Source organism: Ambystoma mexicanum, chromosome 6p (assembly GCF_040938575.1).
Source record: "Ambystoma mexicanum isolate Mex_15411 chromosome 6p, UKY_AmexF1_1, whole genome shotgun sequence".
In the NCBI taxonomy this organism is placed as follows: Eukaryota; Metazoa; Chordata; class Amphibia; order Caudata; family Ambystomatidae; genus Ambystoma; species Ambystoma mexicanum.
Genome location: NC_090935.1, coordinates 923,407,040 through 923,479,128, shown reverse-complemented (window position 1 = coordinate 923,479,128; position 72,089 = coordinate 923,407,040).

Below are 72,089 nucleotides of genomic sequence, written 5' to 3'. Positions count from 1 at the left end.
TTTTGTGCTCGGAGGGTTTGAAGTTCATCCGAGAACCAAGAGTTGCAGTGAAATGATTTTTTTTCTTTCTTGATTTCAAGAGGGGCTGTAGAATTTATGGCATTGGTGAGAGTATCATTAAAGATAGCTGATAGAATATTTGGGTCCTGAGAGAAATGGTGCTAGACAGGGGTTTTTGAGGTAGGTTCGCAAGTTGTCTGCGTTGAGTTTTTTAGAACTTCTTGTTATGGCAGGTGGTGCGTGGGTGAGAGTCTTGGGTCTGGGGTTGGTGGGGATAAGGAATTCAATGCATGTGTGGTCCATCCATGGAAAGGTGGCGTTTGAGATAATGTTGGATGCACAGTTGTGATCCATGACCCAGTCAAGGGTGTGGCCTTTGGAGTGAGTGGGGGTGAGGACTCCTTAGGAGAATCCTAGGTCTGCGAGTTCTGTTGCTAGGATTGTGGTGGATTTATCCTTAGGATCATTGAATCCTAAGTTTAGGTCTCCTAATAGAAGGATTTTGGAGGATTTTTTAATGTTGCTACTGAGCCGGTGGGAGAGGTGCTCTTGGAAGTCTGCTGGGAGTCCGGGAGGTCTGTATAAGATGTGGATATTGATTAGATTATTGGGGGAGAGCGTAAGCTTGGCTGATAGGATATCGGCATTACCACCCCATGTAGTACGGTCTGCTAGTCTAAAGGACAGTGGCCCTCATTACGACCCTGGCGGAATTCGCGGTGCTAAATGCACCGCGGAGCACGGCGGAAAGCTGCCGATAGCGCCATGGGGGTTGGCGGATTTTCCACCCCATGCCGACCTTGGCGGAGCGGTAAATCCCCAATCCCCATTTTGCCCTTCCCCATTCCCATTCTTGCCCCATAGGGTATAATGGGAGTGGGGAAGGCGTTAATTACGCCACCGTAAAGTACGGTGGCGTAATTAACAACGAGGTCCCTTAGCGCCATGGATTTCTCCGCCCGGTAAAACCAGGCGGAGAAAGGCTCCATGGCGCTACGGGAACTCGTAGTAGGGCGGACGGGTCCGCCACGATTACCGCTGGCGGTAGCCCACTCCGCCAGGGTCGTAATGAGGGCCAGTAAGTCTTTGTGGATAAGGGCGACTCCCCCTCCAATCTTATCAGGTCTATCTTGCCTAAGGATGTTGTAGCCTAGGGGTAGGGATAATGCGATGACTGGGAAGGAGGCATCATTGAGCCAGGTTTCGGTGATGCATAGTAGATCCAGATTATGTGTGGATAGTAGATCATTTATCTCTAAGGCATGTGCCGGTAGGGAGCGTACGTTCAGTAGTGCACATTTGAGAGGTGGGTATTGTGTGCCTTTGATATTTTTGTTTATACTAGTATGGGGTGAAGTGTGCTTGTTGTGGTGTGTGGTAATGAAGGGCTTAGTGCAAGGTAGTGTTGAGGCAAGTTGGGGTGGTGAGGAGATAGTGGCAGTGCATTTGCTCATCTTAGTGTGGGGTAGTGGTGCGGTGTGGGTGCCTAATCTGGTATTTCTAGTTGTGATGGGTGTGGGTGAGCAGAGTAAATACCTAGGAAGTGATCGACTTCTGAGATTGTGGAGTCTGATAGCTAAGCTAGCTGACTGAGACTGTGTGATGTTATAGTCTGGTGCTGTGGCATGTGAATTTAGTGCCGGGCGCTGAGTGAGGTGTGCTGGGTGTATGTGGGAGGCGTAGTGGCCACTACTGTGAGCACTATGAAGAGGGCTATTAGGCTGGTTGGGCAGAGTGTGGCAGGGAGAGTGCAGGAGTGTGAGTCTATGCTGTGAATGGGAGGTGAACTCTTGGGCATCATGATAGTGGAGAGTGGCTGTGTGTGAGCGTGCAGGTGGTGTGTGCAGCTGGTGGGTGACAGGAGATGACAGGGAGATCGTGCGACTAATGCTGGGCAGTGGCAGATCACAAGTGGGTCACAATTCAACAATAAATACAGTGCCAAGATTCGTATTTACATGTAGGGCAGGCAAAGGCTAAATGGTGACAGGACACAGGTAGGTAGCAATTCAATAGAAGAAGTACAGGGCCTTGATTCGATTTTCCATGTAGGGCAGGCAGAGGCTAAATGGTGGCAGGACACAGGTAGGTAGCAATTCAGTGGTGGTGGTTAGAGAAACTGAGTGACAGCACCTAGTTACATGACCATCAGACTACTCAAAGCTGTCTGACTGGAGCTGGCCTAGAGTCCTAAGTATAGGCCTGGAATGCATGAAAACTGGTAGTGGTCAGAGCAACTGAGTGGCAGGGCCTACTGTCCAGCAGCCTACTCAATACTACCTGCTAGGGGCAGGCCTAGCGTCAACAGCTGTGCTGGCCATATCATTCTAGATGTGTGCTTGATGGGCAGCTAATGCTGTGTGGAATGAGAGAAATTAATTAGTTCCCACCTTCCCCACTCTTTGGACATGTCTTCCTGGGTACACTTGTATCTAATGCTGATGTAGGACATTTCAATATCGTATGTGTTCATTCATACCTGAAGAGTGATCTCAATATGCATATTCATTTTATTGCGTTTTTACATATGTTGCCTATCACGAGCCATGTCATTATTTATATCAACTTTTATTAAGATTCATTTAGATATGTGCAAACACATTAAGATGCACATTAAGATGCATTAAGATGCTGGTATCTTGGTAAGTTTACCTGAATTCAGTTTTTATGCTTCATGATTGTCAGTGTTTTCAAAAATGTTACATCTCTGTTGATCAGTACTTATCTATTTTGACCCATGAACAAAATACAAACAGCTGTTCTTTCCAGAGTTTACACATCATTTGGCTATAATCGGCTCTTACAAAACCATGTTTTCTTCTGTGGCCCGCTGCACCACCAATATTAGTTGTGAAAAGTTGAAGTTCCATTTGTTTAGTTTTGCTCCTGGTATTCAGGTCTGCATAGCAGTTACAAGCCAAATTAGTCAGTGCTGAAAGTGTTAGACTTGTGGCACTCCTGTTCTTATTTTTCTTCTTTTTTAAAGGGGCCTGAACAAGAAAGCCAGCCACTCCAGAAGTAAAGAGCCACATGGTGCTGGCCACAGCCCAGGAGCTTGCATTAAAAAAACAAGTTATTTTTTAGTTTATTTTTAGAGGTCTCTGTTGCGACCTCTGGCGACCCCTAAGTGATGTCCTTGAAGTACAACACAGTACAATAATGCGTACAAATCTCAAGTTTACAATGATAAATATTTACTGTGAGAAGGTGTTGTCCAATGGCTGAGCCAATAGTTGCCTCCTGTACAATGGACCAAAAGAAGCTGGTCAAGATATAATCAGGGATATCAATCTGGGTACTGCGGGGCTGCGCATCACATGCAGTCCTTACTTCAACACCACCTTCCTGATGCCCACCAATTGTTTCATGTTTAGGTTTAAAAGTGGAGAACAGCACTTCCAGGTTCACCAACTACCTCCTCAAAGTGTCACGGATTTGTTGAACACTATGGAATAGATGGCACCCAACTGTAGTGTTTATGTAAGTAAAACAAATAATAATAAACTATGTTAATCTGGACCATCCAGCCTTGCCAACAAATAAAGCACACATGAGTGAGAAGAGGGACTGGAGGACCATGAGCTCATCATTCAAAGCCTTTTTTTGGCCACTGGTTATCAATGATCGAAACCAATCAATTGCTGTGCATGAATGGTTGAGTGTCTGAGTGGGAATATATCCATGACTGTAGGAATGACAGGCTGATATTTGATGGCCGAATGGCTGAGTTTGAAAGGAATAATTATTGTGTGAGAACATATGAAGGGTTTATTAACATGGGATGAAGGATGAATAGATGACTGGAGTATGTTTACTGGCTGGTTAATGAGATTGGAAAAAAAGGCTACATGGGAAATATTGAATGTCTGAGTGGGATACTGTGCTGAAAATTGTTCTATTTTAAAAGATTCTCCAGCCTATTTTGCTCTCAGGAGACTTAGCTTGTACTCTATGTGAGGGTCATCCCTAGTGGTATTCAGAAAAGCATCCTAAAGTCCACAAAGTAAGGAGAAGCAGCACACATCATACAGTAAAGTAGCTATGTTGTAGTCATGATTGTTAGTGCTGTTTCCTGCACAGCTTCAACACAACCTAAGTGCTATGTGCAACACACCTATAATAGGTGAAAGGGGAACCTTTTCAGAGAGTGAATATAGAGGCAGGCTCTTAAAATGGGAGGTCAAACACCTTGCTGATATAAATGGTGGGCTACCACTGATAAATGTGTGTTCTGTTAAATGCCATCTGGAATTTGGAAAGTTAAACATCTAAAACACAGGCAATATTTAGCTTCTACAAAATCAACAATGTTTTCCCTTGTTGCAGTCAATAAAAATTGTGTCTGCATGTATTAAAAGGACATTGATAAAATGAAAACAGTTATTTGTCTTGGAGATATTGTCAGCAGTTCACAACGCAATCATAACCATGTGAGTGTGTTTATGGAATAGCGGGTACAGTGTCAGCAGGTCCGAATCAAAAAGCAGCTGTGCTGTCCTCACTGCAGCAACATCTTCCATATATATGCAAAACCTTGCAAACAGTGATGGTTCAGAAGAAGAAAAACATGTATCCAAGAAAAAAAGAAGCATAATCTGCTATTAAGTGTTGTTTTGACACTGAAATACACCAGAAATAGAGGTTACGCCCAGGGACATCATGTGGGGGACACCAGGGGTCGCACCTGTGACCCCCGAAAAAAAGATATTACACAGCCACAATAGTGGCTGTGTAGTTATGGTTAAGTTGCTATTCCCATAGGAAGAACACTTTTTGTGCGGCTTATAACTTCACTCCCACTGCACCAAACTTTGCAAAAATAGTATATGGCCCACTCTGAATTACTTTGTAAAGTTTGGTGCGGTTTGGTCCAGGGGGTGCAAAGTTGTAGGGTGGGTCCCAAAACTTCTTTTTTCCCATAGAGTGAATGGGGAGAAAACCTTGTTCACGCCTACAGCCCAAAACGCTGGACGGATTTTCACCAAATTTGCAGCAGAAGCAGCGGATTGGTCCCGAAAGCGTGCTTTTGTAAATTTGGTGAAAATCCATCCAGTAGTTTTTTTTTTTTAAATGAGCAAAAAGTAGGTCACAAAAAATTAGTGATATCTATGTCCACTCCACAGAAACATTTCCCTGTTCGCTCCGCGGACAGTGTCCTGATTGGCTAATCGGCTTGCGTCATGTCCGCGGACACATGACGTGTTCACTGATTGGATGGTGAAGAGCGTGAAGTGCGTCAGATTTTTGGAAACGCCCGCCATCTTGGATCCGCGGACATCCACGGACAGTGCGATGACAAATGGTGGAGAAATACAACTTTGGCAAGTGTGTTGGTGTGTAAGAGCATTTGGGGAGGGTAGGGGAGTAAGAGATGGGTCAAATGCTGTATTTATTTAAGTGGCAGGTACCCCTGTTGTGTTTGTCATGTCCGCGGACAGACGCGCTGTCTGGGATGCCCGTAATTGGGCAAACAGGGTGTTCTAGGGACACTATTCCTGTCTGTACTGTCCGCAGGCAAGTTGAAACTGTTTTAAGAATGGGTCTGGTGTCCGGACTGTCCACACATGCCAAAATGGGAGTGTTATAAGGACAGTATTCCTGTCCGTAGTGTTCGCATGCAAGTTGAAACTGTTCTAAGAACATGCCTGGTGTCCGGGATGTCCGTAATTGGGCAAACGGAGTGTCCTAAGGACACTATTCCTGTCTGGACTGTCCGCAGGCAAGTTGAAATGGTTCTAAGAACGGGTCTGGTGTCCAGGATGTCCGCACATGCCAAAATGGGGGTGTCCTAAGGACAGTATTCCTGTCCGTAGTGTCCGCATCCAAGTTGAAACTGTTCTAAGAACATGCGCGGTGTCCGGGATGTGCGTAATTGGGCAAACAGGGGTGTCCTAAGGACACTGTTCCTGTCTGTACTGTTCGCAGGCAAGTTGAAACTGTTCTAAGAACGGGCCTGGTGTCTGGGATGTCCCCACTTACCGAAAATGGGGGTGTCCTAAGGACACTATTCCTGGCCCTACTGTACGCTGGCAAAATAAAACTGTTCTCAGAACACTTTAGGTGTCCGCTGTTAGGTGGGAACCTGTGCAGTTCCCTCTGGGACCACTGCAAAAGATTTAGGACTACAGGTGTTTGGCAGTAAACCCACTTGGTAGCAGTCTGTACCACACAGATTCACTTGGTAGCTGTGGCTGAGCAGTCAGACTTCTCTCAAGAAGAGTTAGGCAGTATGTGGAGTATACAAGATAGGGCAATCTACACAGTAGAACAAGCAAACACGGAACAAGGCTTCGGTGTAAAGATATAAAGGTATTTATTTATAACAACACATCTATGAAAAACACTCTGGCACTACTACGGCAAACAACTTCAATCACAATTACTATAAGAAAAATATCAATCCCCCTAACAATAGTTTGACAAATCTGGGTTCAACGGCACCACTTATTTGCAGACAGAGGTGAATGCTTTAACCTAGATGGCACTCTAGTATTCGTTAGGACGGGAGAGAAAAAGGCAGGTTATGAAATCACTCGGCACCAACACTTTTACGAACAAATGCAAGGCAAGTAAGGCAGGGCCTACTGCAGATCACAAAGTTCAGAGGCCAGGCCCACTCGGAGAGAGGCAAGGCGATATGTCCCAAAAAGTGTCTCAGTGGAAATGCGCTTCGAGTCTTTATCGCAAATTGTTATGGCAAGTTTGGACCAGTTCAGAACAGAAAGTTAAGAAAGCTTGGAGGCGACCCAATGGAGAGGCGAGGATTAAGACACCTCACTCTATCCGGCAGAAAGGGAAGCCAGGCGGACACGGTACCTTGTTTGTGGAGAGACAGCTCCGGCGGGGGCAGTTGTTCCTGGTGGTGGATGCACGTCGGGTCTTTGCCAAGAGAAGAGATGATCTTGTCGTCGAAGGAAAGTTGAAGATCATTGCACCACCAGGGAAGAGACCATCCGCAGAGTGCTCGTCACAAGGCACCACCTTTTGGTCGCGATAGAGGGGTAGTGGCTATCCGGTTGCCGGGGTGCTCTGCACGGGCAATTCGACCACTGCGTCCTGGAGCGAAGAAAAAGCAAGGGGAAGAGACACTCCGGCAGGGAGATCTCCTCTGTCGTCGGGAAGTGGTGGGTTGGTTCATCAGGGCTCCACCGGAGGTGTCGTCGTTGCAGGTCGGCTCAGCTTTACCCTCGTCGGATTCTTAGGTCCTGTGGTGACTTCTCAAGATCCAGTCCCAAAAGCCCTGCTTTTATGCAGAAAACCCCCATTCATTCAGCCTAGCTGTCAATCAAAACACGCTAAGTGGTGAGGGGGGGGCTCACCACTTGGGCCAATCACACCAGAGTGCGACTGGAGTTGGCAAGGCAACTCAGTCCAGGGTGCCTAAACCCCCTCCCACACTCCCTGTGGTACGCAGACAGAATGGCACCACTTTGGAGGGCCTCTGTGTAGAGGCCCGCCAAAAGTGGAACAAAGGGCTCCACCTTTGGTTTAGGAGTCACAGAGACGAACACAGACGCCATTTTAAAAACCGAGTTCTGGCAGAAAATACCACCCGATAGACTTATTTAAGATAAGTAACTCGGTGGTATGTCAGAGATTAACGAGAAAAAGTATTAATCTCCAACAATGGGAAGAATCCCATAGGTTATATTCGGGGTCGAATATAACAAGTAGTTTCCTTTGCCACCAGCCAAAACTCGACGAGGGGGGACGGGACAGTGCCCTCTCGAATAACAGACCCAGGAGTAGTCGGATTACCCCTACTAGTACGTCCACAATAGGATGGTTTGTACTAGTTCTGTTAGTAAATTTAGGTCTAGTAAAGCCAATGGTGACTTTACATGCCCGGGGAGACAGTAGTCAGTCCCCGGGTATGGAGTCTATAATGGAGGTACGCTAGGACGCCCCAGTGTTACGGCACGGAGGGTGCGGTGTAACACACATAGAAAAACATATGAGACCCTATGGAGTAAAAGACCCCATAGCCCATCGAGCACATTGACATTTAAAGGAATTACACACATTCATGTCCAAGAGTGGGAGAGAAAGAGTCACACTCTTGGCAGGATGGAAAAAAACAAACTCCAGAAATCCAGCAAAGCTGCTGGGGGACTCACTAGGTTAGGAAATTCAGCCTGAACAGAGAATTCTCCCTAACATCCGCGGACATAAAAAATGCCCATGCTGCATGGTTAAAAAGTTTGATTCTATGGGTGTGATCTATGGGTGCAAAATGCTGCGGTGGTTGTGGCCAGGGCCTAGAGTCTTGGGTGCATGGCCTATGGCCTACGGCCTTCGGCCATGCACCCAAGATTCTAGGCCCTGGCCACAACCACTGCAGCAAATCACACCCATAGATCACACCCATAGAATCAAATATGTATGACATATTTGCAAATCTACAGTTTATGCACTGTTTGATTTATATAGTTTGTATGTGAAGTTTTGGTTGCATCATGCCATTAAGATTGTAGAGATTGGTAACAAGCACTGCAGTATAACATATACATGGAAGAAAACATTTTGCATTGTGGTGTACGGTTACATGTTTGCTTCAATGGTTGTGTTATGGAACTGTATTTATGAGGTGTACTTACTATAATATACTTACTGTTTGGTTTGATAACTGGAGTACATATATTCTTTGTCAATTTCTGTGATAAAAGAAAAGATCATGTTAGTGATGGTAGTTTGTAAGGATTTATAGCATTGCATAATAGACATTTCTGCTTTTTTTCGACCCTCGTATTTAGTAGATTACAAACCAGTGTAATGTGCAATTTGCTCAGTTTCTGTGTTTGTTGTTAAATCATTGGGTCTGTGGAAAAGAAATCCATGTTGGATTAAAAAAAAACATTTTTTTTCCTTCTGGTATAGTACATTAATTTTTGTGTTTTCAGTGTTTACTTGTTGTTTCTGGCTAATGTTGGCTTGTTGCAGATTGTTAGATACTTGTTGTTGAATTGTAATTGATTATAATTTTTATTTATATTCTCAGATTGTTAATCTATCTGTTGGGTTGCGGCAACATCTTGGGGCAGTTAGATAACTGTTGGCGTATTTTAACTGTTTATTTATTTTTATAATTTAGTGGTATTGATGTATCTGTTTGGTTGTTATAGAATCTTAGGGCAGTTAGCCACCTGTTGGCGTATTCTAACTGTATATTTCTTGTTATAATTTAGTGGTATTGATTTATCTGTTTAGTTGTTATAGAATTTTAGGGCAGTTAGATACCCGTTGGCGTATTCTAACTGTTTATAGTTTTTCAATTGAAGTTTTATTAATGTTTATGCACATATTAGTTATTAGTGTTATTCATTTATTTGTTTGGTTGTTGAAAAATCTTGGAGCAGTTAGATACCTGAGGCGTATTCAAACTGTTTATAGTTTTGTAATTGAAGTTTTGTTAATGTTTAAGTACAGATTAGTTATTACATTTTGGTTTTAAGAAGATTAAATAAGCGTTTATAAGATTTGCTGGTAATCTCTGCTTTAGAGTAATGGTATTATCATTACATTCAAACCATCCACAATTCTTTTTTATGTATGCAGTGTAGTGACCTGCATTTGTTGTGGCACCTGCGTGGTAGATTATACCTATTGTTGTGAATGTTTTCTTACCAAGCGATACTTGACCATGTTTGAATCCAGTCAGCTTGCAGTTGTTTTTGGTTCCATATGCATTGTAACGTAGAAGCATTAATATTACATACTTACTATGTGTTTGTATTAGTAAGGTGGAGCGATTATCTGAATTGCAGGTAGTACATAATCTGCCATGGTTTGCATTTTGTACAAGTTGCTGAAATGGAACGGATTCACAGTTAGGTATGGATACATACACACAATGTTCATTAGGGATTTGCTCATATTGCATATTGTTGCACAGAGTGCATGTATGTTTCCACATGTATGAAATCTGGAAGATTTCATTTATAGGCATGTTTTTGTTTTCAAGTACTTGTACCAAGTACATTAGACAATCTTGTGGATCTTCTTGTGAGTTTATAGTGAATTTCACCATTCCAACACAGTGGTCCAATTCTTGTCTTATTCCATGAACACTGTAGGTGTTGTCAGAATTGTTGGTAGCATTTCTATGAAGGACTAACATTTGCAAACACAATTGGTCTGTACTGTGTAAGTAAATGTTGTCAATAATTGATGGCAATTGAAATAGAATATTGATTGCTACATTTGCGTAGCAACTTACACCAGTTACATTTGAAAATTTGAATGGACCAGATAGTTTTTTTGGAGTGTATGTTGCTTCTTTGAAGAAGTACCTGAGTTACTTTGAGTAATAGATTCTTCTTTGGTTGTACTAATTAATGAAGTATTAGTTTTGTTTACTCTCTTTGGAGGATTTGTAGTGGCATCCTGTTGCATTTCTGTTTGAAGTAGTTTCCTTTTACAACATTTTGCTTTTTGTGGAACAGGATATGTTTTTAGATGGGGGGTGTATAGTGAACGTAGTCTATTGTATTCTAAAATGCAAGGAATATCAGCCTTTACTTTACTTGCATCAAAATTGATTAGATATAGACCGTCAAGTGTACATAAGCGTTATAGTGCTATGTAGATCATGCCTTCTTTGAAGACTGTGTTCCCAATATCTATCAATGCTTTATCTAAGGTTAGGCCTTGTGATTTGTGAATGTTGACTGCGTATGCTAGAGTTAGAGAAAATTGTTCTCTGAGTACATACATGTCTTTGAAAAGAAGGAATCGAGCTATTGAGCACCCAATCTTTTTTACTTCTGAAAGTTTGTCAAAGAGAATATTGACAAGCTGAATGTTGTTGTCACATGGGTATGTTTGAAAGCCAACAACTGTAACGAGTGTTTTATTAACTAGTCCTTGCTCCACGTCAAGGTTACGTTTAAGCATTACTCTACAGTTTAAAAAGAATTTTTATATTTTCTCCAAACCAGCTGTGTTGGAGATTGAATTTTCCAAGGTATTTAGTCTTGTTGTGGCTTGTTGACACATGGGTAGTGTCATACCATGTACGCCCAGTTTGTCTGTTGTAGAAATTTCAATTATTGGTAGCATTTCTTTTTTCAACATTGTTTCATTGAATTTGGAACAGCTTGCAAGAGTTGGCATCAAGGACATATAATTGACATTTTTGTGTGCTAATTGTTCCATGACATCAGTAGCACATGGGTTATGGCCATAAAGTGCATGGATGTGCCGGGTCTTTAATATTACTTGTGCTTCTTGAGATGGTACACCAACTATAATACTTTTTAAAATGTTGGCGTAGGTGAGGTCTGCAGACTGTGTTGCATGTTTTCTGTTAATTCTCTGTATTGGAAATGTTGCCAAAGATTAACATTTCCTATGCTGCCAACAGTTTTACGGCAGAGTTTGTGTCTTAAGGTTTTAAAAATAGGTTCACGTTTCACTGGTGTCAATCAAAGAAGATCTCCGAAAACAATAATGTGTTTTCCTCCAAAGAGCACTTCGTAGTTTGTTTTAAGTACTTCTTGTAATCTGAGGTGAATCAAAGCCAACATTAGGTTGGAGACCATGCTCACTTCATCTATTAGTAGCATTTTCATTTGTTTTAACACTCTGTGTAGTTCCATTGCAGCTTCTGTAGAAAGTTTGTAATATTCTAATTTGTTTTGGTGTTCTAATGGCAGGAGTAGTAATCAGTGTAAAGTGACACTGCCTATGTTGTAGGCAGCTAAACCTGTGGGGGCAGTTACATCAGTTGACAGTTTGTTGTTTGTCAATTATTGAAGGAACTTGGTGATGATTTTGATTAAGAATGTTTTGCCTGAACCAGCTTCACCACTGATGCATAGTAGTGTAGGTTTGTAATTTTGGCAGGTACTTTCTTTATTTTCATGTTGTACACCATGTGCAATTTCTTTTGTTACTTCTTGAAAAATGCTACGCTGCTCATTGTTTAGTTTTGATTGTAGTACAGTTAAGTCTTCTGTATCTTCATACTGACACATGGGGCCTCATTACGACTTCGGCGGTAGCCATGTTGCTATTGGCGGCATGGCTGCCGTCGAAATCGGGTCTGGGTTCCCAGAATGGGGAATTACCGGACCATTCTGAGTTTTGAGGGCCCGGTAATTCTTGCCTCCAAAAACCCGGGCCCGGACCTTCCCCATTCCCATCTGAGCCCCCATAGGGCTCAATGGGAATGGGAGAGGGTGCAAACAATGGGCTGATTACGAGCGGCCTGTTGTTTGTTCCCTCTTCCCCTTGCGGGACCCAGATAGGACGCCTGGTTTGACCAGGCGTTACTTACTGGGTCCCACGAGGGGAGCTTGTAATGAGGCGGAACGGGTTTAACGGGTCAGCCTCCTTGAGCGGTGGTGTTTTCTACTTCTGTCATAGCTAATTCTTCCTCATTTGCTATTAGTGGCTGTCCCAGTGGTTCTTAGCTTTCTGTTACAGAAGGTTGACTAGTGTCGGGAGTGTCCTTATCTAGTTGGGCCTGGAGTTCTTCTTCATGTTGCTGTTCGTTGTGCAACATTGTTTTGTACTGTGTAATGTTTACATCGGTTATAGTGCTTTCATTTGCTTTGAAAGCATCTTCATAGGAGTCATAGGCCCTCATTCCGAGTAGGGCGGTAAGGGATACCGGGCACCGGTAAGGACCGACTACGAGGTCTCTTAGCGGGTCCCTTTCTTAACACCTGGTCTAACCAGCGGTTAAGGACGGGAACTGTTAAGGGACCTGGGCGCAAATAATGTGCCTGGCATACGCCAGCCCGTTATTTGCGCCCTCCCCATTCCTATTGAGCCCTATGGGGGAATGGTTTGGTAAATGGGGATTTACCAGTCCCTCCAAGGTCGGAATGACCGGTAAGTCTCCATTGAACATGAACTGCATCTGCAAAGGAGATGGGCTTGTTAAGACATGAAGAAGCTACATGTATATAAGAATAAAGACATGGATGCAAAAGCAATCCACCATGCACCATGGAGAATTGAACAATAATCCCCACAAGGGATGTACTCTCAGTTGTGACTACATACTGGCCACACAACTCATGGGAGCCCAATGTCACTGTGTAAGTTACTGTCACTTGGTCACACCCTTTGCAAGCCCATGGAAAGGGGAAGCAGGAGGGGTGTGTGTGTCAGGAACCCAAGCATCTAACCCAAAGACAGTACAAGTCTGCATGTGCCCAGCTGGAATACACAGTGGATGCCTACGGGAGTCACACAAAGCAACACACTGTAAAAAAATAAATAAATAAATAAATCAAAAATGGCCATGTGTGGACCGGGAGGGGGCACCCAGGAGGGATGAGGTACAGGATGCACCCCAACACCTACATGCGTGGATGTTGAGAGAAAAAAAAACCTCCATGGGCTCATGGCCTGCACGGCTACACTACAGTGGGAGAACTGTCATCACTGTCATCACCCTCTGCTGCTACATCAGGAGATGGCCGTTATATGGGAGGCAGACCATGCAAAGCACTGGTATGGTCCTCCATGGCAGCAAGCATGCAGGTCTGGAAGGTTTGGTTCTGGAGGATAATGGTATGGAGATCCCATGCAGCACCTCACGGGTAGCACAAATTTCTGCCTGCATGGCCTCACGTGATGCCTGGATCTCCTGACGGGTTGCCTAGAGCTCAGCTGACAGTGTACGTGTCAGCTGCTCCAGCTGCTGTTCTGCCCTTGTACTCTGGGACACCTCAAGTTCACCCAGAGTATCTCTGAGGGACCTGTGTTCTAACCTGAGGGCTTCCCTGTGGGCCTGTGACAGATATGGCTGTGCGCAGAGTCTCCAGTCCAGCCCGTCGGTTCCTGTCAGACGCCAACATGTCCTCCCTGTGTGAGTGGCAAATGGAGTCTGTTGCCTGCTGCTGGAGCTCCATCTGCCTTTCAGGGGGGAGAATGGAAGTGGCCACCCTATCCATTGCCTGAGCCATCATTTTACACAATGCCCCCTGTTGTGCTGCTATACTGTACATGGAGTTCTCCCACACAGTATTGCCTGGTGGCGCATGGCCACCGCGTTGGCGGGCACCACACCTGTTTGGGGCAAGGCGATGTGCTCCTTGCTGTGCTGGCACTGCTTGAGGCTGCAGGACTGCATTCCTCCTTTGATCTGCTGGCCCAGGAACAGGAGCAAATATAATGGAGTGTGACCCTGCATCCGTAAGCGCCACAGGCAGACTTTTCAACACTGAAATCCCCACAGAGGGGTCCACCCCCGGTGCAGGTGGGTTGGACAGAACATCATCCCTGCCAGAAACACTCACCTGCGACGGCACATATGTCTCAATGTCCGATTCAGCACCTGATTCATAGAGGTCTCCGGAGGTGTACCCAGAGACACCCGTGGACAGCATGGTCTGTAGGAGAAATGGGTTTTCACCCACCACCACCCCACGTCCCCCACTGGTGCCTGGTTGTGGCTGTGATTCCTCCTGGGTCTGCACCATCTCCTCCTCCTCAACAGAATCAAGTGCGTCATCACCTGCAAAAACATGAAATACAACAAATGGAAACAGGCATGAGCACCATAGCACACACACATAGGCCTGACGAGGCAGAGATCCAGTACATAAATGACACATGTCCCATATGACAATAACCCTGGCATGCATGCACTGTCAATGAGTTGGAAGGGGAGGCAAAAAGCAGACACTGAGGACTCCAAGATGGGAAAGCAACACATGTGCTGCATGCTGGATAGCACTGGCATCACACGTTAGCCTGTGAGTGGCATGTCCAATACACATACATGACACATGCCAGCACACAGATGGCACCTAGCATAGCCATGGTTACATTTGACAAGTACAGCCATGTGAGATGGACATCATGAGATAAAACATGCAAAATAGTGTGACAAAACACGCATGTGCCACACGCTGCAACAAATCCAGTGTTCACTGATGCAGTGATGGCAGGCACATGGATACATCAACGGTTGGTCACTTCAACATGACAGAAGACAACAGTCATGTTCAACATTCAAACAGGGCCCATAATGATTTTCTGCAGGCCATGTGTAGGAGCACATTACTCAATCAGCCTGAATGGTGAAATCATTCCCATAACACAGTAATAAATGTGGGCCATTGTGAGGTGTAATCTATGACTGAAGTATGTTACATTTGTGGCAGTACTGCAAAAAAATGTGTGGTAAAAATGGCAAGGATTAAAATAATCAGGCTGAATGAACAGGAAAACATTTTGAACAATGTTGTTGCAAGATGACAGTTGAAGGGCAACTGCAGTAATCAGGTGCAAATTGGCAACTGTGGTCAGACGGGATACTGTCATACCCAAACCCAAGGCTGGGGAATTGTTTGGAGGGATCACATGGGTGACCCCTACCAGTCATGACTACACAGCCTCACCTGGCACTCAATCAGAACACATCACCCAAGCAACATACACATGGATTGCACACACATCCATGTGCACTCACCGGACAATGCTTCAAGATCTGGTAGGTCTCCCATGCCTCGGATTTGATCCTCTGTGATGAAGCCTCCAGCGACAGACTCATGTTCAGTGAGTTTGTCGTCCTCTGGTGGAGACCCACCGCCAGTCACCAGAGTAGAGGCATGATTGGAAGCCAGCTTGCTCTTTGCTCTGTGTTTCAGGTTATTCCACCACTTAGAGCAATCATCAGCTGTGCGCCTCACGAATCCAAGGGACCTAATGCGGTGCGCGATGGCCAGTGTTGAGCAGGCGTAGTCTTGCACCCTGCAGTCACCACCATTTTGCGGCTATGTGCCAACACATAGGCCACAAGTGCATCTAGTTCGGCGTCATTGAAACTTCCTTGACGTGCTGGAGTGTTTAGCCGTGTCTGGGGTCCCAGCCTGTACTGCAAGAGCACCCTTCTTCTTCTTTGAAGGTGCTGCGGACCCTGAGTGGCTTATGCCGCTCTGGTTGGTAGGGGCAGAAGCGCAGGTGGACTGGGCACTGGGAGTTTCCAAAGGCACAATGACCAAAGGTCTCACTACAGGCATTGGCTGCAGGGTAATGTTGGCAGGACCAACCTCAATGTGATGTTCTTGGACCGACACTGTCCCAGCGGGGAGACTCGGAGCTGGGGTGGATTGAGCTGCAGCTGCCCCTGCAGCCTCCTCACCCTGGCTACGTGGGGCAGCAGATGACATTGCTGCCCAGATCCACGTGGCCTGGTGACAGCAACTTTCACCGCCACATGTGGCTTAGACTTGGTGACACGGAAGTCAGCCTGGGAGTCATCCTGTGCCAGTTCAGTTGACAATATGTGCCGGTTTAACAAGGGCTGAGCTGAAATGGTGTCAGCTACATTTCCCCCAACCATTGGGGGGGGGCATAGGTGTCCCTGATTGGTCCTCCACACACTGGCCTCTTGGGCCATCCTGCACATCCTGGCCACGTCCCCTATCGCGCCCACCTCTTTGAGCTCGGCCACCTTTGCCTCCCTTACTGCTTGGTCACCTCCCAACCATGGCACTGATGTTGTTGTGCGTATGGGAGTTGCAGTAAACAATTGTCCTGGGCAATTGGGGTGAAAGGGGTAGGGTACTGGATGGAATTCGTACTCTAGTGCTCTAGCAAGGTTCTCTGTGACCCCTGTGGGAAGATGATGGGTCACGCAACGCACAGCCACCCCGAAAAATATATTTAACATGCACGCAACCCCTAGTAGAGCATGTGCATGGAAAAATGAACCAGCACTACGCTGTGACACCCAGAAACACAAAAATAAGCTACGTGTGGTACACGCAGCCTACAATGACCTCTGAACAGGTATGCGACACACGGGGGCAACCACAGTTGGAAAATACGTGCGTGACTCACCGTCTGCCTGGATAAAGAACATGAAAAAGACGCGCATGTGCACGTTGGCAACACCCCCGCCAAAGAAGAATTGAACGCTGTCTAAGTAAACAGGGAATATGAACTGGAACCGTTGTGAAGTTATCACATGTGAACTGACAAGAAGTACAAGAATCACCCACTCGCTCTCCACAAAAAGCACGTACAAGAAAATGGCATCCTACGCGTACCTTTTAAGCCAGCCCACACGTGCAACGTCACTTACGCGCGTACGCGCTAAGGCCCTTTCCTCCAATTGCACACAGTCACACCCGGACGTGAAGTTTTTGCATGTGTACAATCAACATGCACCCGTGTTGAGGGAAATGCCCTTGCGCGTCACGTCACAGACCTGCTTAGGCGCTAAGGACCTTTCCTCGAATTACACACTGACATGCAGTTTTCTCACGTGCCAAATCACTCTATATGAAGCTGGCCACGCAATAACACATGAAAGACCACACTCCTGCCCAGAAGGCCATTTTCCTGCCTCCCAGAGCCCCGAGCACGCTCCCACCTGCCATCTGCTGCTGCCTGCTTGCTGCACACGTGCCCTGCTATTTGGTGTCTGGACGTCAGCCATCCGCAGGGGTGAAGTTGCTGTGACCACCCCTGCTGGAACTGAAGACTCCCGACTGGGATACCAGCACTCCACAGCCCAGCCCCAGGACCCAGTTGCCCACCCACACCTGCCTCTGGGGTTGCCATGTCAGACACAACACCAATTGGCACCACTGGCAACCCCCAGCCAGAGAGGCACAGGGCTACCAGCTTCAGTGCCAGTGAAGTTGGTATCCTGGTGGAGCAAGTCCTGGGGCAGTATGATGCCCTCTTTGGAAGTTTGCGCGCCGACAATGAAGGATGGAAGAGGATCTGGATGGACATTGTGACTGCCATCAACGTGGAGGGGGTGGCAGTCCGCGACATTCAACACGTCCGGAAGTGCCGGGAGGACTTCAGGTCCAGGACCCTCAACAAGGCCCGGCACCTCTTGAAGGCAGCGGATGCCAAGGGGTGCCGGGTCTGCCTAACCAACAACCAAATGAGAGTCCTGGAACGTATACGCCCAGCGCTCCACCTCCAGGTCCTTGAGAGGCACACCCATCTGGAGTCAAGCGGTAAGTGTACATGTGTACTGATTGGACGCTGTGCATGTTGAGGTGTGGCAGGAGTGTGCAGGTTGTACGTATGTCTGTGTAGGGCCATGTATGTGTGTGTATGTACAGGGAAATGAGCCTTCTGCATGTGAGTCCTCTCATGTGTGAGACACATCTATGGTGTATGTCTTGATAAGCATGCTTGGCAAATGCAGGTGTGGGTGCACACATTTTAAATCCTGTGTATGTACTGTGGCATGGTTGTGGAGTCACACATGGATGCTGCTTCTACCTGCATGTATCTGCACTATGTACATGTGCATGTGTGTGTATTTGACAAGTGTGCAACTGTGATAAACCATGGATGCATGTGACACTGACATGTAGGAGGCTGATTGCCAGATGTGACATGGATGGGGATGTTATTACAGCGACAGGTGGTGGAGATGTACAGATGCATGTATGTGTGGTGGTGTGTGTGCACGTGTTCTGCACTCCCCGTGTTGCATGTGACATCAGGCTCACCTTCAGCAGCTCATGCTGTTGTTTGTGTATAGATGGTGCTGCCTGGTGCAACATTCCTGTTGTTGTGCTCATGTGTGTGAGTTGAAATGTCATGTGTGTTGGGGAGTGTGATGCCATGTATGACGTTTGACACTGCCACTCATGTACAACTGTAATGTGTGTATCAGACCATTATATAGTGCCCTGATGCCTATGTTCTATCTCTCCCTGTCTGCAGCGTCAATTTATGATGAGGGCGGAGACGGTGCAGTGGAGATAAGTGGCAGGGATCGCACTGCCAGCCGGAGCCGCAAGGCCCAGCTCCCCTCCCAGGTTGTCATCTTGTCGGGGAGTGAGGAGTCTGGTGCCGCATCCGTGGCTGCAGCTGCCGAGGGTAGGTCCAAGAGGCGGAGGTGGCAGCAGCAGAAGGGGCAGCTGGAGGAAGATGGCACAGAGTCATCCAGGTTGGTTGGGGGTTTGGTTGAGGAGGAGGCCGTGGAAGGGTCACATACGGGGTCTGCTGGGGGGGGGATTCCACTGGTGCTAGTGGTGCAGTCCAGGGGCAGGGACAGGAGGCAGCACAGGCCGCCGTGGAGGTGCCTGTGTGTAATCCTGTCCCCGATCCTGTGACTGCATCATCCCGCACCAGCAGGGATGCCTACGTCCAGACCCATTTTCAGGGAGGAGATGAGTGCACAACAACTGGCCTTCCTCTCCCTGCGGGCATGGCAATCCGGGACCGGGTTGAGCCTGTCCTGGCTGGGATGGTGTTGCGTCAACGGGACATGCGAGGTGACCTGCAGTGTTTTCGTGAAGACAGTGCACGTCATCTCGGATGCTTGTTTTGAAGGGGCCCCTGAGGGACCCTCGGATGTGGAAACAAGGCACAGTCACCACGCACGAATAGATAAGCCAGACACGAGGTTCTGTTCCCAAAATCTAGGGTTTATTGCAATACAAAATAGTCCCAGTTGGCCAAGTGGTCCCACGCCCCGCAACGTATGTCTGACAGACCTTGGGGGACGCAAGAGAGTACGAGACGTACATTAGTTACATATATACAAAGCATCTTACAATCAGTAATGACACATTTGATGCCGCCCCCAATTCATTTCCCTTTGAATTAGAGGTGATGATTGTCCAGTGTGACAAATATGACACCTTAGACCACCATATTTAGTAACAGTTTGCAATCTCCAGTTTTACAGACACCATTCTTTGTTTGCGAGAACACAGAGTTTTTGTTTTTCATGGGCAAGCTGCGCGTAGGAGACTGGCACATACCAGGCCTCACTATCTCTAAGTTTCGATTCTCGCTCTAGAAGTCAGCCCGCTCTCTGGGGCCTCACTGGGCTCGGAAAGGGAGGCCGTAAAGAAGATCATAATTCAACTCTTTAAATGCTAGTTTCGTACATTGCTATTCTTTCAGGAGACTCGCTGGCATTCATGTACTGATTAAATGCCTTGCTCCCTGTCTTCAAGGAGATGTGAGGGAGGGAATCAGGCATTTCTGTCTGGCTCTCCAGTGTAATGTTTCAACATGTTTCTTAGCCTTGGACCATTGAAGCGAAATAATATCCACAGCAAAGCAGTTTTACATGAGGCAAAGTGGCAACATTCGAGAGAGCAGAGAGAGCAAACAAAATGGTGATTCTAGTCATCTTAAAATGGCTTCACTCTAGTTAAACTAATAGCTACGTTATAACTAATGACTAATGATTATATATTCTTACACTGTAAATGAGGCGGTTGGTCTTCGGCCAACCAATTATCATTAATTTCCGGACCCTCAGGGGTGCTTAGTTTTTCTGGACTGACAAACCCTCCTCTTGGCCGTAAGCCAAACGTCTCATTCATACATTGCATCCTCCTCTGACCAAGTATTTGGATTAGATTCGGTATCTGATTCAAATTCGGACTCATGTACACTTGTTGTATCCTCGTTATTATTATCAATATCAATTGCCATGAATTCTTTAATGGTTTCAGATTTGTTACTATAGCGAGTGCTTGGTTTAGTAATGTTTTTTTGTTTCATCATTTGTACACACTCTTCGCTAATTTCAGTACATATTATGGGGAGACAATGTATGCACCAACAACATGTCACGAATATTCCTAGGATTGCTACTAGGATTGCAAATAGTTTCCACCCCCAGGATCGCAACACTTCCCAGAACCAGGAGCTTATGTTCAATTGCCAATCGCCTTCAGGGGGATGAAGATCAGAACTTAACACATGCAATTTTCTTATTGCCTCAAAAATCGTGGGGGAGGAGTCACTTACAAATACGCAGCACGCTGATCCCACAATTTTGCAAACACTGCCGCGATCAACTAAGATTATATCAAGGGCCATTCTATTTTGTAGTGACATTAATCTAATTCCTTTTTCTTCAAGAGTCATATTATATAATATATCAGTGGTTCCATTTATTGTTTCTTCTAATATCCTAGACAGTCGTCTTATGTTATAAGAGTTTATTGCCTGGCCCCATAATGGTATGAATGATTTTGCTATGTCCTCTACAATCAACCCGTCTTCAATATTACGACGAGGTCGTGACCTGGTCAATTTGGTTATGTCTGATGTTTTCAAAAGAAACACCCCAGGGAACAGAAATCCCAAATAACAGTTACCTCCCCAGTTCCTAGGTAGCCAAGGATATGCCTTTTCTCCACATATGAAATACACAGGATCTCCCACATATATTGGTTCCACTTCTTTATCAAAGAATGCTATATTCCTGCATCTGGTAAATGTTCCTACCTGGAAAGAACCCTTTTTCTTTAGACAGAATGGGACAGAATGAGGGTTATAATTCAATGTATGTGAAGGGGGTTCCGCATCCTTACTCCAATGTGGGTTCATGTGGAACGTGATCACAGAAGTTTTATAAGGTACAGACAATCTATCTAATTATCATTCATTTCCGGACCCTCAAGGGGTGCTTAGTTTTTCTGGACTGACACTTTGACCGTGTTGACCTACTGGGACGGGTCACCAGGACTGGATTGCTCTGTCTGCTGGACCTTCTTCCGACCCCCTCCTCACCTGAACCCCCTATGCGCCAGTCGTACTCCGTGCCATCTTCCGGCCCATGTATCACCTGGGTACCCTGTGGAGCTGCCTCGGACCCAGCAGCCAGGCTGGTGGAGGACATATCCCTGCCACAGTCGGGAGTCAGAGGTCCAGCAGGGGTGGCCACACCAACAACTGCACCCCAGCAGGAGGAGGACATGCAGGCATCAAGAGCCTGGGCACAGGCACAGCAGCAGCAGCAGGCTCAAGGTCGGAGCGATGATGGCTCAGGGCCATCAACATCAGAGGGGCAGGCATCGGCCGGAGGGCAGGAGGACCCTGGATCAGGAGTGTCTTCCATGTGGCAGCGGGTGGGCCAGCACATAGATGCGGAGCGGCGGTGGGCAGAAGAGGCACAGCTCACTATGGTCAGGGCAGAGAACTGCATACGCAGGGCGGTGAGGCGGGCCGAGTGCCTCGAGGCAATTCGCAGGGAGTTGGACTTGGACATGGCGTCATCCCTGCAAAACCTCGGGGCCATGGAACAGGCCGCCTCCAGGACATAGAACAGGAGTTCGATGATACCCTGGCCCGGGAAATCGGCAAGTGAGGCGTAGGACTTGCCCGCCGCCATTGTATATAGTTAGTTAGTTAGTGTTAGGTTTCATTTATGTTTTTCTTTCATTTGGGGCGCTTGGACTATGCCCACCTTTTTGTAGATAGATCTAGTAGGTAGTATTAGGTAGTATTTTTTGTAGGTTTCATTTAAATGGTTGGGCTCATGGAACCTGGATTTGCTATTTGTATATAGTTGAACAGTGGATTTTTCATCATTTTTATTTTATTTTTCACCATGGAGCAATGGATTTTAATTATTTCTTTCCATTTGGTTTTACTTTGTTGGACGGTGACTTTGAACACATTTTCATTTGGATTTCTTTGGATTCTGATTTCATATTTTTTTTTCATTTTGGAAAATGATGCATTGTATTTATTATTTCCATTATTGTGTGATTTCATTTCATTCACTTAATTTTGTGTTGAATACATTTTTGTTTCATACTTCAATGTGTGGTATTCTCTCATTGGTTTCATGCATGTCACGATGTGGGTTTTCACATTCACTGGCACCCATTTTGTGTGTGTGATGGACATATGTTGATGTACATACATGCCATTTGGGTTGTTTCATGTAATGGGCATTTCAATGTGGGGTGGATGTAATACTTGGTTGGTTCTTTGGGCAGGGGTGGCATGTGTTGGGATTTTGGTGGCCATGAGGGCCATAATTGTGGATCATGATGATGTGTTGGAGGGGGACATGAGTCGGTGTCATGAACTTCAGATCACGCCCCTTTTGGACCTCCTGGTCCTTGTCTCAACAGGGCTTACATTCAGTACTACTTCCAACATTGCCGTTCAGAGCCATAGCCCTTGCTCGCTCCATGCGCTAAGCGCGGCGTGTACTATTTATAGACCACGCCTTCCATGGCTCACCGCGTCTCAATGCTATTGCAGAGTAGCCCAGACGTGTGTTCGTAGCTCGCGGTATTGTTTCCTTTATCCCAGTGCTATTTCCCACTCCTGTCCCTTTCCCCCTTCCTGGTTCCGGGCATTTCTGGCCTTTTCAGTCTCCCGGATTCCTGGACTCCGCGATCCTGGAACGAAACGCAACCTGGAACCAGACGAGACTCGAGCAGCGCTGTTCAAGACCAGGAGCGTTTGCAAGAAGGCAGCGATCGAAGACACCAGAAAACACCGGACCCAGGTGAGAAGGGGGAAATTCCTTGACAGTCGGCGCCTGCTGGCAGGTACCCATCACTGCCAGGTGGGTGGGGGTGCAGGGGGACATGAGTCCGGGCCTGCTGGCAGGTGCCCCTCACTGCAGTGTGGGTGGGGGTGTAGGGGGACATGAGTCGGGGCCTGCTGGCAGGTGCCCCTCACTGCCAGGTGGGTGGGGGTGCAGGGGGACATGAGTCCGGGCCTGCTGGCAGGTGCCCCTCACTGCAGTGTGGGTGGGGGTGCAGGGGGACATGAGTCGGGGCCTGCTGGCAGGTGCCCCTCACTGCCAGGTGGGTGGAGGTGCAGGGGGACATGAGTTGGGGCCTGCTGGCAGGTGCCTGACACTGCCGGGTGGATGGAGGTGCGGGGGGACATGAGTCGGGGCCTGCTGGCAGGTGCCCGTCACTGCCGGGTCGGTGGGGGTGCAAGGGGACATGAGTCGGGGCCTGCTGGCAGGTGCCTGTCACTGCCAGGTGGGTGTGGGTGCAGGGGGACATGAGTCGGGGCCTGCTGGCAGGTGCCCCTCACTGCCAGGTGGGTGGGGGTTCAGGGGGACATGAGTCGGTGTTCACTGGTGTATGGTGACATGTGGGCTGGCTGGGGGCCATGCCCAGGGTGGATGGGCTACCTGCGGGGCATTCCCAAGGTGGATGGGCTGTCTGTGGGGTAGTCCCCTGTGGTGTGGGCTGCCTGCAGGGCCTGGGGAGGGGGGAGAGGGCACACCTGGGAGGTCCCACACTGCCAATTTGCGTGTGATACTTCCTGTGCACCTCCAAGATACACATACCCCACTCGCAAAAAGCCTAATGCGTGTAATACTCCCCCCGCGCCCCTCAGAATACACGTACCAGGCTCGCACAAGGCCTATCGCGTGTGATACTCCCCGCACACCCCTCAGAATACATGTACCACACTCGCACAAGGCCTATCGTGTGTGATGCTCCCCACGCACCCCTCAGAATACATGTACCCTGCTCGCCCAAGGCCTATCACGTGTGATACTCCCCACGCACCCCTCAGAATACAACTACCACGCTTGCACAAGGCCTAACGCGTATGATGCTTCCCGCGCACCCCTCAGAATACACCGACCCCGCTCGCCCAAGGCCTATCACGTGAGATACTCCCAGTGCACCCTTCAGAATACACGTACCCGGCTCGCACAAGCCCTATCGCGTGTGATACTCAATGCGCACCCCTCAGAATACACGTACCCCACTCGCCCAAGGCCTATCGCGTGTGATACTCCCCGCGCACCCCTCAAAATACACGTACCCCGCTCGCCCAAGGCCTATCGCGTGTGATACTCCCCACGCACCCCTCAGAATACACGTACCCTGCTCGCCCAAGGCCTATCGCGTGTGATGCTCCCCGCGCACCCCTCAGAATACATGTACCCCACTCGCCCAAGGCCTATCACATGTGATACTCCTTGTGCACCCCTCAGAATACATGTACCCCGCTCGCCCAAGGCCTATCGCATGTGATACTCCCCGCGCACCCCTCAGAATACACGTACCCCGCTCGCCCAAGGCCTATCGCGTGTGATACTCCCCACGCACCCCTCAGAATACACGTACCCTGCTCACCCAAGGCCTATCGCGTGTGATGCTCCCCGCGCACCCCTCAGAATACATGTACCCCACTCGCCCAAGCCTATCACATGTGATACTCCCTGTGCACCCCTCAGAATACATGTACCCCAATCGCCCAAGGCCTATCGCATGTGATACTCCCCAATCACCCCTCAGAATACACATACCCCAATCGCCCAAGGCCTATCGTGTGTGATGCGCCCCGCGCACCCCTCACAATACACCTAACCCGCTCGCCCAAGGCCTACCGCGTCTGAAACTTCGCAAGCACCCCCCAAATGCACTGTCCTGGCCCTGTGAACTGGTGCAGGTTTAGCGCAGCCCTTTGCACTGAATTGGGGATTTCAATGCCTTGTCCTTGCGCAAGGGGCGTTCTTGGGTGCGTAACTGGCATTGCGGGATGTTCTCTGCGCCAGCGCTCAAAATGGCTTTGATGTTCCATGAATACGTGGTGCGCCAGAATGCTGTTTAGTGCACATGGCTGGCGCACGCTGGCACACGCTACCTCTCTACACTGCTTGCGTGCGCTGCCTCTGCGCTGAAATCTATGAATTACCCTGTAAGTATTTTTCCACAATTATATTGTTATTTCTTCCATCTTCTAATATTATAATTTTTTAGGTAGGCGTGTGTGTAAATAAAAAAGAAAATAGACAGCAGACAGGTTTGGAAGTGACAGTTGATTATAGCAGATGGAAAAATGACAATATGTTCATTTTATAGGTTATACAGGTTAAGTGGCAGTTACTCTGTTTATATGCATTTGTAAGAGTTGTACATGTACTGTGCAGATAATATGCATACCTGTAGTTTGTATTCATGCATGCGGATATGCATGCAGCTGCAAGTAGAATCTTGGAGACGTGTAGAGTACTTTTTGTAGTAGGTGCTTTCCAATGATGTGAGACTTGTACTCAGTGTGATCAATAGTACATTTGAAGTGCTGAACTATGATGATGGAGTTAGATGTAGAGGTCTTGGATGTGATTGGTGGATGGTTGTGTGACTGCTTAGCTGTATCCAATGAGGGAATGGCAGAGAGAGTAAAGTGGAAAGGGTAGAAGGCTGTCCAAGAGTTACGCGGTCCGAGGACAGGGCGTGCCACATCTGGGGTTTTCTAGAAAATCCAGCATGGAAAGGGGACTGTAGGGATCAGCCAATCAGATGTTGAGGTTGTGGATTGGTGTTGAAAGAGACTGAGTGTAGTGAAGATGGCAGAGGTGGAGAAAGTCAGGGTGTTGGCGCTTGGAGTTATGTTTGTGCATGGTTTACAGCAGTATGCTCAATGCAGGCATGTGGCAAATCATTTTGATGTTAAAGGAGTGGAGGTGGTGAGGAGCACTGTGCCTGATTGCAATGTACAGGGAATTGTACAAGTTTGTGAAGATATAGGCAGGATGAACAGTCCTCATGTGGTAGTTTTGCATTATGGAGTTTTCCATTTGGGCTATGTCAGTGCCCCTACTTTGTTGGCAGATTTGGAACACTTGGTTCAAGCAGTAATGAACATCCTTCCAAATTGCAAAGTCATTTTTCTGGATTAGTACCTTTGGCAATATTTGACAATGTTTCTGTTTTTTGTCCGCAGCAAAACATTAATAGGTGTGCAATCAACCAGGGCATGTGTGCTTTCATGCTTAGAGCTGGTATGTTCTTCTGTAATAATGAGAACATTGATTCCAGTAATGCTGTTAATTTTGAAGAAGATGGTATTTCCTTATCGTTTTTGGGAAATGCCAATCTGTTTTGAATGTAAGGGTTGCTTTGGAGAAAGTTATGTGAATATTTAGGAGTAACGTAAGAAAACAAAATACAAAATAACAGGTGTTTGACAAGCATCTGCAAAAAACAAAAAAAAAACTGCTCTTTTCAGAGCCAACCTCAAAGGGGAAATGGGGCCCACTATTTAAAGTTACATTCACCCTGCTCAGATTTTCGATATGTCCGCGGACATGGCGGTAGTTCACGGACACAGCGTATTACATACAGGGATTTTAGGCTGGAGAGGCATGAAAATGAAAATGAGCAGAGCAAGTGATTGGTCAGTAAAGTTTAGTGGGTGTGTTGTGTAAGGAGAGAAGAACAGTTATCTATGGCTGTGTGTTTCAGAAAACAGGTTATCTGGATTTAGGGAGACTCATGGATACATTGGTTGAAGGTGGATGCAGAACGCTGTGGAGTAGCTGCAGATCTTTGATTCCCTTATGTAGAAGTGCACTGGCATGGAGTGTGTGGAATTAAGTGGTTGGACTTGGTACCTCTCTGTGCTACTTTGGAGACAGAGCTTCATCCAAACATAATTATAATTCATTGTGGAGGGAACGGTTTAGGACATGTGTCAGGAATTTCTTTGCAATTTGCAATGAAAGAAGGACTTGGGAAGGTCATGAACATGTTTCCAAATTCCCAAGTCATTTTTTTCTTGTATTGCGCAGAGACACATGTGGCTGCTTTCTTCTTAATTTGGTCCACAAATGGAGAGAACAAGGCAGAATGTTAATAAGGCTGTTTGTGCCTTTCTAAGAGATGTTGGCATGTCCTCTTTCCACAATGAAAATATTATGTTTCGTAGTACATGCTTTTTTCGCAGAGATGGAGTTCATCTTACTTATGCTGGTAATCAGATTTTTCTGAGAAATGTACAAGATGCATTGCAACCTTTTGTGGAATTACAGCCATCCATTTTGCAGTAGGTGTTGACAATTTTAAGTTTTTGAAACACAAAAAAACACCACCAAAAGGCTCTTTTCAGAGCCACCACTTCCTCCCAGTGAAAAGTGCAATTGGTTTGATAGGGCAATCTTAGATGTCCGCGAACTGTCCGCGGACTTCTAAAAATTGCACAGGGGTATGCTCCATATATTTGTGACTTCTATTTTTAGATTGTGAAAGGCAGCTCTGAAAAGAGCCTTTTTTGGGGATTTTTGTTGTTTTATATATTTTTTTGGTTTTTTTATACATGACACACTAGGAGAGGAGGGGAAAGGAGGGTAAGGGGGGACACCAACCACATGGATAAGAAATGGCAGGTGGAGAGTGGACGATGTAGGGTGCGCCTTACTTAGGTAGGTAGCAGGTCTTCTCGTGCTCCGAGACCGCAGTTTCAAAAGCACTTCAAAGTCTCTCCCCCCTGCAGAGTACTGCGGCGCAGTACATACACAAAACTGTGACCCTCAAAAGGTAAGTGTCATCAGCATCGTGAATGGTCTGTGAGGCAGCTGGAGGGATGCGCTCTCCCAAAGGAGTGTCTCTTGTGGTGAGAGGAGCGGAAACAGAGGATGTAGTAGAGGAACTAAACCTACTGCGTTGATCACAAGGTACAACCTTGCGAATGGCCCCTCTGTGGAACGACCCTAGGTGTCGCTTCATAGATGTCGTACCAAACCTGTACGAACCAGGCCTCCCGCGACTCAGCACCATTTTGCACTGGTTGCAGGTGACCTTGTTCGCACACGCCTTGGGTACGTCACCATGAATGGTAAATAACTGCCACACCTAAGACTCACGGCAAGTGCTGGAAGTAGGGACTTCCACTACCTCATCCTCTTCATCCTCTTCATCCTCCTCTACATCCTCACGCCTGTTCCCCTCGTCAGTCCCTTGGGGAGGCGGAGGGGGTGGGGTGGTGCTGAGGCAGATGTAGCACCAGGTGGAAGAACAGCAGCCATGGATGCCATCAGGTTTCAGCAAAGGCAGCAAAATCCGGATGATTGCAATCCAAAGTAGACAGTGTCCTGTCAGATAGCCAGAAGCACAATGAGGATGAGCTCTGGGGTGTGGCCTTTTATAGGGGTGCGGATGCGTGCTTCGCAGACACCCGCGCTGTTCGCAGACAGATCGAACACCCTAAAAAGGCTCAAAAAGTTCCAAAAAGTATGTAGAAAGTCAGGGTCATTGTCTGTGACATGTGCTATGGTGATTTTTTACGGACACCAAATGTACGGGAACGGCTGTGCGCATGCGTGTGGGTGTTCTACGGACAGTGTTCGGGTCCTGAAACTAATTAAAAGTGTGACACAAGTGAGACAAACAGTTACGGACAGGCGCAATGTTCGTAGGACTTATGGGTGTGGTGCGCATGTGCGTAGATGTTCTACAGGCAGTACGGACAGGCATAGTGTCCTTAGGACACCTCCATTTTGGTTAATTATGGACAACCCAAACACCACGTGTGTTCTTAGAACAGTTTCAACTTGCCTGTAGACATTACGGACGGGTATAGAGTCCTTAGTACACCTCCATTTTGGTTAATTGCGGACAACCCGCACCCCGTGCATGTTCTTAGAACAGTTTCAACTTGACTGCGGACATTGAGGACAGACATAGTGTCCTTAGGACACCTCCATTTTGGTTAATTGCGGACAACCCGGACCCTGCGCATGTTCTTATAACAGTTTCAACTTGACTGCGCACATTACGGACAGACATAGGGCCTCATTACGACCCTGGCGGTAAGGGGTTTACGCCAGCGTTAGCTGCGCCGACCCCTTACCGCCAATTACGAGGTCCCTTAGCGCCATGGCGCTTTTAACACCTGCTTTTAGCAGGTGTTAAAAACCATGGCGCTAAGTGACCATGGAGTTAATTACGCCACCGTAATTTACGGTGGCGTAATTAACGCCTTCCCCTATGGGGCAAAAATGGGAATGGGGAAGGGTAAATGGGGATTGGGGACTTACCGCCCCCGCCAACCTCGGAATGGGGCGGTAAGTCCGCCAACCACCATGGCGTAAACGTAGTTTACGCCATGGTGGTAAAGTCACGGCCCAGGCGGTAACTTACCGCCTGGGTCGTAATGAGGCCCATAGTGTCCTTAGGACACGGCCATTTTGGTTAATTGCGGACAACCCAGACCCCGTGCATGTTCTTAGAACAGTTTCAACTTGACTGCGGACATTACGGACAGGCATAGTGTCCTTAGGACACCCCCATTTTGGTTAATTACGGACATTCCGGACACTGAGCGTGTTCTTAGAACAGTTTCACCTTGACTGCTGACAGTACGGACAGGCATAGTGTCCTTAGGACACCTCCATTTTGTTTGTTTGTTTGTTTATTAATTTGATAATGTGCACCAAACCCTTGGGTAGCTGGTCGCAACAGTACAAGAAGTCTTGAAGCTTAGTTACAGTGCTTATCGCAGGCAATTATATGCAAATGCAAGCATACATACATACAATACAGTGCAAAGGAATTTACATGTCAGGGAGCATATAGATAAACAAGCATGCATAGCAATACAGTGCATATTATTACGTATGCTTTGTGGGCAGACCTGCAACCAGTGAGTACATGGTCAAGTGCGGTAGTTGCTGTGGTCATGTCAGGTGGGTCGAGTAGCAAAGGGGAGAGGTGGAAACGGCTATGGGTCGTTGTTTCAAAGCCATTTCAGTACATTGTGTCTAAATTTGGTATATGGTTGTGGTAGTCTGAGGTCAAGTGGGAGCGTATTCCATGATTGCGCAGCTTTGACAGGGAAACTGGTTCCTCCCGCTGTGGACTGTTTAAATCTAGGAATCTCAAGCATGGATGTATTGGCAAATCTCGTGGGTCGGGCGGCTGTTCTCCAAGAGATTTTTTCCAGCAAGTAGGGATGTGCTAGATTGTTCAGACATTTGGAGGTGAGAGGGACTGTTTTAAGGAAGATTCTGTCCTTTATTTTTAACCAATGAGTCTCTTTTCTGAATTTAGTGATATGCTCTCTGTGGGGGATATTCAATGCTGCTCTCAAGGAATTGTTTTGCAAACTTTGAAGTTTGTTTGTGACATACTTGTTAGCTCCTGAGTACAGGGAGTTGCAGTAGTCCAGTCTGGACATTATGACAGCATTGGCCAGGGTAATACAGCTGGCACTGGAGAGGAATGGTCTGGAGGCACGGATGAGTTTGCAAGTATAGGCTGTTGTGGAAGCAAGGGAGTTGACGTGCTTCTTGAGGATGAGAGAGGAATCCAGGTAGAATCCTAAGGTTTTTACCACAGGCATCATCTTGATGATATTTTTATCAATGTTGAAGGATGCGTAGTTTCGGCTTAGTATTTCTAGATTGGTGTCAGAACCTAGGGATCAGTATCTCAGTTTTATCATCATTCAGGCAGAGGCCATGGGCCGCCATCCATGCCTGAAGGAGGATGTAAACCTTGTTCACCAAGGCCGAGTCCGCTTCGAAGTTGCCCGAAAGGGTTATGAGGATCTGGGTGTCATATGCACAATTAGTGTAGGTGACGCCCAGTCTGTCCAACTTGTCGAACAACGGCTTGGTGAAGATGTTGTATATAGTGGGTGGGACACAGGATCACTGTGGGACTCTGCAGGTTATTTGGATACAGATCAGCAGAGGTTGAGGTGGAGAAGTCTCTCATAGTCCTGTTCACTAGAAAGGATTGGACCCAGGCTATGGCTTCCCCAGTGAAGGTGTCGGCAAGCCTGAGATGGTTGCATAGGACTGCATGATCCACCAAGTCGAAGACTGCCAACAAGTCCAGTAGAAGTAGCAGAGCTATTTTTCTGTTATCCTTTAGCTCCTCAATTTGTGTCTTGATGTCAAGCAGGGCTGTTTCCGTGCCATGGAGGGGGCGGAAGCCTGATTGTCGTGAGCCAAGCAGATGATTGGCTTCCAGGTAGTCCTGAATTTGTAAGTAGGCAACTCTATTAATAATTTTAAGTAGGAAAGGCACGGTGGTGATAGGTCTGTAATTAGTTGGGATGGAAGGATCAAGGGTTTGTTTTTTAAGTAGGGGAAGGACCCAGGATTCATTCAGATTAGAGGGTACTGTATTAGATTTAAAGGAGGAGTTTATAAGCTTCGAGATGAAGGGGGCTAGGTCCCCAGCTGCATCCGTTATTATTTGCGCTGGACAACTATCACCCTTGCAGTTAGAGGGTTTGAGGGAAAGTATGACTTTTTTAGTGTCAATAATTGAGATAGTCTTGAAGCTAAAGGGCGGAATTGTTCTAGTCTCAGTGGGCTGTGATGGTTGGGAAAGGGGCAATGTGGCCTTTTTGTTAGCTATTTTGAGTTGGAGAGTGGAGATTTTATTTGATAGGGTGCTTTGTATGTTAGTGCACCATATCTTTTCCTTGGGGACATTGTCAACCGGTTGGATTGGGGATTCCATTTCCCAGAGGATAGAGAAGAGTTTCTTAGTGTTGGATTTGGTTTTTGTGATTCTGTCATTGAAAATATTCGTTTTAGTGTTGATTATTTCTTTTTTGTAAAGTTTGGACAGTCGGGTTAGTTTGTCTTTGTTTGTGTCAGTAGGGGAGCTGTGCAAGATACCTTGGAGCTTACTTTTTGTTTTCTTAGATCCTTGAGTTGGGGTTTGAACCAGGCATTCAGGTGCGCTTTCTGCTTGCCTTTGCGCAGTTTAACTGGTGCGATAGTGTCTAGTGCTTTAGTCATGGCATTGTTAAAGGTATCTACTAGAGTATCGGGATCGGTATTGCTTTCCAGTCCATTGATAGAGGGAACGAGGAGGGGGATGAGTTTTTCCGCAGTAATGTCCTTGTTGTTTCTGGTAGGGAGGGGGGTGCCATACTAATGGTTTTAGGGCTGAGGAGATCTAGTAAAGCGGTAAAGGTTATTAGGTAGTGGTCCGTCCAGAGTTGTGGGACAGTGTCAGTAATGGCGATGTTGCAGTTAAGATCGGATACCCAGTCGAGGGTCCTACCCTTAATGTGGGTGGGAGAGAGGATTGTTTGGGTTAGTCCATGATCTTTACGTAGGGGTTCTATTGATTGGGCATGTTTGATGTCTATATCATTAAAGCCAATATTAAAGTCACCCATCAGCAAGGTTTGTGAGTGGTCTTTAGTATTATTAGCTATGAGGCTGGTTAGGTCCTCTTCAAAAGTTCCTAGTGGTCCTGGGGGCCTGTATATCAAGTGGATAGTTAGCATACGGTTATTGGATAACATCTGTTTGGCTGTGAGTGTTTCACAGGATGAGCAAGGTGGTGAGGTGGCGAGTCTAATGGGAAGGGTGGTTTTGGAGATGATGGCTATGCCACCGCCTCTGGCATTGGGCCTATCTGCTCTTACTATCTGGTGGCTGTCAGGTACAGCTATCATAAGGGTAGGCCCTGCTGCCTCGTGGAGCCAGGTCTCAGTTATGGCTAGTAGGTCAAGGTTGTCATTGTTTAGAATGTCCGCAATTTCGGTAGCGTGTGCTATCATAGATCTAGCATTGATGAGTGACCCGGTTAGCGTCATTGTGGTATTGGGTTTGGTTATGTGTGGAGGTTTGGTTATGGGAATATTTTGGTTCATGTGATTCTTTGTGGCGATATGGGCAGGCACAGAGTTTAGGGTATTTAGTTTGGTTGCCTGTGGTCGTTTAGACAGAGGGTCATTATGTTGGGTATTGAAAAGACTGATGGAGCTGTTTGTTTTGTTTATTTTAGGTTCGTAGAGGCAGGGCAGTCTCGACCTGAGTCTCATGTTTCTGTCTTCGGGTGGGCTTGTTCTAGTAGTAGCAATGGCCATGATTGTGAGGAGACCAAGCATAAGCAGGAGGGCCTGGGTCATTTGATTTTTACTCATATTACATAGGTTGGTTGCAAGCAGCAAATGCTTTATGCTGTCAGCTAGTTGTGACTTAGCGGTGGGCTATCGCTAGGAGTTGTGTCGTGATTCAATTTCCACAGTACGGGCTAAAAAGTTATGTGCGAACAACTAGATGCAATTTTAACAATAAGAAACAAAGGTCCCTTTCGTGCTATACCTAGGTGCAATATTCACAATATGGGCTAAAATGCTATGTGCTAGCAAATAGATGCAGATGTGACAGTAGAGGCGGGTAGTCGCTTTTATAGTCTACCTGGATGCACTTTCACAGTAAGGGATAAAATGCTATGTATTGCCATATTAACTGCCTTTTTTTAAAAAATAAGACACAAAGGACTGAATTAAAACACATCTAATATTTTATTTTATTATATACATATATATCATTTATGAAAGAGAGGAGGAAGCAGAAACTGACACAAACACAGTGGAATTAGGGGTTTGGAGAGGATGGATGGGAGGAGATGAAGGGATGGAAGGCTCAACGTAATGTTTTTCTTGGTGGGGAAGGTTTGGGGATAATTGACTGGGACATGGAGAGGGGGAACAGGTACATGTGGGACAATGATATTTAATTTTTTCTTTTATGTGGTCCTCCCCAAAATGTTTCAAAAGATTGACATTTTTCATTAGCAAGTACATTTTTTCTTCCATATGGTGCAGAGTATGTTCTAAGGTGTCTTTAGGTGTATTAATGTTTGTATGGTCTGTGAAAAAAAAAAATTTAAGTACACATAAAGGTATGATTATTAAATTGGTTATATAGAGAAGTGTCTACCATTAGTATCACTATCTTCATTAATTTCCTCATGTGGAAAGTTTTCCTCAAGCCATTCCAAAGTACTGGCCATTTCTGTGTCAAAAAAAAAGAAATATATATTACTTTTAGCGTACCTAATACAGAAACTTTGGAAATATATAAGAAAAATTAAGTTTAATTACTAGTTTCTGGTAAATTGTGTTCTTACTGTTGTGTAGGTCTGCAGTTGCTCCTAGCTGTGCAGTTTCTGTGAGGTAATTATGCTGGAGGCATATCTTTTCTGTTTTGGCACATTCCATTTCAGTACATATGGTATTTAAATGGATGGTTGATGTGTTACATATATGGGTTCTACTTCCTATTTATTATTACATATAATGTGTTTATATGCTGGTTTTTGAACTTGTGCAGAGTTTATATGACTTAATAGAATAATTTAAGTTACCCCCTGAGGTTTCGGGTAGTGTTGTTGTCCGCTTCCATCTACGGACATACACACAGTCCGCAGACATCAAAATCACTAGCTGGGGGTTCATTATGTTCTATGGTACATGTCTATAAAGTAAGGGACGTTATGATTAAGTTGCGCAATTAAAAACCTATGAAATTCAGTAAAAAAACTTTGTTAAAGGGACGTTGTGGTTCCAAGTAAAACCGAAAAACCCCTGAAATTCAGCAGTTATGGTAAGCTAAGCAACCTTAACTTGCGCCACCACTGTGCACTGCTAAGACTAACACCCAGGAAATCAAAGATGACATCACACATGTCATTGATGGCATCACTGATGACATCACATGTCTAGCTCACTCTTTTTTCCTTTACTGATATATCTAGGCCATTAACAGTCAGGAACTAAAAATCCACTATACTATAGTACAAAGTACTGACTTAGGGCCTCATTACGACCCAGGTGCTAATGGGTTAACGGCGCCGTAAAAGGCTGCGGTACCGTTAACCTATTAGCGCCTAATTACGAGGTCCCTTTGCGGGACCCGACCTTAACTGCTGGTGTAGACCAGCCGTTAAAGTAGGGACCCGCAAAGGGACCTTCGTGCTAATTACGGTGCTGCAATTTGCGGCACCGTACTTTGCGCCTTCCCCATTCCCATTGAGCCCTATGGGGCAAAAATGGGAATGGGGAAGGGCCATGGAGGGAAGGGGAATTACCGCCCCGCCAACATTGTAATGGGGTGTAATTCCCCCTTTCTCCATGGCGGAGTCGGTAATTTACCGGCATGGACCATGGTGCTAGTAGCACCATGGTCTTCCGCCAGGGTCGTAATGAGGCCATTATATTTCAAATATGTTCTTACAGTACTTCACTTAGGATCCACTCAAAGCATATGAAACATATACAAAGGGGAAAACACAGACTTTGAAGGCAGCAATGCTTTCTATGTATGAAGATGATTAGTAAGGTTATCAACACTGTCTTATAGTTCTGTTTTTTTTATTACTGTACTTTCCCTGGATATTTTCATATTTGTACACATTGCACTTACACTACTTTCCTTAGGGCCTAGTCATAATATGTGATAGTCATGCATAGGGAAGTAGTAGCTTTGAAGCAGAGCAATGATTCCTGTGCATGAAGATAATCAGTTAGGTTACTTTACCTTCCCTGTATATGTTCATATTTGTATGTGTTGTTGTCTGTTTGTGTTTTGTGTGCATTAATGCAATAATGTAGAGTGGTTTTTATTAGGCACTTATTAAATGTTTCACAGTATGCAAAACTCTAATAAGAAAGCATTTATAATTTTAGTACTTAACATGGCAAGATTATTAATATTGCATCTCCATCTTGTCTGCTCACAGTATGCCTAGGTTACTACATGTGTACTTTAGTATATTGGAAAAACTTCATAATACAATGCTATTTGGATTAATGCATTACTTAATGCACTATGTACCTGATGATATTTATTCCAATGATCCTTGACACTTGTTTTATTAACATTACAATAACAATCCCTTGTATAGACTTTTCATGAAAGGTCAATGCACATGTGGTGTCATCAGTGATGTCATCAATGGCATTTGTGATGTCATCTTTGATTTCCTGGGTGTTAGTCTTAGCTGTGCACGATGGTGGCACGAGTTATGATTGCTTAGCCTACCATAACTGGCGAATTTCAGAGGGTTTTCGGTTTTACTTGGAACCATAACTTCCCTTTAACAAAGATTTTTTACTGAATTTCATAGGTTTTTAGTAGCGCAACCTAACCATAACGTCCCTTTAACAAAGTTTTTTTACTGAATTTCATAGGTTTTTAGTAGTGCAACTTAACCATAACGTCCCTTTAACAAAGTTTTTTTTAACTGAATATATATATGTATATATATATATATATATATTTATTTATTTTTAAATTGAAGCTCCTGAGCTGTGCCAGCGACATGTGGCTTTTTGTTTCTGGAGTGGTTGGCTTTCTCATTCAGGCCTCTTGAAAAAAAAAAAACAGGTGGTTCCACAAGTGTAACACTTTGAGCAGTACTCTAAATAAGAAAGAATTGTAATAACACATATTTTGTCTTTCTGCTATTCTATACAATAATTGCTAGACTCATTAAAAGTTTTTTTGTGGGATCCCCGAGATAGGACAATGTCAAAGACACAAAAGAAAAATTTAATGGGATTCCTCACAGCAGCATGGCTAGCAATAGCCCAAAAATTGAAACAGAAGAAACCCCCATCCAATCTGGAGTGGCTACAGAGAATATGGACATTAGTGGCGATGGAGAGAATCACATACAACATACAAGGGGCCTGTCAAAAATTCATATCTGACTGGGGAGAGGCGACGGAATATCTACAAAGTGACTATATGATACAGTGGTCCCCACATAGAATCCGCATTCTGGACATGTTTACAGGATGATACAGAAACTCTAAGAGTGGAAAGTTGAGAAAATGTAAGGACTGCACACCTGGTGTGGGGGGAGGGGGAGGGAAGGAGGGTGAAAGGAGACCATGTTGAAAGTCCCGATGTTCATGTTTAGAGGAATGCTAATAAAATTATTGAAAACAAATAAATAAATAAAAGTTTATTTCAGGTACACTTCAGGGGGTGAGTCACTGATTTAGTCTGTTCTTAACTCAAATTCACAATGCAGACAAAAACGTCCGAAAAGCATTTAGGGTAGAATAAGATTTCATTTCGGACTATGTATTTTCCTTTTTGCAGGTTGCAGCTATAGCATGCTTTTTCTGCCATTGTCTCTGTTACGATCATCACAAGACATTCCATCTCAGTGTCCTCAGTCACTTGACAAAATCCTTGTGCATTAAAGCTTGTGTGCAGTATAGAAATGTTTGACCGTAGCACATAAAGTGGCCCTTGATTTCAATGTGCCACAATTAATGCTTTGTTGTAATGTGTCTCTCTTTCCTACCTTCATGGCATGTTGGTCTGGATGTTTGTTTGCATGTATGAGGTAAGGAGAGCCCATAGTATGGGATGCTGTGTGAGTGCGCTTCTTTCCCTGCGCTCCTCTAAATTCGTTAATATACAGTTATGAACCCTCCCAATGGTATGTATTCTGCCAACCTCTGAAGTCTGAAAAGTAGATCCATGCAGGCTTGACACGTAGCCAACATTGCACCAGACCTGCAGATGAACTGGCCTGCTGTTAAATCTCAGTTACCAGTTTAATGGTATCCACTACAGAGTGCCATTTGCTTTCTGACTTTGAGAACATTCAGACATGTAATTGCTCATTTTACTATAGTCGGTAAGATAGCTATAGCCGGTAAAATAGCTCAGTCCGTTGAGCGCTCGCTGCTGTGATGTGTCCGTGATCTGCAGGATGAAGGTTTGAATGCTGGCAAGGCCAACTCAGCCTTTCATCCTTTTGAGGTTGATAAATGAGTACATACACAGGTTGAGTGATATTGAATGTATATTTGTTCTATATAAAGCGCTAATTGCACATCATTATGATTTGGCCATGACCGGCTGCTTGCATTCACAGTAATTTGGTGATATGAGCTTATACACACTGATATGATCGATACATATGGTGATCCTTTCTTGTATGAAATGTATATCACATTACAGTGATATCATAACCGTATATTTCGTAGTGTACCTAGGAACAATATGTCATGCCACTTCCTTTTTTGTCAAGAGTTGAAAGGTTGTGTTCTATCGCTTCCTGTGATATCACTTCGGGCGGGGTCAAATTACATCACGTCCTATGCCGTCATTAGATGTCAAGGGTTGTGTGGTATCACTTCCTCTACCCCTGGCATTATGGTGAAATGACGTCCCTGGTTGCGCCTCCACCCCCTCAAGAATGGCATACATCGATGTAAACCATCAATCCAAACTATCAATGAAGTGTATTAAAATGTTCTGAAGAAATAATGGTTCGAACAGACAAAGTGCAGAGGTGAGGTACCGTTGCAAGTGCTTACTTAGAACATGTGTGTACTACCTTTGTAATGGATCACACAATGCAGTCTATGCACTAAATAAAGGAAATGGTCTCAACTTTACCAACGACACTGAACCAGGACACCAAAGTGGTAGACATGTCAGTCATGAGAAAGCATTGAGCTATTTCTGCCTAGCTTTAAATGACGTGTGTATTCATTACATGAACCGTTCACATGTTATGACTTCAATAAAGTTGTTCCGTCGCATTTGTTAATTTAAGAAGCGATAATCGTGTTTGATAATTATGCGTTATAAAATAAGCAGTACGGCTGAAGATATAACTTTAACCAGCAGTTCAAACTTCCAACAAAAATTAGTTTCATAACAGAATTAAACGTCTTTGGATATTCTCTTTGCCGTTTTGTTGCATCTGAGAATGACTGTTCTTTCACAGATCAAGCAAGACATGGACGTCTAACGTGTAACCATCTTGAAATGTGCACCGTTAGGTTAAGCCCAATTGTGAATGCACAGTCACCACATGGCATTGTTAAAGCAGCTTTATTTTTATGACACATTCGAGACGGAGATCGACAATAGCTTCACACATTGTCCACTCACATAAGTCCACTCGCATGCAGGGACGAGTCTGTTTTTGGTTTTCGTGGTGGGTGCTGTGGTGGAGGGGTTGGGGGGCAACAGATCCGCCGCTTTGATGTGCTAGTAATTGCTTGGTTTATAATACGCGAATCTAGACGGCTGCAACATTAATCTTCAAAGCTATGGTTGGAGCTCATTAAAAAATAACATGGGCTGTTCACACCTAGGCTACAGCTGTTGCTCCAGTATAAAGGTGCACTGCACAATGCCAACACATTAGAGGCCTAACTCACAGAAGCGTTTAATAATGACAAAACCCTATTGGAAAACGCTCTGTGAATTAGGAAAGTACAATCTCTATCACTAAAATCTCTTTTTTCCTGTTCACAGAAAAATTAAGCAACCCTCAGCAGTGTTTGTGTCTCTCTTTGCAAAGGCCTTACTGTATGAAGGAAAACCTATAGGAGTGTGAGCAAATGTAGTTTTACATGAATGTTTCTTTGAACGTTTTGCACACTAATGACTGAACGTCAGAGCACTTATCAACTCCAGATTAAAACATGCTTTGTCAAAGCCAATAGTGTAATTATTGGCAGGCATTATCGTGAATTGCCCTAGTACTCATATCAGCACAAGAGATTGAAATAGCATGAGCACATACGCCTCCCTCCATGGCTAGGGGGTGCCATCAAATGTGCCAGTACTCACATCATCGTATTTTCCACTTGTCTATTGTATTGCCTTTTTTTTCTAGAGCACACATATACAAACACATCATTTCAATGCACATTGGGTAGGTGGTGCGGGTCTAAAACTGAGCCAGTGTGGGGAAGTCCAAGGGAAGTTCAGTAGACCAATGGTTAGTGTCTACACAGAGCTGCATCTTTCTGGTAAACGGATCAGACTTAATAAAACAGATCAAAGTGAAAACAGCAGGATAAGCACAGGTTTTAAACCATTCAAGCATCATACAAGGCAATTTAGTAGGCCAGACTAAATCAAGAGAACGAATGGAAGTGATGCAGCAGCTATTCAGTACTAAGATGCATGCTAAGTGGAAGAGGAAGGTCCTCCTAGTTGTCTGTCATGTCATGATATCAGATGCAGTTCGCTGAAATCATTTGTGCGCTTATAGATGATTTGGGTAACAACTGCCTAGTTGAAACATGTGAGGTTTGAGCTGTTAAGTTCCAGGAGTGGGCTCCTGTAAATTTTGGAAAGGAGCAGTGAGCTTTTAGGATCATTGGGGTACTCCACATGTGTGGATGTGACCTGAAAAGGGCAGTTTGTGTTGTGTCAGTCCTCCCAGTCATCAGTTTAGATGGGGTTCCTTTAAATCAGATGTCTTTGAGCCTTTTCAGTAGAATATTGCGGCTAATTGTGTTTAAAGCAGTAGTGATGCCCTGCAGGATGAGTGCACAAGTTGAGCTGGTATTGTAGAACTGGCGCAAAACTAAGGATCGGACACAAAAGTCTCCGATCCTTAGTTATATTGATTATGTTTTATGTGCTAAATTGTTCCACTGTACAGCGCCTTGGTGTAAGGCGCTTTATAAATCAATAAATACAAATACAAAATACAAATGATGTTGGTTATGAATGTTTATTAACCAGTAAAAGAGTGGGGACAAAAGGCTATCTGTCCCTAAAGCTAAAACTGGTGTCCCTGCCTCAAAGAAATCAAACTGACTACAAAAGTGATGGGTGGAAGGTTTCGAATTAATCTAAACCACTGGCAATTGCTCTGGGCAACCTTCCACACCACCGTTTTTTAGCCCGTCTGCGCCATTGCAAAAGGGGACCAGCCATGTGCAAATCAGTCAGCAGCTGCCGCCACCGAAGGTAGCAGCCCAGCCCGAACTGCTAGGCCAGGTCCCCTCTGCACAGAAAACCAAGCAACCCCAGACATGTTTCGGCCTTGTTGGACCTCCTCAGTGAGGTGCAGCCTGGTTCCCTATGGCGCAGCGAGCAAGGGACCCACGTCTGGGCATACCCTCTCTCACAAGGAGAAACAAACTGACTACAAAAGTGATGGGTGGAAGGTTTCGAATGAATCTAAACCACTGGCAATTGCTCTGGGCAACCTTCCACACCACCGTTTTTTAGCCCGTCTGCGCCATTGCAAAAGGGGACCAGCCATGTGCAAATCAGTGAGCAGCTGCCGCCACCGAAGGTAGCAGCCCAGCCCGAACTGCTAGGCCAGGTCCCCTCTGCACAGAAAACCAAGCAACCCCAGACATGTTTCGGCCTTGTTGGACCTCCTCAGTGAGGTGCAGCCTGGTTCCCTGTGGCTAATTGTGTTTAAAGCAGTAGTGATGCCCTGCAGGATGAGTGCACAAGTTGAGCTGGTATTGTAGAACTGGTGCAAAACTAAGGATCGGCCACAAAGGTGTCCGATCCTTAGTTATATTGTTTATGTTTTATGTGCTAAATTGTTCCACTGTACAGCGCCTTGGTGTAAGGCGCTTTATAAATCAATAAATACAAATACAAATACAAATGATGTTGGTTATGAATGTTTATTAACCAGTAAAAGAGTGGGGACAAAGGGCTATCTGTCCCTAAAGCTAAAACGGGTGTCCCTGCCTCAAAGAAATCAAAGGAAAACATCAGGATGTCAATCAAATGGGCAGTCACTGTCATGTCCCAAAACCCTACTTCTGACCGTAACACTATTTATCTAAATATAATGCACAACAGGGTTTCTTCCCAAATTAAAGTAATAATGAGAGTTCCTGCCAACAGAAAGTTCCCAATGTCTCAGGTGATAAAAATAATAAAGAGAAATGTTCCACAAGGTATTACTCCAATGATTAGTGGTTTGCTACACCCCCTGGATTCGTTCTGATTCTACTGTATTCTGAGAATCTCGAATGGGTGCGAGCCCCAGACTCGCAATTCTGTGTTATCCCAGCTTGGTGTACTCTTCTGCCAAGCACACATTTTCTTTTGATCTGTATATTTTGATTTCAGTGTGCCAGACCCTCTTATTCTCTTGTTCTTGTACCAGTGCGGGTCCCAGACTCGCAATGCATGGTTGCAATAACTTGGTTTACTCTCCTGCCAAATATATGCCTTCTTTTGTACTGTCTCTGTTTCTCTCAGGGTCCCAGACACTCGTAATCTCTGGTTTTTATATGGCTGTAGGTTCCAAACCTGCAATGTGCTGCTGTAATAGGCTGGTTTACTCTCCTGCCAGTCATATACTTCATTCTATACTGTCTCTATTTCTCTCAGGGTCCCAGACCATCTTGTTCTCTGGCTTTTATACTGTTGTGTGTCTCAGACTCACAATGCGCTGCTGCAATATCCTCTTTTACTCTCCTGCCAGGCATATGCTTCTTTCTGCAGTGTCTTTGTTTCTCTCAGGGTCCCAGACCCTCTTATACTTGGGCTTTTATATGGGTGCAGGTACCAGACCAGCAATGTGCTGCTGCAATAGCCTGGTTTGCTCTCCTGCCAGGCACATGCTTCTTTTTGCAATGTCTCTGTTTCTCTCATGGCCACAGACCATCTTATACTTTGGTTCTGATATGGATGTGTGTTTTCCAAACCCTCTTATCTCTTGTTCTGCAACTGTTCCCCACTTTCTCCTGACCTCTAGCACCTCTCAACCTGCCTGAGTACCTGTTTCTGTTGTCTGTGTCTTTCGAGCAGCAGTGTTTCCATACAAGGCATTCTCTCCTGTCAGCGGCATCCCGGCCGGTCAATTTGCATTCAGGTTCCTCTTCCGATTGGCGGTCGCAACACCAGTCTCTGCTCCCTTCTCAGAATGAGGAAAGTATGAGGAATGTATAATGATTAAAGCCGGCTTAATAATTGCCCGATCTGCTATAGGTCAGGCAGTGGAAGTTGGGGAGTAAATATTGGAACATGATTTGGAGTTATTTTTTGTGACCGAAACTTGGTTTTCGGAGGGAGCTCGAACTGTGTTTCACAAATTGGTACCGGACAACTACCTCATTCAACATATTGATCGGAGGCACAGAAGAGGGGGTGGTATTGCCATTATATAAAAGGCAACAGTTTCCCTTTCCCATACGGCAGAGCTAGATTGGGGTGGACATGCACAGGTAGGGGAGTTTACCATCTGCAAGCTCTATAAAAGTTATTTTAGGCTATCGACCACCATGCCCAGTAGGAAACTTCTTAGAAGCTTTGGATTCATATTTAACAGTGGCTGGAAGCAAATATAAGGAATTGTTATTCCTTGTGGATTGGAATTGCTGGTTAGATAGCACCACAAACCATGATGTAGGGATTTTAGCAGAGATCCTACATAACCATGACATACAAATGATGACCACTGAAGCAGCCCATGACAAAGGTCATTGTTTGGACCTGTTAGCAGCCTGGGGAAAGAAAGGTCAATTGTTTCACGAAAACATTGCCTATACTATGGTCAGATCATCATGTACAGTTGTTTGGCTTACAAGGTGGCACTAGGCGTAATGGGGATAGTAAGCATAAAACACAAATTTGGCTACGTAGGGGGACAGACCTATTGACCATTCCTGGTATAGAAGTGCATGTAAAATTAGCAGATATTGACAATGCACTCCCATGTGTGGAGTTTTTTACTAAAGGGATGGATATTCTTGAGGATATCTGCTCTGGGTACGGACCTATTTCACATAAGAGTGTGAGGAAATCGAAACCCTGGTTTTCACCAGTATTGACCCTGTTATGTAAGCAATTACGGCAGGCCAACAAAGTTTGGAGCTGCACTAAGAATATCAGTGATGCAGATAGAGCAGAGGCGATACCAAGTCATATAAGGCAACCTTGTTCGAGACAAAAAGGGAGTTTCTGCATAAAGAGATTATGCAGGCAGGGTATCAATCAAGAGCAGTGTTCGAGGAGATATCTAGATTCAGAGCACCAATCTGCATCGAAAAACAATACCAGCCTCACAGGAACAAGCAAATCAATGTAATGACTTTTTTAAAGAAAAGATAGTGCTGATTCAGGAGAATATTGCTCAGAGGAGGACCATGAAGCTGGGGGTGGGGGGGTGTCTATGAATGATATAAATATAGTAGGGGAGGCAATGGAAAAGAGTTTCCATTTTCAATCAGTGGATGAGGAGACTAGCCACTCATTATTGCTCCAATTGAAACCTACAAATGATTTGTCTTGTGTGATGCCAGCCTGCACAGCTAAACGCTTGGCTGCTAACTTAACACCATATTTATGACACTTTTTGTAAATAAATCTTTACAGGAGGGTCAGGTCCCTAAGACCCTGAAAAAGGCACTAGTAAGACCGTTGTTAAAAATGTCCAATTTGGACCCAAAAATGCTTAAAAATGATCATCCAGTTGCTAATTTAATCTGGCCAACTAAGATATTGGAAAAAGTAGTCTGCACACAATTCCAAATGTTTGTGGATAAAGAAAAATAGTTAGATAAAATTCAGTCTGGATTCTGCCCAATCATGGGACGTAGTCTGCACTCTTGGCAGTACACGGTGATCTGTTGGAGGCTGTGGACAAGGAAGCATCTACAGTTTTATCAATGCTGGACCTGTCCGCGAACTTTGACACGGTGGATCATCACATTATAACAACGGATTATGAAGATATTTATTTATTTATTTATATTCATATAGCGCGCAAGCAGCCCAGGGGCATTGAGGCGCTGTTACTTGCAATAACTTGGTTACAGGGTATATGCACGATAGCGGTTGTTGACACATTATGAATACTACAAAACTTTATACTTTTGTTACAGATATTGCATTTGGTCATATATTACAACTTATATGATAGGTAGGTATCGATGCTAGTGAAATAATGGTTTGCTTCCTTTTTAAAGGACAGGATGCAAAGAGTAGTGCTGGAAGGTTTCAGCTCAGGTTTGATCTCTTTGGACTGTGGGGTACCCCAAGGGTCATCCCTGTCCCTGCTGATTTTTAATCTATATTTTCGTCTTGTGTTTGAGATATTTCGGAAGTATGGTCTTCAATTCCACTCTTAGGCTGATGAAACGCAGGTCTACATCGAAATAAAAAATATGGAGGAAGCTTTTGAGAAGATTAACCTATGTATTAATGAGCTCAGCGAGTGGATGGCAGATAATCAGCTCCAGCTCAATGCCTCCAAGACTGAGCTGATACTGTTTAATCCAAAAGGGAAAATGCTATCAGAGAGACAGAAATTACCCCGTTGATCCTGAGAGAACAATTACAATATACCACCAAGATCAAGAACCTTGAATGTGTGTGGCAATCGAACCTCAGCAGTGAGGCCTAGGTGGGGGCTAAAGTTAAAGCAGTTTTCTATGCAATTCAGGTACTGCATAACATACTCCTATTCATCCCAGTTGAAGACCATACAGTAGTGGTGGGTGCCATGACTAGCCCCCACCTGGACTACTGCAATAGTCTGTTGGCAGGAGTTCCAGCCAAGCAGCTAGCCAGACTACAGAAAGCCCAACATGCAGCAGTTAGGTTAGTCGGACAACTGAATCGAAGGGATCATGTATCTGCTTGCCAGAGATCCCTGCACTGGCTTAAGGTAGAGGACAGAATCAAATTTAAAATGGCATGCCTTGTATATACATTTTTGAATGGACTTGCCCCGGGATACCTTGCCGATAAGATCATTTGCTACTGTCCCATTAGAGATCTCCGGTCTAGAGATCAGCTCTTGATGTCGGTGCCAAGGTCTAACCTGATCTCTGGGGGAGACAGAAGATTCAGTGTGTTTGGTCCCAAATTGTGGTACCAACTCTCATTAAAGATTAGATCCTCTGAATCCATAATACTATTTAGGAAGAGCCTGAAAACTTTTCTTTTCTGATAGGCTGCTTTCATTATACAAAGTGCATATTGAGCTGATAATCTGAAGGTCCACTCATTAGTTTACATCAGTGCCGGTATATAGTTGATTCTGATTGGTGCGCATTAGAAATTCTCAAATCAAATCAAATCAAGTGAAATGGGGTTTTGCTTTCCAGCGGCTTGCCGGACTTAAGGGTGCCCAGAGGTTTGTTCGGACAGTGATCAACGTAGCTGCTTTTATTTGGACTACCTATGCGCTCCCGTTGACCTCCCTGCACAGCATCTCCTGCAGTCCCCTGTTTGCCAGATCGTCATCTCCCGGGTCTCCTTGTCCGAGGATGGATCTCTCCATGTTGGTTTCCCTCTGATGCTTTGTATTTCCTTGAACCAATCAAATGCCATGAGAGACTACACCGTTTACCTTGGTTCTCCAGTGGGATCTGCATACTCCTGGTCATATTCTTCTTCACAGCACTTGTAATAGAGCATTATGGAATACAATTAATATTTACAGGGCAACTAGTCTGGTCTAACATATTAAGTTGATTAATGTTACAATAGCAGACATTGGCACTGGTGGGAAAGAGGGAGGAAGGAGATTTTAACTTGGCGAAAGAGGCAGGGTCTAACAAGGCGGTGGTATACCGCGTTGTATGGGAATGGTCATCCTAATCCCGTAAGAGACTTCCTCTCCCGTGGGATACTACCCCGGTGCACCACCCCTGGAGGAATATTGATGCACCACCCTGGCCCCTTGGCAAAGGTCTCCTCCTAGAGGGGAAGGGCAAAGATCCACATATTTGTCACAGCATCTACATTGTTTTTCGTATGTCTGGTATTGAGGCTAGTGAGTATTATGTTCCCTTCTTATGTTTGAATGCATGTTTTGACTCACAGAGAAGCCTGTTGCCTTGAATGTATGCCTGTAACCATTGGAAGATAAGCCTCTCAAAGAGCTTAGCAGTGAATCATATGTTGGAAATTGGCCAGAGTTTTTCAAGTCGTTGAGATCTGCTGTAGGCTTTTCTTTTAGCAGGGGCTTGATGGAGAGTGTTTTGAATGGATGGAGGTTTGGTGGAGGTGTTTCAGAGTGATCATTCTTGTTGCTTTGCTATCGCTCTGCTCACATTAATGGTTCCAGGATCTTCTAATGCGTCTGCTGGATTTCTGGCATTGAAGCGGCTAAGGAAGTCCTTGAAAGAAAAGAGAGCAAACAATTTTAATGTTGGGATAGTTTTCCTTTGGCCTTTTTATTTTGCAGAGATTGTCAGAGTTGGTCCATAAATGATTCTAGATTTGTTGAATTGTTTTGCTGAAGTGTGTCAAAATGGGATTTCAGAGACCTTAAACGTGTTTTAAGGTCTGAATATTTGTATGTTTGTATGTATATTATGAATATTTGTTAAGACGTCCCTTTGTCCGTGTTGAGCTGTATATTCAATGTGCATAATGTGCTTTTATTTTGTTTGGATGAATTACATTCTGTAGAACTCGAATTGTTGATGGTAAGACAATTTGTCAGATGGAAATAATTTTGATCTCCAGATTTTGATCTCCTTCATTTTCTTTTTTTTGGGAATGTTAAGTTTGAGGAAGATCATTTGGCAAAGGATTGGCAAAAACAGCAAACACTTAGGTCAATAACTATGAAATTGCTCCCTGTTGGTAAATGTCAGAGATCACGTTTAGGGGAAAGTTTTTGAAGGTGCTAGGATGTTTTTTGAGGAATAGTCTCCCCTTAGATATCAGGGATTACCCTTCCCCTGAGAAGCATAAATGTTGTGAAAATCATTGTTTACACCTACCACAAATATGTTATGGAATCTGCTTTATGCATTAGGGATCCTGAGGTTTAGGGTTGCGTTTATTAGTATATGCTGGTTATTGATGTATAAGGGTGTGCCTGGAGTGTGTGGTTTAGATTCATTAAGTATATGTATTTATTATTGTGATGTATGATTGGGTTATTGTTTAATGTATAGGACCTTGATACTGTTTTCTCTATTGTTGCGCTAAGTACATTATTTTATTACTAATAAGGCTCCTTTTTACTGGTTTGTAGAGTTATCAGCTTTCTGATCCTTTACCACAATGTAATTGGCAACACAGCTCTGTCATTCAGGAGCAGAAATCGAGAGATTAAAATTGGCTGCTGGCCAGTTTGGATTTGGTCAATGTTATTCCAGAATATGTTTGTTGAGCAGTTTTCCACTCTCTCTGGCTTGCTTCTTTGTTTCTAGGTAGCAGAGGTTAGTGCTGGGGAATTATAGATTTCTTGGAGCTTCTGTCTTCCCTTTCCGCTGGCAAATCAAATTGGGTTTCTTATTGGTTGTCCTAATTTGTGTGGAGGGCAGTGTAAATATGTTGTATTTGTGAAGCCTGCTGCTGATTCAGGGGAGTGGTTCTACAATGTACATTTCAGAGCAAATTACAAATATTCTTGCTGCAACTCATCACTGGACCGCTCTCCATTTCCTCATGCTGAACTCCTCAAAAACAGAAGTCGTCTTTCTCCCAGGTTCAAAGCCACCCCTGCCCTCCCTTCTCCCTTCTCCTATATCCTTCCCACCTGAACTTCTTGCTCCCTCATCCAAGGCTCACAATCTTGGGGTTCTCTTTGATAGCAACCAATGGCTGAAACACTTCCACTGCCGCTACTGCTCCTAGTAAACTCCACAAATTCCAAAAAGGTGTAATTGTCTTACTAAACCATCTACAACAACTGCAATCTACATACTCTTGCTCAGCAAACATGACTACTGCTCCAGCCTACTCCTTCATATCCTCAACTTTGATTCCTACCCAGATTCTGCCCCACTTCAACCTATCAACAACATGCTGGTTGGCTCTTGTGAGGAATCCGACCATATGCACAGTAGCTGTGCACTCACCTGGGCTTTTTTTGTAATTGTAAATGAAATTGAATGATGGTAAATCAAACTCTGGAACATGTGTGGGACTAATCTGCACACATTTTTATATGCTCACTGCACGACATACACATAGACTTGTGTACTCTGGGCGGACACAGCATACAGGCACCATCGCCCCTTTCATATTTAGTTGGAATAAGAAAGCCAAGAGTACATCAAGGCATCTCAGAAGGGGGAAGGCACAAGCTACCTCCTGTCATGGCCAGCCTAATTAACTAACAAAGACTTCATGGATCCGCCGTCCCCTTTGTTAGATGCTGGTGGCAGCTTTGCATATTAATCAGAGTTAATTCAAGCAGGCCCAAGCAAGGCCTAGCCGCAGGACTAGCAAAGGACAGGAAAACCCCAACAACCGTTGATGTGCACTGTGTCAACCTGAAGTCAGCTCCAGCTTCTCAGTTTCAAGGGCACTGACCTGTCATGTCTGGGACTATGTATTTACAGTAGTCATCCCTGAAGGGGGGACCCATTCAGAAGGTACGAGTATGTGGTTTGGTGATTAACAAAATTCAGGTCTCACCACAGCTCAAGGGAGATCTGCTACTTTAATCAGGAACTACAGAGAGCTCAATTAACCAGAGATACCCTTTGATCCACAAGAGACAGGAACATGGGTGGGACTTAGTCTAACATGTATTCACCCCTTATATTTTCTGTTGCAGAATACTCTGGTTATGACCTCAGGCATACAGGAGATTTTTGGTGGGAACCCAGGGTTGGTTCATTAAGGTAGGTTTAGCCTACATCAAGCACTGTAGCCCATTTGGATGAAGCCCCTCTTTTGGAAGATCATCTGAAGACTTCACAAGATGTAACAAGAAGAACTGATTAGGACCAAGGCTGAAGGTACAGTCTGCCATACTGCTTCCACCAGGGAAGGAAGGCCAGGATTTCCATAGAGGGAAGCACAATCCCACCCCTAATCATCTCCCAGGGAATATAAGGAGATATTGAATCGAGAGGACCCTCCAGCATCTCCACAATCAGTACCTAGCCCGCACATAGCACACCCTGCTAGGCTTTGAAAGCAAGCTTCCTAGGTACAAAGTGACAAAGAGTATCTGAACCAAACCAAGGACAAGGCCAGTGCCTGTAACTCTCTTCTCAGTTTTGGACCGCCCACCTTAAAGTATGACATGAGTCCAGTGAAGAAGCTAGGAGCAGTGCATCGACAAGCATCAACCAGCATCTGCCTTAACAGACGTTTTTGAGCCAATCAAGCCCCTCGAGCTGAAAATGACTGCACCACTGACTGTGGTCATGCCACACTCACTATCGACCAGTGCTTCTGACCCACCAATCAGCACCGAGACAATGATCCCTGACCCTGATCCGCTTTGTAGGCCAGCTTAAAGCCTTCTGTGCTCTAGCACCTTAAAGCGTCTCTTATGCTGGATGGAATTACCAATAAAGATCTCAGATCAAATAACCAGATAGACTCAAAGGATATTGCGAAGTACTACTTTATTCTCAATTTAATAAAGGAGAATCAACTGGCACACATCAGACTGATGCTTGTACACTCACACATGAACTTGATTACACAGAGGTCTTATACCTCAATATGCGCCATCTAAAATGTCATCCCACGTGGAAAATTATCAAACTTATTAGCAGGAAGGACTGGTTAGGGGACATGTCTACTTATAGAATACATATGGGTTAGTACAACATTGGCTTTCTTTTATCTGTGAGGCATGCCTCGAACTACCTCTAAATACGTATAATACTGATTATAGCAAACAAAATGGCAGTGGATTTGTCTGTGCAACATTGTATAGCAGGTTGCCCCATAGACCCACTGATTGATTGGCATTGTCACCCATCCTTTGGCTAGCAGCACATACGCAAATGGAAACCCAGGTGCTTCAATCACATCAGATCACTCTCCACTTTCCCAATTAGTCCATCATCTCTCATCAGTCCGGCCATGAGCCAAAGGTTCCCATCTGTAGTTGACCTTGTATACTCCTCTCTGTTCTGGGACATTCAAGGGAGTGTAAGTACATCACTATCTTCATCCGAGGCTTGATGAATAGGCCTTCTTTTCGACTTCTGTGTCACATTGTAGAGACTACGAATGAGTCCATTTCGGCCTCTTATTTACTGCTATTTGATTTAATTATACTGAGTGTCATTGCTCTTCTTGGCCTCTAGAGACTTGCTCACTCCACCTTGAATACACGTTTAATTGTCTGATAGTTGGCTCTTGCAAATGTTTTATTTTTTTTTCTAGTTGAAAAAACATTCAACCTTTCAATACAATTCTAAAAAACAAACACAATCTTACAATTCGATAATTAGTCAAATGCAATCATAACTGTACACAAAATAAGGCAAATAGATGTACAAAAACAATAACATTCTTTCCTTTATTAAAAGTTTAAAAACTCTAAAAATGTCATTGTTGCTAAAATTACAGATAAACGTTCCCCAATAAAAATCTTTACTGATAGATAATCAGCTGATAGATCTCTGAAGTTCTTAAAAAGATGCTGGAAAAAATGTTTATGTTGTGGAAGTAGCAACGGACACTGGACCACCAAGAGTTTCAAGATTTCTAGCTTATCCGTTTGCCTCCCTTTGTGCTTTGCAGCTATTCCTTAAAAATAGCAACCTTGATCCAAAGCAAACATAAACTCCTCTTTGTTTTTTTTCTTGTTTATTTTAACTCTTTATTTTGATTTATTAAATAAACATCACAACAATAACATAAGTGAGTATAATAATCAAATATCCAATTATATCTGTCTAACATACAATAATAATATTTAAAAAACAAGTAAAATGAATACCCGCCCCTGGAGTCCAATGAATAAAAACACACAAAAGGACAACATACATCACAAGACATAACATAAACCCCACAATACCCCCACAACCTAGCATTTAAACCCCTAAATAATATTTATATATTGTATTTCAGTACCCCAACCTACACTCACCCATACAAATCATTAAAATTTCCCCATCTTTCCATGTATTCTCCCTCCCAATTTTGTCTTGCGGATTGAGTTTCTTTCAAAGTCTGAAAGTGTTGCATATCCACCAACCAATTCTCAAGTTGAGGCTTCTTTCTAGTCTTCCACAATTTCATATTTTGTTTAGTTGTCATCAATAAAGCTTTATCGATCCAATAGGAAGAATCACATGCATTCTCACATCTACTCTCAATTGAAAGAAACATAACTTCCCTAAAGGTCTGCGGAAAGGAGATATTGTCTACTGTATAATTTCTGTCTAATATATCCCTCCAGAAATATGCCACTCTCTTGCATTCCCAAAGCATGTGCAATAAAGTTCCCCTCTGCTGTTGACAGCCCCAAAAAAGATCATTATCTATCAAACTAATTTCAGACGTCTGCTCTGGGGTCCAATATATATGACCTAAAACCTGTTGATGAATATAACACAATTTCAGATCAATTTTAGCTTTTTTTTTTTTAACACAAAGCTGTTCTTCTAGCCTCTCCCGGCTCTGCAACCCTGATCTGTTTCTGAGGTATCTGAAATTAATCTTAACACAAGCCGACATCAATTTTCCAGTTATGGCCATCCTAGTCATGTTATATATTCCTCTAAAGCAAGGTTGTATTTATCTCATCTACCTTGTGTAACTGCGTTTTTACACATATTGGTCGGCAAGTTACTTTGTCTTCTTTTGCATTCATGATTACTTTATCATTTCATACATGTTTCTCTTATCACTTCAGTTACATCAGTACTCTTCAGTATTTTCATATCGTTTCAGTATGTCCTCATATAGCTTCTTTATGACATCACTCTGCCCACGTCAAATTTCACTCAGCATTACATGATATTCAATGCTGTGTGCTGACATCCATCACACAACATCCTTCCACACTTTCAGTGTGAGGGTGCATTCAATACTTTTGTCTGACTGCATATCGTCTCTCGTATACTCAATGTGTTATTGGCATAACAAATGGAGTCTCATATATGGCCCCTCTTCTACTGTTCCAGTATGATGGCGGTGAGGGGGTGTGAGTTAGGACAAATTCATCCAACTGCTCCTCTACACGTCCATCCATCCCCGCTCGCCGAATTGTCCGTCCCTGATAAATGCAGCTGTCTCCAACCTTGAACTCCTTCACAGGAGCTGCAAAACGCACTGTAACTGACTCGACGCTATAGAGCAACAAGAACTTCTACAAACATGAGGTATATTGTGGTTCTGTCCCCCCAGTCCTTCTCCGGAGGTCCCTAGTGACATTTTATGACCCATTGCTCTCTTTGTGCTGAAACAAAGTATACTTGAACTATAGTGATTAATTACTTTACCGACTACCCTCTTGTCAGTATCCAGAGTGCATCCCTTTTCCTTCTTGAAACTGTCTGTCCTCCACATTGCTTTACAGGGTGGGTTGTATTTTGTAATGTGCTAAACTGCCTGTTGTGATAATGATAAAGTAGATGTTTGTATACAACCTTGACTAGATATTCCCTTTAATCATTTGGTAATAATTGTATTTTTGCTGTGTTGCAACTAACCAACAATCTACAACCTTGCGAAGATAAGCCTGCTGCACCGTCCATATTAACAAAATTGGACAAAGAAGTTTATAATTGACTTGTGTTTCCAATCTGTTTGTATTCCTTTTGGTGTACTAGAGGTGTGGGGCTGATTGATGGTTTAGAAACCGATATTCAACCCTGGACCACTGGTGCCCTGGAAGTTGATTTGTCACAGCTCTCCTTGCACAACCGCTCCCTTTTCAAATTCCTGTTCCTGGTCTACTGACCTCTCAATGGCCTTGCTCATAAATCCCTGCCTGATTGCATCTCGGATTACTCATCATTTTGTTCCCCCAATCCTCCTCTGCACTGAACCTAAAGAAATACCAAACACTTTAACGTGGAAGCTATGGTAGAGTTCTCTGGCTTAGCTCAAGAATTAGGTACTTTGGTAGTGAAGTACAGGTAGTCACACTAGGTACCCCTCAAGAATTTAGCACACTGATCTACATAGAAATGTACATTCTATTATAAAACAAACATGGAAACAGAGGTCAGGTACAAAAAGAGCAATGGGCCATAGAAAGACCCTGCGCACTCCTAGGCTAAATGTATGCCCACAACCTAGTGGTAGTCATAATACATATAAAGATAAGGGGTGGGAAGGAAAAGGGTACCCTGGACAACAGTACCACTCACTTTTAGACTGCAATCAGGACCCAAACTGCCACATATGAATAGTTGCAGGAATTCCCTTCATCTCTAGTACTAATCAACATTAATGATACAAATGTATACTATATATTACATCATATGAATCCCTGGGATATTCAAATGGTTTTAACCAGGGGCATGACTCCATTTTGGGTCTGAGGGCAGGGTTCAAGTCTAATTGTGAAGCCCAGGATGAGAGACTGGTGTTTGATTAACCAATCACTTGCCTTGAGCCACTCTAAAGCCAGATACATCTTCCTTTCAGCTGTTTTCTGTATGCAAAGAGTGAAGATGGCCCAGTGAAGAACTAAATATGCATGACGATAATCTAGGTCTCTCAACATAGCATTGAAGGGTAAGGACCAGAAGTGCTAGATGTTGATAAATTCAGTGAATCATGCAATAAGGCTGTTTTGCTACCGTGGGTCAAAGAGGTGGGCACCAACATGACCCACGTTGTGGTGAGGCACTGTCAAGCAACAACTGAATGAGGACATGAGCCCTCTGAGCTCTGTCTCTGCTTTCATCAACCTGTCCTGCAATATCCCGTTTTAATTGGGAAAAACACAGTCAGCTCCAGGCTTGGAATAGTGGGGATTACCTATGGACAGACCGGGTCTATCCACTCAATGAGAGGTTCTGCAATCCCAGAGATATCAGCATTCTTGGGGGGTGCTACATGAACTCAGGCACCATCTTGGAGTGGCAGAGGTCCAATGAGGGTCGCTGTTGGGGATTGGCCTGCTCTGATCATTGCTGCAGACTTGTGAGGACAAGAGAACACACTTTCACTGGGTCTAGCTGAGGCTAAATGAGCGGGTGGGTCAGATGCTGAGAGTCAGAGGGCACTGAACAACATGAGAGGTGAGGGGGTGAGCTGCAGTGAGAGCGGGTGGCAGGGTTGAAGGAGGACCCGGCAAACACTCCATATGTGCACCCTCTGCTGATGCGACTGGGTCTCCCTGTGCTCTGTGGTCCCTTGATCCTGCCCCTCAACTTCCCCTTACCCCGCTCTGGATGATCAGCTCCATATGGGCTATTTGTTCTGGAGGAGGCAGCAAGCATATCACTCCTGGCTCTCGGATGGGAAGACTCACTCGGCTTCCTCTGTGGAGCTCTGATTACATAACTTGGGAGAGCTGCAGTCAGCGGGCTATCTATACCTGACAGGCATGCATTCAATCCTCATAAGAGTCCAGATACATCCACAATTATAGCTTGGAAGGAGCACTTGGCATTATTCACATATCTGCACCAGTCAACCTGTTCACTAATCTCCATGGGTGTTGACTCTTTGAAAAGGACTGGAATGACACTCTAAATATCACACTCGGGGCAGATTGGTGCCAGTTCTCCCCACCATCTACTACATCTGCTGTCTCAAAATGGTCACGGATAAGATCAGGAAGCAAGGGACCCAACATAAAATGGACCAGTATACCGTGAGCAGTGCAATTTCCCTAAAAATCTCTGCACCCGCAGGGGACGAACCAACTAATCTCTTGCTCGCAGACATGGTGGGTGCCATATCGGAATCCAAAACCTCAATGGAAGGAAAGATTGACAGGTTCAGCTCAGATGTTCATCTACTGATCCATGATTTGCACAACATGACCACCATCCTGGGGAGAGGCAGAGAAAAGCATCTCAGATTGTGAAGATGCTCTCTGGATGGTGTAGCGTGGACTCTCGGATGTGACACAGCTGATGAAGGTACTGAAGGGTCGATTTGAGGATAGTGAGGGACACTCCCGGAGAAATATTAAACATATTCTAGGGCTCCCTGAATAAACAGAAGGTCCAAGCATGGAACTCTTCCTAGAACAATGACTTGCAGAGCTCATGAAACCTATGCTCCTCTTACAAACCTATGTACCTCATGAATGGGGAAACTAAGGTACTGATTAAGGTATTGGCCAATCGATTACTTAGAGTTATCTCATCGCTGGTACAACCCAATCAATTCAGGTTCTTACAGGACAAGTCCACTTGGAATTGTACCCTTCGGGGGCCATTAGAACTCTTTTCTATTGATTTTTGACAAGGTGTTTGACTCTGTGTTATGGGTATACCTATGGGAAGTTATGTCACAAATGGTATACAGGGATGACGTCTTCCAATGGAATAGGTTGCTTTATGCAACACCAGTTGTGGAGGTCAGAGTTGATAGGGCAACATCCAGATCCTTCACCTTGGAGCGAGGAACCAAACAGGGTTGCCCGCTGTCCCCATTTCTGTTCACCATGGTCAGTGAACCGCTTGCAATACTGTTGATATCGGATGCAACATGGACTGGATTTGGTTGGTCAATGGGACATGAAGACAATGGGCCTCATTACGAGTTTGGCGGTAGCCATGGAGCTCTTAGCTCCATGGTTGCTGCCAAACCGGACTCCTTTACCGGGTTCCTAGAATTAGGAATTACCGGGCCATTCTGAGTACAGAGGGCCCAGTAATTCCTCCCTCTGGAAACCCGGGCCCGGACCTTCCCCATTCCCATCTGAGCCCCCATAGGGCTCAATGGGAATGGGAGAGGGAGCAAACAACAGGCCGATTACGAGCAGCCCATCGTTTGCTCCTTCTTCCCCTCGTGGGACCCGGTAACTACGCCTGGTTTGACCAGGCGTTCCTTACCGGGTCCCGCAAAAGGAGCTTGTAATTGTGCAGAATAGTGTTAACAGGTCCGCACCCATTAGCGGGACCGCTTAACCCATTCCGCACAGACCGTAATGAGGCCCGATGTGTCATTATGTTCAGATGACCTACCGAAATATATGGGTAACCTGATCTGCTCACCGGCAGTGATGCAAATACTTCAGGAATACGAGACACTTAGTGGACTCAGGGTAAACTGGCATACATCTATGTTCTTTCGTATACAATGGGGGAATCTGGCAATTCCTTCTGACAGCCCCTATAATAATCGGCAAGATGAATTCAAATACTTGGGCATATATGTAGACAGAAATGACTCTTTCTCACACCTAACCTCCAACCCGTCATTGATCAATTCATTCTTGATGTGAAACACTGGAAGTCTCTTCCGATCACACATGGCCTACATACACAGGTGAGAAATATCCAGAGAGTCTCAATTTACTCACCCCTTGTGATGAACATGGTACCGTAGCTGATAACCTCAAAAGTCAGCTCCACATTATACCAGACCATAACATCTTTTACATTGCATTAACTGTCCAATCTGAAAGCTAAATGGGAGCAGGGTGTTGAGCCCCTGGATTCAGAGGAGTGGGTGAAAGCGTCGATGTTCACTCGTGAGGTTGTAATCTCATATAGACTGTGGACGGTCCAATTAAAAATTCTACATAGAATGTAGTACCCATGCATGTTGCTCTTCAAATGTGGGCATGCTACCCATCCACAATGTTTGTGATGTAAGCACATGAAAGGTTCTTTTTTCATATATGATGAGAATGCCCGCAGATACACCCCATCTAGGACTGAACTCTTGACAGATTGGCAATAGTCATGGGGGATGCAATTGATTACGACCCAAAGTTTTTACTGTTTGGGATTTGTGTGAAACCTCTTATAATCAATTAAAAAAATATTATTTTCCACTGCAGTCATGTTGATAAAACACAGGGTGCCACTGGTTCCATGTGTTGATATCCCTGCAAAAATATCGCCATACAAGAATGTCAATGTTTATTTGTGCAATATTAACCCATGGAACCTGCGGGGGACACCCCGACAACCCCCATATTTTTTTTGAGGAAGCAGGGCCCCCCTTTAACCTCTGCTCCCATTTACCCCATAAATGATCTCCTCAAATATTGTCGCCTATGGCCTTTCACAGTGACCAAATATGGTGACATTATTTGTGGGGATAATATTACCTGATAGTGAGCCACTCTATCCAAAATGCTGATGCTCCCAAGGTATACATATATTCTCCAAAACTCTCCACACCTAGTGCCTAAAGTGAAATTGGATATAGTCAACAAGTCTCTCAGGTAGCTTCTATGGGAGATGTTGCAGCCCCGAATTACCCTGCCTACACTACAGGCTTCAGTGTGGGAGTGGGACATTGGACTGCCCAACATTTGACACTCTTACTGGGCAAGTCAATAGGTGATGGTTAATGATTGGTTGGATTGTGACCTCCAACTGCCCCATATTAAGGTGGAATGTGCATGGATGAAAGGGGCCGCTGATCCAGGTTCTCTACTACAGCAGGAGATGGCAATAATTTCTGTCAATTGCAACATGAGAAACTGTACAGATATGTAGGGATGTAACTAAAAGTATTGGGTGGGGTGGCACACAAAAATGCATTGGAACAACCGTTGTGGCACACAAAAATGCTATCTGACATTACAAAGCTAGTCACATTAAAAGTATGGGCCTGCTGTAATATCCTGGCTCTGAAAGATATTGTGGGATGTTTTTACCCATGCATCCAAGCCCTACCTAAAAAACTGTGCAGTACTGGCATTGAAAACATCATGATGGCCAGAGATTCCCAGAAAATGCCCAGGGAAGTGCATGAAGAATAGGCTGCCACCCATTTTTGCCGATGTTATGGGCACAGAAGGGCACTGCCTAAAACCACCATTGGACTACCCACACAGTAGTCTGAAACCATTGGGAATGGCAATGCTGATTGCCAAAAGCAACCTAGAATTGTGGGGAACTCATTTTCTTAAATCCCAAAAATGGGTGCAGTACCAGTACTCACCACTATCAGAAAGCCGGCGTTTTAAAACAACCCCAGATTTTTTTTATATGTGTAAAACTGAATAGATGAACCCAAAGCATGCCAAAGAAAGACTTACTGAGAGGTGGATCCAATGTAAAGTTATATTCTGAAGTGACTTGAAGGTTTATAACAAGACTGGCTGAGCTGTGGATTTCAGCAGTTTAAGTAAATTTGGACTGAAAGACACTAAAAATCTAAATGTTTAAAAGAAATGAGTGACCTACTTTTGAGTGTCACATAGGTTGCAATTGTTTAAATGTCATAGTTTTAAACTTAGAATCAGCATTCTAGCTGCATATGTAAAATGGTTAGTTTTATTTGAATGCAGAAAACTGGGTAACTAAAATTGACATTAGCTGTGGCCTGGCTTAAGGAAATGAATTCTGCCCACCAGCTACCCCCGACAGGAGTTGAGACTTGCACAACAGCTGTGTTCCCAGGCCGACCTGCATTTTGCTGCTTCCACCAAAAGGGATATGACACTTCTCTGATTGAATTACCTGGGCTCTGCAAGAAATTGAACAAAGCCCTGTCCTGACTCAGGCAGATGTTTTATTATGGGGGCCATAAATGGCTTCCTCTTGAACAATGGGCCTTCCAGGGCCCAGGCAGATGGTTTATTGCAGGGGTAATAAAAATGGCTTCCTCTTGGCAGAAACTGGGAGGGGGAGAAACTGGAGACAGAGGCTGAGCTTGAAGAAAGTGGAAAGACTGGTTTCTGTACCATGTGACCTGAAAAGACACACCCCTGTAGCCAGAATATGGTTTTAGAAAAAGATGAATAACTCATAGTACGGACTTGTCATAATTATTTAAATGATACCATAATTCTTGTGATTTTTCTGCCCACATTTTAAGAGGTTTTTAGAACCGGTGGCATGATCTGGGGGCAAGCTAGCAGTTAAGAGGGTATTACTTAAAATGTATGCATGTTAAAAATCTGACACTTCATCAAGTAATGTCCATACTCCTTGCGCACATGTGTATAAATTTGGGGTAATTTTCGATATTACGAAATCAATTAAAAAGTGCAAATGTTGCCATTTCTGAATGCAAGCTCCCAGGAAGAGCAGATTTGGACAGGGTATACCTCCTGTGATATGTGATGGGTGCATGTAATTTTAAACAAATGTGTACCTGTGCAAATATGTCTTTTGGGTCAAAATATAGATTGTGTGTAATTTGACAGGGGTGGGTTCTCTGTACCATAAACAGACCTCATCATGATGACACTTCATTTCATTCCCCCAATCAAGGGGAAGAGGATGAAGTGGCCAATGACAAGTGGAGAGGGGTAGAGCTTAGTGATGCTGCACACACACCCACTTTCAAAACACATAAAAGCAGACAGTCAGGACAGATAGGGACATTCAATTCCATTTGCTGCAACGCGCTCTGCCGGACCATACCACATCCAGAGATCCAGACTTCAAATCCATCAATCTCCAGAATCCAGAGAGGCTAGACCAGCAGAGCAGAGCTGACCCAGACCACTGTTAGCAGAACCAGAGAGCTGACCCAGAGCGCTGTATCTGGACCCACAGACCTGATCAGAACCAGAGACCCAGACCAGACCAGCAGAGTAGATCTGACCCAGATGCTGTGCGCAGAAACCGTCCGTGGCGAGTGAAGAAAACCTGACCAGATCCGTGGCGAGGCCCATTTATTTCAAAAATATATTGTGAGTACCTAGCAGACTGTGCAGAACCAATCTCTTAGTTAAAATAATATAATTCAATCTATTTTAATCTAAGTAGAACTGCCTCCTAACTGTCACCTGTCATTTGCAAAACTGTCACCTGTCATTTTCTAGTTGCTAGCTGTCACTTGTCTTTTTGAACTTTAAAATCTCAAATCTGAAAAACAACCTTCACAAAATCGTTCATAACTCCGTAACCGAACCTAGAACCGCATTCCGATTCCCTATAGTTTTGCCGCAATCGCGAAAAACGCACTCGCGAATTTGCCGCGATTTGCAAATTTCTCCACTTGTGAAAACAGAAGCTTCCTTAGTTTCCTTGCTAAAAATTCGTTTGCCTCTTAAGAACCATCCCTGAATCATTGCTAGAGTGAGCCTGGACTAATATTAACTAGATACCACTCACCCTGAACCTCCTAGAGGGAATTAAAAGCATTTTAGCATATTTTTCACTTCATTGCCAGCACATATAAAAGCATTTTGGGCCTGTGTTTCCAACTTCTGTAGTGTAAGCTTGCTGGGGTGAACTGAATTACAGTTGATTGCATTTCTGAGAACTGTGTACTTTCCTTCCATTTCCTTGCATTGCATAAAAGGGGGGGTGAATTGCCAGAGAAAAGTGATTACATTTTTTTGTTGAAATCATATTGAGTATTTTCTGTATTGCATTTTCATTCAACATTACATCCATCTGAACTTATATAAAGTATTCTCTACCACCTTATTCTTCTGTTCCTATTCACAAGTGTGCTAGTGCCAGACTATCCATTATTGATTACTGCTCAGATTAAGTGTGATATCCAATTATTAATTATTATAAAGTGTGATATATATATATCTATTGTTTAAATTCTCAAATAAACCTTTTAAATTGCAAAACAGAACTACTTCTTGGCTCAGTGGGATCAGGGGGATTCCTAGAGAGGGGTGTTATATAGGGGTAGTCATCCAGAACGCATGAACTGGACATAAAGAGATATCAATAAGGGTTTCCATTCAGTATCTCAGACTAGGCATTGACTTAGCTGTAGTGTTGAATTGAATCCTCTTACAAATTGGGGGCTCATCCGGGATGTTTGGATTAGATCTATCACTTGTGCAGATTAATACAGCGTGCCAGCTGGCCAAATACACATATCCGGTCGGATCACACGCTGTGTTACGCTGTAAAGCACTCCTCGAAAGGAACGCTCCAAGGAAAAGGTCTGTTTTGCAAAAATAAAATACAAACTTCTGTAAGTCAGGACAGAGACCAATCTCTAGAATAACGACCTTAGTAGACATGAAAATAGCCAGAGAGCACTTCTTACATAAGTTATTTGTGAGAGGTGAGTGGACTCACCAGGACCGCATGGTCTGGTTGCAGGCCATCACGCAACAGGTCACTGAAACAGGGTCAGATACATGGGGAGATCAGGGTCCCCTACATGTGGCCCTGAGTGAACTATACATGGCTCCTAAAGCTAAGGATGAACAAGACAAGATGGTTAGGATAGGGGCATACCTGTACCTATATATGGGAGGCATGCAGGATAAATGTACGGAAAGCCAAGATCTGGCGAACAAGCGACAGATGGCGTTAGAGAAGGTCCAATCTGACCTGGTCTCTTCTGAGCAGAGGCTGCAGGGGAGCCAGGAGTCAGAAAATGATAGTAGGCAGTATATCATTAAAATAAAAGAGGACATGGATATACTGCAACAGGAAAAGACAGACCAGGATACCAGAATTCTGGCTTTGCAGAAGGAACGCCAAGACAGTTTGGACTCCCTACTGCAGAGCCAGAAAAAGCTGGAGCAACAGATCAATTTCAACAGGGCATGCACAGAGCAGGTAGCCACCCTGCAAATCCAACTAGACAGAGAGAAAGAGGAGAGCAATAAACTGATCCTGAAAGACCTGGATACCCAGGCAGAGTTTGATCAGGAGCGCCAGAAAGCTGGTGCCTTCCAAAGGCAAAGGGACGACCTGGCGTCACAAATTCAAGCTCTTGGTCAGGAAAGGGACATCTTAGGCCAGGAAGTCTGCCACTTAAGGAGAAAAATGGAAGAAAATCACCTGGCCCACCAGGGACTGGGTGACCTCCAAAAAGAACACCAGGACTTGCTAGAGCACACCAGGAGGGTGGAGGATGCTCTGGCAAGACAGGAGCAGGCCAATAGGGACACAGCTCAGGAGGTAACCCTCCTGCAGCAAAGACTGGCCCAGTGCTCCAGGACCAATCAGGAAACGCAGAGAGAGAATGAGGCTCTCTGCCAGCACAATGATAGACTCCAACAACAGGTAGCGATGCAGGAGAGACTGATAGAGTCTAGTAAGGCCTTAACCGAGGAACTGAAGGCGCAGGCTCTTGCATTGCAACAGGGAGCAGGGGCGGATAGAGATGAGGTTCGCTGGGAAAGAGAAACTCCTGAGCATAACCCCAGGAGCCCTAGTACCAGAGGCCTTTATTTCTCTCAGTCCCTGGACTCTGCCACCCCCATGTCCCCTGGCGCACATGAGCACAGTACCATAGGGATGGCAGATTACTATCCAGCCAGAAGCATGGGGCTCATAGGCCAGTACCACCCAGGAATGGAGGGGCGGGCATCCGGTTATGGGCACCCAAGCACAGTGCAATTTGATGGGGAACCCCAGGTGAGTAGGCCCATTAAGGGCATCCTGAAAACCTCTGCCCAGTTAGGTCACTGGGGGGGTACCCATCAAATCCTGGCAGCAAGGAGGGATCTGAAGACTCCTCTGAGCGGTACAGGACACAGGAGACCAGGTCCCCACATTCTGCCAGCCATTCCCAGGCTCGCAGAATCCGGGAAAACCTGGAAGAACAGACGGGAACCTCTGGGAGCAGTGCCTCTGAGTCAGAAGATGAATGGACAAGGGTTACCCGAACCAAAAAGGCCAATAAGGCAAAAAGGGCCTTGATTAAGGACCCATTGAAACAGATTAAGGCAATCAGGAGCGTCATCACGCCTTATCATAAGAACGCCAAGTATTCTGTTTGGGAGCACTTAGAGTTGTTTGAGCAAATGATGGAGACTTTCCATTTGAAGGACAGCCAAAGCTGTATTCAATATGTAAAGTGGACCTTCTCCCCGGAATACTCCAGTTTCTTTGCGGGGCTGGAGGACCAAAATCATTTAAGATGGTCCACCTATAAGGCGGCCATCTTGAAACATTTTTCTACTCATAGAAATCCTCAAGAGGCTCGCAAGGCAGCCTACAATTTACAATGTTGGGAGGATCAGGCCCCACAAGAATTTGTGCAGGAGTTAAAGCGTGCTTTTGCACAGACCTTAAGAAGGGTGCGCACGGATAGCAGAGAATTTATTAATACGTTTTTCCATGCCTTGCCCAAATACATAAGGACCCAGCTCGTGATGGATTTTCACGAGAAAAGATCTTTAGACTGGGTCATTGAACAGGCGACCCGGATCTACGAGGTGCAGAAGCCAATAGAAAATAAAAATAATGCGCCCAAAAACCCCAAAGTCAACAACACCCCTGCAGCTGCCAAGGTGGCAGAGGTAAAGGTCACCCCCTTTTTGGATTTGGAGATGGGGGGGCCTAAAAACCTACCTGCACCTAATAATGCTAGGCCCATAAGGTCCTCGGGCCAGTCACAGACAGGGAGCCAGGGAGGCAGCCCCACAAATGGGGTCCCTCGCTCTCCTGATTATGTAAGCCCCCGTTACAAGGGAAACAGACCCATCCTGGGTTATGTGTGGACTCCTCCAGCCCAAGGGGGGGGATCCAGCCAAGCACCTAACCCAGAGAACTTCCCTCCCAACTTCTCACAGGCGGGCAGAAATTCACCAAATCCTGGGCAGAACTTTTTCCCCAGGTATCCACCCAATTTCCAGCCCCAAAATCCTCCACCCTTCTTTCCCCAATTCCCTGAGCCCAGACAACCGAATCCGGGAGAGGGGAGGCCAAGGGTGGAGGGGTATCCAAATCTTCCCAACCAGGGGTACTACCAAAGAAGGGATAGCTACCATTCCCGGGATCAGCCCAGGGGAGAAAACAGGGCCCCGTATCAGCCTGAGCGGGTTTCCCAGTTATAGCGCCAGGTTCAAAACATGGCGCGGGAAATGGATCACATACTGAGGGCTCAGCAGAACCCTCAGATCGGCATGCCGGCGCAGAACGCACCCAACTCTGGACCTGGTGCTCCAGAACAATGATGGGGGCAGCACCCCAATAACTCACCGGTTCCCAGGGAGGAGGCACACAGGGAAGGGGGGTGTAAAGCCTTGGAGGAAGCTTCCTTCCTCACTTGTAAACAGCCCCTGGAAACCCAGGAACCAGAAACAAAATCTCTTGCCCCTGAAAGTCTGCCTCCTAAGGAACAGAGGGGGGGTAGGAGAAACAAAAGACCCAAACAGACACAGTTTGAGGAGGAGGTACAGATCTTCCAATTTGAGGGAGAGGGATCCTCAGAGGATCCTGGGAAAAGGATCTTCTCCTTCAGAGAGGGGGGAACTCCTCCCAAAGAAAAATGGGTCCCTAGGGATGCAAATCCAGACTGGGGAGATGTGGAGACTGAGCTACCGCCGCCCACCATCTCATCCCAGAACCAACTGCAAGAAAATCCCCTGGTTCAAACCCATCCTGAGGACTGCTTCCAAAAAGGGCGGGGCATCCCAGAACCGGAACCAAGGGAACCCACAATGGCTCTGATCTCCAGTTGCCAACTTTTTCTTTCAGATTCCCAAGGCTCTCCACAGAAGTCTGCCCAAATTTCTTCTCTTGAAATGTCCAAAACCAGAAAGTTAGCCCACCAGTTGTCCGAAAATGTGCATTATCTGTGCCCCCTTGAGGAGAAGGAGGGAAGATACTATGTCCCGGTACAAGTACAGGGGCAGGGTACAATTTTGGCACTGGTGGACACTGGATCTCAAGCTACCCTTCTGTCCAGAAGGGCCTTTGACGAACTGAATGCAGGAAGGGGAGAGAATTACCAAATTCCTCTCACCTCACTTCCTGGACAACTCCAGAACTTTGACGGGAAGGAAATTCCCGTCGAGGGGACGGCAGATTTGGACATTAAAATTGGGCGACACAAGTTGAAACACCCAGTCATAGTTGTGACTCCAGAGGGCACCCCTTGTTTACTAGGGAATGACCTACTGAGAAGGTTGTCACCCCTAATAGATTGTGTAAACAAGGTCCTCTGGACCCAGACTAGCCGACCAATAAAATTAAAACAGAGTGTCAACCATGTTAGTTTAAACGGCACATGCCACATGGTTGAACAAAAATCTGACCAAGTAGAATTTCACTTCCAGAATAGCCAAATTCCAGATGTGACAGTAATAGCAGAAGGACAACAGACTGGTGATGGGGGGTCCTCTCTATTTCTGAAAATTAACCTTCCTTCCAGTTTAAGGTGGTATTCCACACTGGAAGGAAACACCCTGAAATTCTTTACTAATCCACAATCAGAAAATCCCACTCCTATAGTCCAGAAAGATGTGAAATCAGCTCAGAGCCTGGCTGATATTCAGCAAATTGGAGAGCAGTTGTTCATCCCTGTTCAGTTAAATGATGGGAAGGACTCTGTTCTCGCTCGAGTGTGTGTGAACAACGGTAAGAGCTTCATCAGTGAAGCCATGTTCCACCAACTCCCAAAAGATTCAGCCATTCCCACATTCAAACTGATAGACAAATGGGAAATGGACCTGGCAGCACCTAATTCCAAACATCTCCTGCCAAGCAGGTGTATGCTCAAAATCTCCATTGGCAACAAGAGCATAGTCCACAATTGTTGGGTCGTGCGAGACGTCACTGCCGCTTTTTACTTAGGCAGTGACATTCTCAATCACTTTGCCATTAGTTTGGACCTAATAAACTTCAAAGCTTGGTCCCGATTAGCGGATAATCCCATGGGCTTTGATTATCCAGAAAAAGCATTTAGGTCAGCTCAATTGCTATCTTATGCAGTTGAAATTCAGATCAAAGAGGAAGTCACCATCCCAGAAAGGACCCGACAATTCTCCCTGGAAGTGAAAGTTAAAAGAGGACAATATCTGCAAAACCCTGATGCTTACATACATCTAAATGCTTCTCTCCAACAGCAAGGGTTGGGGGTAAACCCAACTCCATTAGTCAACATAGAACATGACACCATTCCGATAGAGGTGGATAACAGCGACTTAAAGAGCATTACCCTAGCCGCAGGCACCATTATTGGAATGGCGGTTGATGACCGTAATTTTTCCATCGATTTAGGTAATGAACTGTTAGGGCCAATCCCCAAGGACTGCTTTGACAGTGACAGTGATGACAATACAACACCAGACAGGATTTTTACCCGGCATGGGGGGAACTTACTGGTGTACATTTCTTGCCCTTATGGTAAGGAAGATGTGACTTGTGACTTCAGGAGGGATGAGGTGATTTTCCAGGTCCATGAGGGCTGCCTTTCCCACCTGAAGCCTCCAGTCCAAATCAGCACTCTGACCAGGGACTTCTCCACCCAGCTGGAGGAGGCCGCTGAAATAGCCAAACCAGAAGTCTTTCCAGGCTTCAGGCAGATGGTGGAAGAGAGAGTCACCCTAGCTGATGCCTGTGTGACTCTGGAACAAAAGCAAAAGTTGAAACAAGTTTTCTTGGATTTCCAAGATCTCTTTGCGGTAGACTCATATGACTGTGGTCGCACTGACATCCACACAACAACAATCCCCACGGACCCTGGCATGACTCCAGTGTTTGTGAAGCAATATCGCTTGCCTCTCGCATCAATGGAGTCCCTTACTGAAATAATTAAGAACCTTGAGTCCAGGGGAATAATCCGTCCCATCCACAGCACCTTCAATAATCCGGTGCTGGGAATATTGAAGCCAAACGGCCAGTGGAGACTCTGCGCCGACCTCAGGGAGCTCAACAAACGGGTCCATACTTCCCGATGGCCTCTGCCCTACATTGACCAAGGGCTGGCCCAGATCCAGGGGTCACAGGTATTCACTGCAATAGACCTGACCAATGGATACTGGACTGTGCCGGTTAGCAGGGAGGACCAATACAAACTGGCTTTTACCTTTGGGGGCCAGCAGTACACATGGACCCGGACTCCCTTCGGATACCTCAACTCCGGCAATGAATTCAACATTTTCCTACATAAGGCCATGCCCGACCTGGGTGCGAGGGGTAACCTGGCTTATGTAGATGATGTCCTCATCAAAGGTTCATCTGTGGAGGAACATATAGCGGAGATCCGTTATGTTCTGACCCAGTTGAGGGCCGCCGGAGCAAAACTTTCCTTTCAGAAAGCACAGTGGTGTAGAACCCGGGTTAATTTCTTGGGGCATGAGATTACTCCTCTGGGTCTCTGTCCCCAGGAAAAGAAAGTGGAAGCACTTCAGAAACTGAAAGACCCCACAACTCTGCAGGAACTAAGGAGCCTCCTTGGACTGACTAATTACAGCAGAAAGTTCATTGAGGGCTACGCAGAGATCACCAGATCCCTGATTCATCTCCTGAAGGGGGGGGGGGGGGGGGTCAAGTGGGAATGGGGTCCAGAACAAGCCGAGGCAGTAAGACAACTCAAAAGAAGCCTCTCACAAGCGCCCTGCCAAGCTTACCCTGTCAGAAACAAGGTGTTCTTCCTGGAGACGGGGTTCTGTAATACGTGCTTGACAGCAGTATTATACCAAAAGCATGACAAGGTCAATAAAGTAATCTCCTATGTGAGCAAAACTTTATCCTCTGTGGAGGAAAAATTCAACGATTGTAAGTAGGCACTCCTGGCAACGGTGTGGGCATTGAAGAATTACCGCCCGTTTATCCAGGTGGAACACATCATAGTGGAGACTCCACACCAGCCTCTGCAATATCTCCAAAGTGACAGAATCCGGGCCGGAAATGTGAGTAATTCCCGAATTACTTCCTGGATTCTATCAATGCAAGGCTTTCCTGTGGAGGTCCGATATGGCCAAAACAAGAAGAGTCCCCTCGCGCAAGGTCTGGCTGACTTGCATGATTGTGCCAGAGAAAACTGTCTCGAGGACGAAAGTCTAAAAATCAAGGACAACATGGAGGCATACCTTAATTCCCCACACAAAGTCTTTGAAGAAGACAAGTGTGAGGGAATGCCCACTGTCTATGTGGATGGATGCTCTTACCATGTTGACAACAACGGGGAAAAAGAACTGGTGGCCGGCGTAGGGAATGCATGGGTGAAGGAGTTCCCAGAACCCTCCGCTGGGTACAAAATTGGTCCCCGAAGTAGTCAGGTGGCAGAGTTGATGGCTGTGCATCAGGCCATCCTCACTGCTGTCCAGCATCAACTCCACGAACTGGTCATAATCACAGATTCGGATTATGTACGGAACGGGTTCGTGGAGCACCTGGTTAATTGGAAAACCAGAGGCATGTTATGTGCTAATAACAAACCCTTGAAACATGGGAAGTTGATCCAAAACATTGATGATCTGGTCACCTCGAATGAGATGACCATCTATTGGAAAAAGATCAAGGGTCATTCCAAAGTAGAGGGACCAGACAAAACTGGAAATGACTTAGCTGATCAGCTGGCCAAAACCGGGGCCATCCATGGGGATCTAATTGAGATTGAGTCCATGTTGGGGGAAATCCAGGTCACTGCTATCACTAGGTCCCAGACAAATGCTCACAATGACCTTTCAATTGCACAATGGAGTAAGGAGACCCCTGATGCTGATTTAATTACAGCTCAGAAAGGGGATCCAATAATTGGTAAATTTTACCAGCACATTGAGGACCCTGAGAACTTTCCCCTGACGGATATCGATTACAATGGGAAAGAGGACCTAAGAGTGTTGATGAAATGTCCAAAAATGTTCCGAATCCAAGACGGTTTGTTGGTAAGGAAATCCAAAGCTGGTCACGATCAGTGGGTGGTTCCTACCTCATTCTGAAGCCTGATGTTAAGTCACGCCCATGATGCGGCCACCGCCGGTCATAGGGGGTTTCACACAATGCTGGAAATCTTAAGAGAGGTTGCATACTGGCCACACATGGGCCAGGACCTCAGCCAATACTTGAAGGGGTGTCTTGTGTGTGCGCAATTTCAGCCGACGTCCCTCACACACCGCGCGCCTCTCCAAAAGCGGGGGATGACACTGCCATGGTCAGATTTACAAATCGACTTTGTAGGCCCCGTGATTCGCTCGGCTAGGGGGAATAAGTACATGTTGACTGTGACATGCTTGTTTACCAAGTGGGTGGAATGTCTCCCAGCCCCAAATTGCAAGGCAGAAACTGCAGCTGCCCTGATGATTAACCACATCTTTTCCCGTTTTGGTCTACCTCAAAGGATTGAGTCAGACAGAGGTAGCCACTTCACCAGTGAAGTGATGACAAAGATGTGGGAGATACTGGGGGTCAAGAGAAAGCTACACATTGCTTACAGGCCAGCTTCGTCTGGGGCAGTAGAGAGATATAACCAAACCATTGTGAGCATATTAAAGAAGTTTGTGGCAGATTCTGGGCCAAGTTGGGATATCCGATTACCTCTGGTCCTAATGGCCATCAGATCTACCCCTTCATCTGCAACCAAAATGTCACCATTTGAGTTGATGACTGGGTGCAAGATGGTGCTTCCTCAGCATTTGCTCTACAGGACCCAAGAGCAGACACTAATAAATGCCTCCACAACTCACGAGTATGTGGAGAATTTAAGGAAACACCTTCAACATGCTTTTGCTTATGCTCAGCGGAATCTAGAAAGATCAGCTGATAGCATGAAGACCCACTATGACCTGAAGACTTCCAGGAAGGAATATCAGGTGGGGGACCGGGTCTATCTATACAATTTCCAAAGGAACCAGGCCAAACAGCGAGAATTTTTGCCTACATGGAAGGAACCCTTTGAGATTATAGACAAAATCTCCCCTGTGGCCTACAAGATCCGCATCCCCAAAGGCGGTTTGGCAGAGGGGGAAGACAAGTGGGTCCACATAAACCAGTTGAAGTGTTGCCATCCCAGGCACACTCTGCAACAACTGGAGGAATCCTCTGGAATCCTAGAGGGTACTGTCTCAGATTAATTCAGTTCTAACTTAAAATATCCTACATATCGCCTATCAAATTCTGAGTTTCTCAATGTGGGTGTTGTCGTTTTTGAATGCAAAAAGAAATGTGCATGTTCATATGTTTTGACTATAAATTTATATGCCACCCCACTATACCAATGGTGGGGGAGAAATGTCCATGAATAGGTATTGCCGCTCTTCCTTTGTCGTCCTAGGAGAAAGAAAACCTCGAGACTGGCCAAGGAGGACGATCCGGAGACCGGGAGCAGAGACGCAAGGGGGCCGGGGTACCGCCCAATCTTCCCATCAGGACCGGCGAGGAGAACCGATCGATCAGACCGGATGGAGGAAAAGATGTTGAACTGTGCCATCTATTGGAAGAAGATGAGAAAACATCCCAGGCCTTGCGAGTCCCATCAGTGAAACAGAATGGCCATCGCAAGAGGGGGGCTTGTGGGATGTTTTTACCCATGTATCCAAGCCCTACCTAAAAAACTGTGCAGTACTGGCATTGAAAACATCATGATGGCCAGAGATTCCCAGAAAATGCCCAGGGAAATGCATGAAGAATAGGCTGCCACCCATTTTTGCCGATGTTATGGACACAGAAGGGTACTGCCTAAAACCACCATTGGACAACCCACACAGTAGTCTGAAACCATTGGGAATGGCAATGCTGATTGCCAAAAGCAACCTAGAATTGTGGGGAACTCATTTTCTTAAATTCCAAAAATGGGTGCAGTACCAGTACTCACCACTATCAGAAAGCCGGCGTTTTAAAACAACACCAGATTTTTTTTATATGTGTAAAACTGAATAGATGAACCCAAAGCATGCCAAAGAAAGATTTACTGAGAGGTGGATCCAATGTAAAGTTATATTCTGAAGTGACTTGAAGGTTTATAACAAGACTGGCTGAGCTGTGGATTTCAGCAGTTTAAGTAAATTTGGACTGAAAGACACTAAAAATCTAAATGTTTAAAATAAATGAGTGACCTACTTTTGAGTGTCACATAGGTTGCAATTGTTTAAATGTCATAGTTTTAAACTTAGAATCAGCATTCTAGCTGCATATGTAAAATGGTTAGTTTTATTTGAATGCATAAAACTGGGTAACTAAAATTGACATTAGCTGTGGCCTGGCTTAAGGAACTGAATTCTGCCCACCAGCTACCCCCGACAGGAGTTGAGACTTGCACAACAGCTGTGTTCCCAGGCCGACCTGCATTTTGCTGCTTCCACCAAAAGGGATATGACACTTCTCTGATTGAATTACCTGGGCTCTGCAGGAAATTGAACAAAGCCCTGTCCTGACTCAGGAAAATGTTTTATTATGGGGGCCATAAATGGCTTCCTCTTGAACAATGGGCCTTCCAGGGCCCAGGCAGATGGTTTATTGCGGGGGTAATAAAAATGGCTTCCTCTTGGCAGAAACTGGGAGGGGGATAAACTGGAGACAGAGGCTGAGCTTGAAGAAAGTGGAAAGACTGGTTTCTGTACCATGTGACCTGAAAAGACACACCCCTGTAGCCAGAATATGGTTTTAGAAAAAGATGAATAACTCATAGTACGGACTTGTCATAATTATTTAAATGATACCATAATTCTTGTGATTTTTCTGCCCAC